This window comes from Paramisgurnus dabryanus, chromosome 24 (genome assembly GCF_030506205.2).
Source record: "Paramisgurnus dabryanus chromosome 24, PD_genome_1.1, whole genome shotgun sequence".
Classification (NCBI taxonomy): domain Eukaryota; kingdom Metazoa; phylum Chordata; class Actinopteri; order Cypriniformes; family Cobitidae; genus Paramisgurnus; species Paramisgurnus dabryanus.
Genome location: NC_133360.1, coordinates 13,382,543 through 13,454,631, shown reverse-complemented (window position 1 = coordinate 13,454,631; position 72,089 = coordinate 13,382,543). Strand labels below are relative to the sequence as shown.

General features: G+C 38.6%; 1 long non-coding RNA gene across 1 annotated transcript; it reads right to left on the bottom strand.

Annotated features, from left to right (window-relative positions):
* Positions 1–17,206: 17,206 nt before the first annotated feature.
* Positions 17,207–47,382, bottom strand: LOC135721804 (uncharacterized). Its single transcript, XR_010521580.1, has 4 exons — positions 47,222–47,382; positions 24,766–24,854; positions 23,949–24,304; positions 17,207–17,416 (listed from the first exon to the last, which is right to left on the bottom strand). It is a non-coding gene; the product is annotated as an uncharacterized lncRNA (long non-coding RNA).
* Positions 47,383–72,089: the final 24,707 nt, after the last annotated feature.

The window sequence follows — 72,089 nt, the reverse complement described above, 5'->3', positions numbered from 1 at the left end:
TGAACAAGTAATGCGCATGCACATAACATCAACATTTTTAAACATTTGCATTTTTGTTGTTTACACACATTATCGTTTTCAAAAATGTTCACTTTAAAAATGTGTTTTCAAAAGTTTACATTTCAGGTTGTGAAAATAAACTGCCAGAACACATACAAAGTTACAAAGTCGAAAACTTTGTCATGTAAACAACCAGCCCATTCTCGTGAGAATTCGAATGTATTTTACAAATTCGTTTGAGGTGAATCATACAAAAACAATCACGAAACCCCGCCCCTAACTCCAACCTCACTGCGGCAATAGCAAATCGTACAAAAATGTAAAAATGTGGTTGTACAAATTAAAATCAATTAGCCACCTCGTAAAATACATACAAATAGCCGTAAGATAGCATGGAAACAACTCCTTAAGGGGGTCGCGCACATGACGAGAAATGCAGCACTGCGTTGCGTCACATCTAGGACAACTCGGAGGTATCGTACACCAGAAGTGCACATTAAATAGCGCAAGCTTAGTCAGATAGCGTCTACTTCAAAATGCAAAATATACGTTAGCAGCCAATATTAATCGCTAACAATTTGGGACAAATATGATGTTATTTAACGTTTAACTATGTGAGTGGCGCGACATGGATTTGAGCAGTGTCCAGAGTCACAGCGGACAGCCGCCGCCAGTGTGCATAAATTCATAGAAAATTTTGTGTTCTGTTTTTAGATTCATGACGGGTTGTGGCGCTTCTCGTTCGGTGTGGGACCCCCCTTTAGGGCGCGCCCACATTATCCCAACCAAACTCGCCCGAGCGCGTTTGACCCCCAAAGCCTGGTTTGTTTGGCTAGTGTGTTCCCTCTTTATCGTGCCCTGGCGCAGTTTGGTTGGCTTGCAGAGGTGGGCTCGGGCATGGTTCACTTGGGCTGAGGCACGGAATGTGCGTGATCACAAAACGCGACAGAGCGCAGTTCAAAAGGAGAGACGTCAATTGCGCAACCACTCACCTTCATCTGCCTTCGTAAAAAAACGTCTGATGCACGCAGCAGGGTTACGCGAATGTTTGAGTTGCACACGCGACAGATCAACTAAGCATGAGAGAAAGTACTATGCGTCATCGAACGACTCAGAATAAAAAACACAGACTTAACATTACGATGGTTTCCATTAGGGCTGGACCAGAAAATTCGAATATTCGAATATTCGTTCCGTGGGTTGACATTCGATTTTCAGTTTTGAGATTCGATTATATTTATAAATATTTTTCAGCGTTAATGCAGAGCTTTTGCCAAGCAGGAAGTGCGCTTCACGCTCCCGCTCTGTAGGTGGCGCAGAGAGACCAACATCCATAGCCAACAGCCACCAAACGCCACCAGTGGAAGAGATCGCCTCAAACGGAAAGCGCGCTTCCTGCTTTGGCATTCACGCTAATAGTGTTGTAAATAACGTTCAGTTTCATGCAAAAACTGATTGATTTGCTTCACCAGACGTCAATATGTCACACAGAGTTATGGGGGATTACTTTTGTATTGGATATATATGCTTTAGCTCTTAAAGTGTGCGGATCGGTTGACTTGCATGACGGAGCTCTGGGGTTTCTGCAAAATATCTTCTTTATTGTTCTGCTGATGAAAAAAGCATATTGGATGGTGTAAGTGTTAGTAAATAAACTTGATTTTGAAAGTATGCTACCGTTTTATTACAGTTTGTTGAACTTCGTTCATTTATTTTCGTTGTTTTATTTAAATAGCCTACCCTTTACGTTGTCAGTAATTACTGTGCTGCTAATTTCTGATACGGGAGTGTTTGTTTGTTAGAAAAATGTTAGGCTTCCTTATTAAAAGTATTGCTCTTGTGTTTTGTTTCACTAATGTTGTTCTCGCTTGCGCTGTTCTGTAGTATTTTTAAAGTTTAATAATTCTAAACGTGTCACATGTCCATATTGCACGAAAAAAAGGCACTACACTCCCTTGGGTCCGCAGCAACACCTCCGCCATATAATAAAACTGTAGACAGACAGACACACACATACACACACACAGAGATTCCTGCCTTTATTAAAGAGAAAAATATGTTCAGCCCCTCCTACCGAAGCTTCGAATATTCGATTTTATTTCTACTAGAGCTTCGAAGCTCAAAAAATGGTATTCGGAACAGCCCTAGTTTCCATTGTTAAAAAGCGCTTTACTTTCTGTGTTTTTCAAAACAATTGCATCCTAATGATGAAAGCGTGCCCGGATCGCTCAAAGTACAGTGTGAGTGCATGCATTTGGGGGAATAGGGAGGGACAATCATGCTCGGGCGCGGTTCGATTAGGTATAACATGAGTGCGCCCTTAAACACATTTTGTCAATGCATCATCTTGCTGGCCTACTTTCAGAAGTTGCTCCTTCAAGGTTATCTCTTATATTCAGTCACCCTGGACGATATGAAAGGTGCGCTTCCAAATAAACACTTCTCAGTTGGATTTAATTGTTCATGGTGGGATCAGTCAGGAACCCCGGTGTGCTGTCTACAGGGTTCTAAAGAGTTGGAGGGGGGGAGGTTTAATCAATAAGGATTTTGTTAAGCGGGCTGGCCAAGATTGCGGAGGGGTCTTTCAGACGTTGCCGATCGGTGTGACCGATGGGGTGGCAGACATCGTGTTCCAGGACTCATGGGAGTAGCCTCTCTTTTCAATCGATTGCGGGACGTCAATTGGATAGACTCGAATGAATGTGCCTTGAACCTTCACGAGCATATGCAAAACCAAAGCCCATTTATTTTGACGCAGAGCAGAATTATCACAGTCTCGCATTAACCCACATGGCTATGTTCAAAATGATGCGACTTCTTTGAAAACAAACAGTCGGTCATGCTTGAGATCGTGCTGATAGCCGTGTATGCATTTGTTTTTTCAAATCATGTGATTGTATTGTAGGAAGGTTTCTGAAATGGTTTCTGGTAAACATAACACAGCTCTACTTCAGAGAAACAAAGGCCCTCTCATTTCACCCCAAGACGCTTCGCTGGAAGCTAGCCAGTTTCACATTTACACACACAGACATGCACACTAGATTATGAAGACATACATGCACACACATATGTATTGACAAAGACTGTGAGGGTTTATTCAGTTGACCTTGATGCGAGAGCCGTACCCTCATTGAGTTTCATAACGTCGCTTGTACAGCCAAATGATTGGCAGTGAAACCTGACAACAGAAATGCATTTACATCGAGATAAACGTAAAAAACCCACAATGTGGACAGGAATGTACATGATTTGCACAAGTAATCTGTCTCTATTATTGTGTCGTACAGGAACAGCGTAAAACGGGCGTGTTTACGGTTGTGCAAAAGGAAGTTAGAAACAGGAACTCTACAGCAAAGCCACACAGTTTATATTTAACCTCCTGATCTCACCAATATAGCAAACATGAATGAGTGTATTCGGTTAATGCTGTAGTTCTGTCTCTTACCATAACCTCCCTTCGGTTTTATTTGCTAATTATCGTGTATTCAATTGTATACATGGTGCGATTTTAGTCATTCCAGATCAAGCTGTAATCCCAAAATATATAATATGATGTCTTCTAGGAAAGTTTATGTACTTTCATAGCTTAGGAGATTTGATGGAGTTTTAGGTATCAATTTAGTTTTAGATGCTTCCACCAAAAATTCCTATGTAGAAATAAAAATTCAAATATACCAATGGAGGAGCTCAGATGCTAAAGCTACTAAACACCACCTTTGTCAAAAATGAGAAAAAGTTTTATATTACACAAATGCTCTAAGCATGTACTATATGTTCATCAAATACCTCCGCTTAAAGGTGCATTGTGTAACTTTAAGAAGGATCTCTTGACAGAAATGCAATATAATATACATAACTATATTATCAGTGAATTTACATAATAAACTGTATTGTTATTATTACCGTAGAATGAGCCGTTTTTATCTACATACACGGGTCTTCCCTACATGGAAGTTGCCGTCATGTTTCTATCAGTGGCGGCTCGTGACTCATCCGAGGATGCGCTTATTTAAAATAAGTGTTCGGATTGTCGTGTGTGGTTCCCTTTTCCAAAATATGTGTCCTGCGTGTCGAGAGATCCTGTGTGCATCACGTGTTTTGTCAAAGTAAGTGCCTGCTACTCACACGTCAAAACCGTTTATGATAAAAGAGACACTCACATTCCCACAATACACGCTAGACACTTCCTTAACAGTAAACTCTGATTACGCATAAGATTATGCGAGTATCTGGCAAACGCGAGCGTCTCTTTTATCATAAACCCTTTAGACGTGTCTGCAACACACACGATCTCTTAAAGTGCAGAACACATATTTTTAAAATTACGAACCACACACATGACGGGCTACATACATGTTGTGACGAACTTCGCATCATGCGCTTCGAAAAAAGAAGTCACCAGCCGCCACTGGTTTCTGTAGTAGCCCTAAACAGAGTGCATTTCGTCCCAACGTTGTCTCAGATGATGACATGTTTGGCTACCATATGCGTTTGGAAATTGAGGGGTGAGGTGTTGGTTGTAACTCGCAATCTCACCACTAGATGCCGCTAAAATTTAAACACACCATGAAAGTGCACGAAAGATGAATTGGATAAACAACGGCACGCTGAATGACCGTGGATCACATTCAAACTTGTGTCCCTTGTGAGTACTTGGACCAGAATACAGCTCAGATATGGCAGTCGCATGGATCACAGCGCCCCCTAATGTGTGGTTCAGTTTTTTAATTTTTATATTCCGACTTTCATAATTTACAATGTTTCTAGTTGCATTTTTAGTGATTTTGCAACTGCTTACTATGTCTTTTGCCAAAAAAGCTTTAATGCACTTAGAGGGTTTTGCAGTGAAAGACAGTCAAATTTGTTAAATACCAATGAACAGTCCTTCCAGAAAAATAGTTTTTTTTGTGATTGTTGTGGACAAATATCCTTGATCTTGTGGCATGTTTTCTTAAAAAATGCCATGGAATATGGAGGATATTTATGTCATTTTATGCAATAAAATTGCGGGAACTTCCAAAAATTGTGGGAACTTGCAGCTTTTGCAGCTTTTCTATGATGTTCACGTCACATAATCACGTCACTTCATAACGTTCCCATGGCAACAGGGGACATAGCTGGGCTTGTGTGAAGTAAATGCAACATTTTTCTACTTTCTGCTAAGATATATGTGATTTTTGCTACGAAAATGCAGGGATTATGAAATCATGCAAGCCCCGCATATTTTGCGTATGGAAATCTGCAATTTATGCTGCGAAAGTGCGGCGTATTTGAAAAAATGCGGCACAAGTAGCCGATTATGGTTGAATCATGTGATCGCATAATCACGTTTTTCTGGAGGGACTGAATGACTAAAGTGACATTTGTGAAAATAAGGCATTTCAATTACTTACTAAAAACCATTTCATTGCCATTAAAGTGAAATTACTGAACCTAAACATAACATCTAAACATAAGTACTCATGATCAAAAATACTCATTTACAAGAAAACATGTCAGACGCACTTAGATGGTTTTGTATCTTGAATTATTAATAAGCATTACGAGTATAATTAATGTGGGTTGTAGAGTTAAAAATCTTCAATAGCACTGAGATTTTATTGCAGATTTAGCAAATCTGAGCTCAGTTTGTGACAATGTTAAGATATCTTCTGAAATTCTTCTTTTTCTCAGGAGAAATATCTGAGATGCACGGGACTTAAGCCAGAGTATACATTTGCTTTCTTAGAAACTAGAGACACTCTTAATACATTTCGGGGCGGTTTCCCGGACAGGGTTTAAATTCATCCAGACTAGGCCTTAGTTATATTAGGACATTTAAGTCGTTTTTACAAACAAACAATACTGCTGTGCATCTTGAGACAAAACCTTGGCACTGATATATGTTAAAATATGCAAGGTGTTTTGAAATTAAACCAGCTCAAACATGCATTTTAGTTTGGGACTATGATAAACCCTGTCCAGGGTACCGCCCCTTCATGTTCCATATACCACAAACCTATTTACACATCCAAATAGCACACACACACAAGCACACTCAATCCATGCTGATCATCAGGATTTGCAGTGAAGCCATCTACAAATCGCAGAGCAAGGTTCCCGCCTCTTTGGGTCGATCCAGGTCGAATTCAATTTGTAAGATATTATGTATTGATCCGTGCACATTGGCCTGAGAACGTAGAGGGACAGATGATCCCTTGATCCGCGCTGACTATACTCTTAATCATCATCGCCGTCCCCTCAATGTGAACTCTGTGTAACTATAGAATTGTTTTCCAAAGTGCTCTTTGATGAATGTCAGCTGTATTTCAAGTGCAAGTGCATTGAATTTAAGCTCTTACAGATAGAACAATCCCACAATGCATTGCAATGAGGTGTATATATAGTTGTATATTCATTCAAAGGAGAAAGGTATCAACCAGCACAGCTTTTCTGGTGTTGCCATACGACAATAGAAAGAACTTGAAAATTAAGTTTCAAGAGGTGTGAATACAGACATTACGGAACACCGTACTATGTGCTATGTTTGGCGCACATATATTTCTAAAGGTGAAATGTCTGTCGCCACGAGCATTTAGCAGCCTGTGTTTAGCTAAATAACTAAAGCAAGTTTTCACACCCGTACCTTATTACATACTGATTGATTGATGCTTTTTATGATGGAGTCCTGGATGGCCAGACCTCCCACACTCCTATCAGCGCAGATGAGAATTGCATTTAGCCGAGCAGCAGGTCCTAAATCAGTCCAATCAATACCCTTCTGCCGGGTTCTCCATCACGTGCCCGAGTAAATAATTCAAATGAGATAGTTGGATGCTTTGAAATGTAAAAATCTCCTGCTGCATTTTGCCGGCCCTTTGCACCGCTGTCGTTTATCCTCCCCTCCAGGTATGGCAAATGTTTCTATAAATCCCGAAATTAAATCAATGATTGCTTGACGGGGTAAATTGAGATTTGGGTCTGGTTTGTTAGGCCAAGCCATAACATTAACATTAAATATTCAAAAGAACCTAATCAATTCACGAATTAAGATGTGGATCTTTTAGATGCTGTAGCAGCACCAGCTGATTCTTTTGACTTGTTTTAAAAGGTCTTTAAAGCATAATAGGCTGCCATGCTATTACGCTGCAAAGATTAAATTGCCAAACAGTAAAATTCAATTCAATTTAATGCAGCTTTTCTTTATGCATTAGCACTTTTCTAAGAAGTGTGATATTTCTTACTTGTGTGATTGAATGTTACGGCAAAAATAAGTATTTTTTTTAATAAAATGTTTCTTGAACCCATTCTCTCTACCATAAAACGATATCCCAGCAACAAACTTACACCATTGGTTGAGTCAGTGTTGCTGTGCCAGGCCAACCTAGGGCACGTTCAAGCTCAAACCGGTGCGCAACGTTTTTCTATGGTTTCCGGGGCGAACAAAGTATTTCCTGGAAACGGTGTGGACCGGAGTGTAACGGGTTTGAGATAAGTTTTCTCTTGTTTGGTGGGTGTGTCAAAAATGCCAGCACAATCACAGCAACATGAATATAAATCACTATGTAGAGATAGCTCGCACAATGAGTCCAAGTAAAGTCGTTTACAAATGTGCAGTGACTGTAACATCGAGCGTATTTTGCAGTATTAAACATGTATTTTTGCCGATGTCATCATGGGACGTACATAAAAAAAATCACAAAGCATGGCCTTCTCAGCTGCCGTAGTTGCAACTTTTGCGTCATTAGAACAGGGTGTTCAACACACCACGGTTTCAGTTTAAAAAACATTGTGCAACATTTTTTCGGGGCTGAACGCAGCCTTAATTTCATGGGAAAACACACCTAGTTTATATATATTATAGCAATTTTGTATGACAATTTATATAACACTTTTTACTGTATATACTGTTTACTTTAGCTGTATACTTTTATGCTGTTTCTTAGCAGCTTTACTTAAGGAAATTTTACTTGAAAATTATAAAATACATAGATTACAAATATGAAACGTAAAAAAGCATTTGATTATCCAAATAAAAGCAGAAATGAAGCTTCTTCTCACAACATCATGTGGGACAAGCAGATTCTATGTATGAACGAGATTACGGTATACTATGTCTTGCACCAGATGTAGCCAGAGGTTGGACATCCAAGTTTAAATGTCCGACATCTGCATTCCAATCACACATTACATTTGCATGTTTATCACGATGTCTCCACGAGATGCCAAGAAAATTTCGTGTTCTTGTGCCAATTATGGCAAAAACAGTTACTGGATATTTTAACGTTCGTGCTTATATTATTACGTGCTGTAAAAAGTTGTTTACAGTTCAAATAAGGTTGCGGAGAGAGAGCCTCCATCTTGTCCATGATTTCAAACAATGCGTTTCGCTATGGTCAGGGTTGATTAATCTACCCGGAGTTCAGAGGTCGGATATCTGACGTCGTTTGCCGTTTCAGATGTTTATGTCCTGGTTATGGTGGGAAACCCATACCAGTGTTGGGACGCATTACAAGTAACGTGCATTACGTAATAATATTACGTGCATGCACTACATGCATTACGTTATAAATGTACATATTAATATTTAAGTTACTTTTTTAAAAAAAAGTAGTAGTAGTTACTTCATTTTAATTAATTAGATGTAAAAAAAACAATGTACTGCATTAAACTGAACGTATTAACGTAGAATTACACACTCTGTGCGTGAACAGTTTCAGACAGAAATGGAGATGGCAGAGCAGAGCTTGATATTTTTGTGATGGAAATATGCAATTTCTGAATGCAGAACTTCTCTGTCATAAAAACCACCTGCAATGTAAGAAAAAGTAACCCAATAGTAACTTAAAAGTAACGTAAGCATTACTTTCCATGAAAACGCAATTAGTTACTTTTTTGGGGAGTAACTTAATATTGTAATGCATTACTTTTAAAAGTAATTTTCCCCAACATTGACCCATACTGCAAAAAAATAAATTTATTTGGCCAAAAATATGTTTTACGTAAATGCTAAATACATTTTGCAAAAAGTAAAGCTTATTTAAATATATTTTTAAATTTGGAAATATATTTAGTTTTAACCTATATTAACATATATATTAACAAATATTTTAACATATATTTCAAAATGTATTTTAAAGGGGCAACAAATACATTTCTAATTTTACAATCTATAGACGGTTTCAGCAGTAACAAAATAAACAAGTGGCTTTTTGTGGAACACGCGTAATTTCCGGTAAACTCCGCTAAGAATAAATAACAACAAAGTATTTTTAAAGTAGTTTATTTATAAAACAAGCAAAATAAACAACATGTAGATTACCTAGGAAACCCAACATTTGTTATTTTCGATGAGGTATTTGTCCAAGAGTTCAGTTTAGCAACTAGTCAGACCATTTAACAAACAGAAACCGACCAGAGGCGTAATCGCGCCATCGCACGTGCGTTCGATGAAACTGTCTATATGGCAAAAATATATATTTTCCTTGCAAAAATATAAAAGTTTTTACAAAATATATAAAGTATAAGTATAAAATGTGTAAGTTTTATAATATAAAATTATAAGTATATTTTTGCAGTTAAAAAGATTAAATTTAATTTTAGCATTTTCAAACCTGTTATGTTTACAGGTTTGTAAAATACAGTTTTTCTTCCAGTACGATGTTAAAATAAATGCTTAAAAATGTATTTTTTTTTAAATATACATATTTCAAAATAAACAAAAAATGGCCCAAAATTTTTTTAGTACATATATTTTTTGACCTATATTTTGATATAATTTGTTAATTTGTTGCCGTATGGGGTTACCATAAGATACAGGTTGGGACAGTCGATATTTGAGTTTAAACACAGAATATGGGTTTTCAAAGCACCACATAGAAAAAAATTACTTACAAATTACCTTGTATGGTAGTATGTGCATATCAAATTTTAACACAACTATATTTAACACAAAAAACACATGCTTCTCCTCTCATTTCATTTAATGTGTTTACAGGATTGTTGACCAAACTTCCACTTGCTAAAACTGGCCTTGTACATATTTTTAGGACTAACTATGAAAACAACTGCAAGAATTTCCTATTCTCATCTCACGCATGCACCGGTTTAAAATAGCAGGATCTCCCGGCGGGGAGACGGGCAAACCCAAAAGATATTTGAACAGTCAGGCAGCGTCTGGGAGCTAACAGGAGGCCGGAATCCCCTGACAGCAGCCATTGTGAAATTTCCATTCTTATCTCAATGACAACGGCTGCGCTGCTGAAGTGGGAATCCCTCTATTTACACACTGCTTCCTCTCTCAGCAGGGAATTGTGGGTACTCATTACCCTCACAGGAAACCCTGCGCATTAGTGTAGGCTACTCCCTTTGACTTCTGCAAACGGTATCTTTTCAAAGTTTGCAACACAATTTAAAGCCTTCGGATGGATTACAGTCATGCACGAAACGCTTCTTTAATCAAAAGATGAATCACAGTGTTTGCTTCCTGTTACGACGCAGCGGTTTTGTGAAACAACTGCACAGCCACGCACGTTTTACTTTGTGCGTCACGCTAACGTCACATGTGCCGGACTCGTCCGGGCCGAGCTAACGTGGCTAACAGGCTAACACAAAGCAGATGCCAGTGCGTTGGGGGAGGGGAAACAGACAAGGCTGAAACCAGCAATAGGTTGTCTGTTCCTGGTTTCACAAGCGTATTGTTGAACGGAGGCCACATCTCAATGCAACAAGACGGATGGACCGTAGACCAAATTAGCCCCCACTGCTCCATAACAGACCCTCCGTCTGTGATCTAAATTAGGCCTTTTTCAGGTTATTTAAGATGGATGGGGTTCTGTATTCATCTACCAAAAGAAATGAACTGAGAATGCAATGAATGCTTGGGGCTTTTTCAATTACCTCTAGATTTTAAATGAGAACTCGGCCTCAAATGTGAGCGAATGAGCGAACGTTTACTGTTTCTCTTATTGCATTAGGTGAGAACTTGTCTGACCTACAAAGACTCAACCCACAAGAAATAAAATCACAAATGAACATCTCAGTTGTTTCTCCCACTAGCAATGAGAGATTGAATGGATTCCAAAATGAAAAGTCAGAGATTTCAAATTAGAGTCGCGAGATATACCGAAGTATTTGCATAGCGCAATGGTTTGCAATAACTGAAAGATTTTAATTGTTCAAATGTAGCAAATAGCAGAAAGACTGACAAGACAAAGAGAATGATGCTTTGTTTTCCTAAAATGTGACACGTGAATGTTAGCTATATCATTTTTTAATTTAAATTGATTTTAAAGTAAAGAACTAACATATTGCATATCGTATATATTGTCACAATCTAAAAAAAGTCTTGTTTTTTAAAGAGCCCAGCCCCATGGATTGTAATTTAGCTTAAGATGGGTTGATTCAACCCAAAATTCTGGGTTGTTTTAACCCATTGTTGGGTCAAATATAAACATTTTCAAGGTAAATTTAACCTAATGGCTGGGCTTGACAGTTTTTGATCCAATTCTGGGTTAAAAATAACCTAGAATTTTCATGCATCACATTTTCCTTCAATACCGTGCAGCCCTGTTTTAAATCTTTATATTCATTTTCTCATCAAATTATTACAAATTCTGAGTCCTTTCAACTCATTGTTGGGTCAAATATTTACAAATGCAACTGTTGGTTTTAAATGGACATATGCTGGGTTGTTTCACTCTATGGTTGGGTCAAATATTTCATTTCATTTAAACCAGCAGTTGGGTTTGTCCAAATTATACCCAACCATGGGTTAATGAAACAATCCAGAGAAAGACGCAAGAGAAACATTTGAGCTTTGAATAGTCAACCTCTGGGTGTTTCATGCAAACCCTTTATATGGCAAAAGAAGATTGAAAAAGTTGATTGAAAATTTGCATGAAACTAAACATCAGGCATGACTGCCACTGTTGACATCTCATGCCCCCTATTGAAACGAACAGGTAGTGACATCAGTCTTCATATCCTCTCGCACCGGCTCACCTTGCCACACCAACCCCCATCCAAATCAGACACCGGCTATTGATTCACTGGATTGATCCTGGACTAAGTCCATCTGCTTTTGGCCTGCGTCTACAAGTCCGCTGGACACCCGGAGAGAGCTGGGCCACTGTGCCCGGGACAGCTGGTCCTGATAACCAATCTGTCACTTGCAGGCTTTTTGTAAAACAAGATACCGGGCAACCAGATACCGTGAATTAATACACGAACAGTTTACAGCACCGCTGAAACCCCCCGCCTCATCCCTCATCCTCAGTCTTGGTTGCATGTGCATAGAAACAGTTGGCTCTTTCAGGCCCCCGTACAAAGCATTCTTTCAAGGGCTGTTTCAAGGGCAACAAAAGCCTACTGAGGTCTTCACTACCGAGTCTACTTTCAATAGAGCTGGTGGCAGTAAAAGCTAATGAGAGGTACTGATCATTCATATTGATTAGGGACATGCAAAACGACACGGTTTGCCGATTTGAGTAGTCCAGATTTAGGGCCGGTTGGTAACGCTTTACAATAAGGTTTTATTTGTTAACATTAGTTAATGCATTAGCGAACATGAACTAACAATGAATGATAGTTCTGAATTTAAAGACGTGACTTTTCCAAAACATTTTTACCATGCAAACTGTAAGGTCCACACTACAGTTTCATAATCTTATGGTAAGATTAGTAACAGCAAAGTTTGATTTCAATCTTTGACAGTCAATATTTAAGATACCAAGATTATATATCCACAAAAAGCTCTTCATATTATATAGAAAACTTTAGATTACAAAAAATATCAATCCTCGTAAAAAATAAGTAAAGATCATCTGCTTTCCGTTTCTATCATCGAGTATGTTTCGGTTAAGGAAGTTTCTATCACATTAGTCTTACTTGTTTGACTAAATATTTGCTTGCGTATAACAATAGCGCTCCACCCCTGAAAACACCTGCAGTACCAGGAGGGTCTGAACATTCAGGAAATGCTGTCAAGCCCTGATCTACAGCTCAGCAGATGCTCAGCACACAAGGTTCAGCAGAACCGGGCAGGCAGACGAGAAGAGCGAGTGTTTCAGCGATGCACCAACCCTCAGCAGAGAACACACAGAGGGCCGTTTGTTCCCGCCTGGCCTTTTAAACAGGTGCACTTTCAGGGTGGGGAGAAATTTGGACGAGAGAGGAACAAGAACAGCCCTGATGGTAACCAAGATAGCCCCCGGGTTACAGCGCTGGGAGGGTCAGACCGACATAAGCAGTGGAAGATTGATGGCGACCGTTCACAATGCACGTCCCCTCCTTAAAGACAAAAACAGGACACACTCTTAAAATAAAGGTTTGAATGGGTTCTCTGCAAGAATGCCAAATAAGAAACATTTTTTGTTTTTCAAAAGGTACATATTTGTACTATATTAGGACCTCAAAGGTTCATTTTGGTACTAAACAGTGCTAATAAGTACCTCAAAGGTATAAATTGGTACTAAACAGTGCTAATAAGTACCTCAAAGGTACATATTGGTACTAAAAAGTGCATATTAGGATCTCAAAGATACATATTGGTACCAAAGAGTGCTACCAAAGAGTGCATATAAGGACATCAAAGGTACATATTGGTACCAAAGAGTACCTCAAAGGTACATATTGGTACCATATTAGGACATCAAAGGTACATAATGGTACCAAAGTGTGCAAATTAGTACCTCAAATGTATATATTGGTACTAAAGAGTGCATATTAGGACCTCAAATATACATATTGGTACCAAAGAGTGCTACCAAAGAGTGCATATTAGGACATCAAAGTTACATATTGGTACCAAAGAGAACCTCAAAGGTACATATTGGTACCATTTTAGGATATCAAAGGTACATACTGGTACCAAAGAGTGCATATTAGTACCTCAGAGGTACACATTGATACCAAAGAGAGCATTTTAATACCTCAGAGGTACATATTGGTACCAAAGAGAGCATTTTAGTACCTCAAAGGTACATATTGGTACCAAGGAGAGCATTTTAGTACCTCAAAGGTACATATTGGTACCAAGGAGAGCATTTTAGTACCTCAAAGGTACATATTGCTACTCAAGAGTGCATATTAGTACCTCAGAGGTACATATTGGTACCAAAGAGTGTGTATTAGTACCTCAAAGGTACATATTGGTACTAAAAAGTGCATATTAGGACCTCAAATATACATATTGGTACCAAAGAGAGCTACCAAAGAGTGCATATTAGGACATCAAAGTTACATATTGGTACCAAAGAGAACCTCAAAGGTACATATTGGTACCATTTTAGGATATCAAAGGTACATATTGGTACCAAAGAGTGCAAATTAGTACCTCAAAGGTACAAATTGGTACCAAAGAGTGCATATTAGTACATCAGAGGTACACATTGATACCAAAGAGAGCATTTTAGTACCTCAGAGGTACATATTGGTACCAAAGAGAGCATTTTAGTACCTCAAAGGTACATATTGGTAACAAGGAGAGCATTTTAGTACCTCAAAGATACATATTGGTACCAAGGAGAGCATTTTAGTACCTCAAAGGTACATATTGCTACTCAAGAGTGCATATTAGTACCTCAGAGGTACATATTGGTACCAAAGAGTGTGTATTAGTACCTCAGAGGTACATATTGGTACCAAAGAGAGCATTTTAGTACCTCAAATGTACATATTGGAACAAAAGAGTTCATATTAGGACCTCAGAGGTACACATTGGTACCAAAGAGAGCATTTTAGTACCTCAAAATTACATATTGATACTCAAGAGTGCATATTAGTACCTCAGAGGTACATTTTGGTACCAAAGAGAGCATTTTAGTACCTCAAAGGTACATATTGGTACCAAAGAGAGCATTTTAGTACCTCAAAGGTACATATTGATACAAAGGAGAGCATTTTAGTACCTCAAAGGTACATATTGGTACCAAAGAGAGCATTTTAGTACCTCAAAGGTACATATTGATACAAATGAGAGCATTTTAGTACCTCAAAGATACATATTGCTACTCAAGAGTGCATATTAGTACCTCAAAGGTACATATTGGTACCAAAGAGAGCATTTTAGTACCTGAAATGTACATCTTGGTACCAAAGAGTTCATATTAGGACCTCAGAGGTACATATTGGTACCAAAGAGAGCATTTTAGTACCTCAAAGGTTCATATTGCTACTCAAGAGTGCATATTAGTACCTCCGAGGTACACATTGGTACCAAAGAGTGTGTATTAGTACCTCAGAGGTACATATTGGTACCAAATAGAGCATTTTAGTACCTCAAAGGTACATATTGGTACCAAAGAGAGCATTTTAGTACAACAAAGGTACATATTGGTACCAAGGAGAGCATTTTAGTACCTCAAAGGTACATATTGGTACCAAAGAGAGCATTTTAGTACAACAAAGGTACATATTGGTACCAAGGAGAGCATTTTTGTACCTCAAAGGTACATATTGCTACTCAAGAGTGCATATTAGTACCTCAGAGGTACATATTGGTACCAAAGAGTGTGTATTAGTACCTCAAAGGTACATATTGGTACTAAAAAGTGCATATTAGGACCTCAAATATACATATTGGTACCAAAGAGAGCTACCAAAGAGTGCATATTAGGACATCAAAGTTACATATTGGTACCAAAGAGAACCTCAAAGGTACATATTGGTACCATTTTAGGATATCAAAGGTACATATTGGTACCAAAGAGTGCAAATTAGTACCTCAAAGGTACAAATTGGTACCAAAGAGTGCATATTAGTACATCAGAGGTACACATTGATACCAAAGAGAGCATTTTAGTACCTCAGAGGTACATATTGGTACCAAAGAGAGCATTTTAGTACCTCAAAGGTACATATTGGTAAAAAGGAGAGCATTTTAGTACCTCAAAGATACATATTGGTACCAAGGAGAGCATTTTAGTACCTCAAAGGTACATATTGCTACTCAAGAGTGCATATTAGTACCTCAGAGGTACATATTGGTACCAAAGAGTGTGTATTAGTACCTCAGAGGTACATATTGGTACCAAAGAGAGCATTTTAGTACCTCAAATGTACATATTGGAACAAAAGAGTTCATATTAGGACCTCAGAGGTACACATTGGTACCAAAGAGAGCATTTTAGTACCTCAAAATTACATATTGATACTCAAGAGTGCATATTAGTACCTCAGAGGTACATTTTGGTACCAAAGAGAGCATTTTAGTACCTCAAAGGTACATATTGGTACCAAAGAGAGCATTTTAGTACCTCAAAGGTACATATTGATACAAAGGAGAGCATTTTAGTACCTCAAAGGTACATATTGGTACCAAAGAGAGCATTTTAGTACCTCAAAGGTACATATTGATACAAATGAGAGCATTTTAGTACCTCAAAGATACATATTGCTACTCAAGAGTGCATATTAGTACCTCAGAGGTACATATTGGTACCAAAGAGAGCATTTTAGTACCTGAAATGTACATCTTGGTACCAAAGAGTTCATATTAGGACCTCAGAGGTACATATTGGTACCAAAGAGAGCATTTTAGTACCTCAAAGGTTCATATTGCTACTCAAGAGTGCATATTAGTACCTCCGAGGTACACATTGGTACCAAAGAGTGTGTATTAGTACCTCAGAGGTACATATTGGTACCAAATAGAGCATTTTAGTACCTCAAAGGTACATATTGGTACCAAAGAGAGCATTTTAGTACCTCAAAGGTACATATTGCTACTCAAGAGTGCATATTAGTACCTCAGTGGTACATATTGGTACCAAAGAGTGTGTATTAGTACCTCAGAGGTACATATTGGTACCAAAGAGAGCATATTAGTACCCCAGAGGTACATATTGGTACCAAAGAGAGCATTTTAGTACCTCAGTGGTACATATTGGTATACCAAAAGAGATAATTTTAGTACCTCAAAGGTACATATTGGTACCAAAGAGTGCATATTAGTACCTCAGAGGTACATATCGGTACCAAATGTATACATATCTGTACCTAAATGGTAGGACCTTTTTAAAGGGTACTGCACCAGTGAAAGCTGGGGACCATGTTTTGATCATTTAGGAATCTTATTTTTAAAGAGTGCAGACAAAAGAATACATCATATATATAATATGGAGATCCTTCTATGTTAAATAATTTATGACTGATATACTTAAAGTAAATGTTGACTTACTGCTGCTCAGAAAGCATGCTGAAAAACATGGAGCTAGTTAAAAAAAAAAGGCATTTGAAAACACAAACACAAAGATCAGAATTTGTACTTAGTGACTTTTTGAAGCATGCTGGGATGCAGATTAATATAAATTTATAAAGAAAACTGCAAATTTGCTTTGATTTTAAGGAAATGGCATTCACTTGCCTGCGTTCATGCGTGTGCACCTGCGAATGTGGGTCCGATGTTGTGACATTGATGTATGGCTTTTCAAAGGCACTGTAAAAGCACAATTAAGATTCCATCAGGATAAAGGTAATGGTAAATTATGTACATTAACAAAGGGTCCAGACTCATCCAAACACCCCAGCAGAAATAAAAGAAATCCACTCTGAACATGCAACACTTTTCGGAGATGACATGCAACGCTAAATTGTTTATAGAGGTTCAGTGTGTCGTTTTCGCACGTGTGCACAAATGCATGCTTGAGTGTTCACCGTAGGAGCAAACAATCCGTCCTCATTATTTTGGCTGTCACTTGTTCTCCGTAATTTGCAGAAGACTGTGAGTTTATATGAAGACCGCTATGTGACCACTTTACCATAGTTATACAAATGACAGTTTTGGTCGCTTTCTGTACATTTATTTGTAACATACTCTGTAAATAACTAAACATATATATGAAAAAATATACTGATAAGAACTAAAAAGCAAAGGACCGTCCAATAAACTGAACTTATCTGAAAGGTCAGGCTCGACACAGCCTACGCTTAATCAAATTGAATAACAAACAAATGTCGCAACTTTACAGCCTTATGATCGAGGTTTGTTTAAAAATGAATGTACAAACATTTACGTGCGTCATCTTGTTTCTTGGGCAGGGTTTTTAATTGAGCTACGGTTCACGTGAATGTTTTCAGCAAACTTGTCCCTGGGGGTATAGTCGCTGTTTTTTAGCAAACTGTCAGGTAGAAACAGGTGTGGATAAGTGGATGAAAATGTTCTGTGTATTATGCTTTTATTATTTTTAGCTATGCAGAGTCTTGCGTATTTTGTAATTTGTTTAACATTGCATCATTTCTTAGGGCTTATAGTTGGTTAGACCTGTTCTGAACCTTGTGGTTGTATTGAGGTATCATTCTGAGGTCCAAAACGACTAGGTTTCAGTATTTCAATGTAAATAAGTTTTCTAATTTTCTTTCAACACTTTTTCTCACACCACTGTATGTTCAGAAGTGCACCAAAATCTACACCGATCACGATTATATACAGCAGCAACCTCTCCTGCGTCTCCAATGTAAGTGATGCCCTTGGTTTGATTCAATCAATCATTTGGAGTACTGAAGGCTTCTGCTGTGTCAGTTTGTAGGGGTGAGGAAGTAAGACGTATTGACGCGCTCTCTCGATAGTACATACATAATCCCACCCGGGCTGGTAGAAGTGCTGATCATCGAGACATCGGACGGCTGGGGCGAGCACGACAACTTGACCTTCGTCGTTTATCATTAGCATGGGATGTGGGGAGCAGTTGCTAGGCAGAGTTTAATGAGGGCTATTAGCCCCATGTTAAACAGGATAATATGCCTTCGGTAGACTGCGTTCTTTGCGAAACAACATGGAGACTCAAATTTATATTATTTACCGTACTGTGTACTGTAAATAAAGTCTTAGACCACCATGCAACCATTAGATTTGTTGTTTTTGCAATGGTATAGTGACCATATGTGACCCTGCTGGACCACAAAACCAGTCATAAGTCGCATGGGAATATTTGTAGCGATAGCCAACAATACATTATATGGGTGCTGGGCAAAGATTAATCGCGTTTGAAATGTTTTTTGAGGAAACAAAAAATAAGTCTTATGGCCCATTTTAGCACCTTTATTTTTATGAATGTGTGTCTCTATGGTTTGTTAGGATAGGACAATATTTGACCGAGATGCAACTATTTGAAAATCAGAAATCTGAGGGTGCAAAAACCGAAAGATTGAGAAAATCGCAATAAAGAAGTCCTTCACACATATTACTAATGATAAATAATTTTTTATATATTTACAGTAGGAAATGTACAAATATCTTCATGCAACTTGATCTTAAGCATACAAATTACTAGTGTTGGGCAAAGATTAATCGCGATTAATCGCATACAAAATAAAAGTGATTTTTTTTTCCCATAATATATCTGTGTGTACTGTGTGTAATTATTATGTATATTTAACCACACACACATACATATATTCATTTCAGAAATGTTTTATTTATAATATTTTTATTTATTTATATATCATATAAAATATATAAAAATATAAATAAATATATATATTTATACATGAATGTGTGTATATTTATATATACATAATAATTACAAACAGCACACACTCATATATTATGCAAAAAAAAATCACTTTTATTTTGTATGCGATTAATCGCAAATAATCTTTGCCCAGCACCAGTAATTATCAATTTTTATGCCAAAAATCATTAGGATTTTAAGTAAAGATCACGTTGCATGAAGATATTTGTACATTTCCTACTGTAAATATATTAAAATATATTTATCATTAGTAATATGTGTGAAGGGCTTCTTTATTGCGATTTTCTTAATCTTTTGGTTTTTGCACCCTCTGATTCCTGATTTTCAAATAGTTGCATCTCGGTAAAATATTGTCCTATCCTAACAAACCGTAGAGACACAATAAAGGCCATAAGACCCATTTTTGGTTCCCCAAAGAACATTTCAATCAAAGTTATTTTGAATAACTATTATCTTTTAATAGTCTGCAGAACCTCCTTCCTCTACAAATAACCTTAGCAGAAATGTTTAAGGAACCATTCTTTTTAAAATTGTACATTACGCTTCAAAAAAAAAAAAAAAAAAAAAAAATATATATATATATATATATATATATATATATATATATATATAGTTATTCTAATGTCTGGCAGGTTTTATGTAACAGTAGAGTATGTCAGGGTGGTCCAGTGGGCAGTGGTGTTTCTCATGAGTGCCACTGTGGGCGCTTGCGGTCTCACGGGCACCAATGTTTCAGGCCGCTAAAGCGTTGCTGTAGACCGTGACCGTGTCAGTGGCATTTCAGAGTCCTTATTCTGCGGCTGAACCAAAACCCAAGAGGAATACATTCCTTATTTAATTTTCAACAGCAGAAATCCTCTAGCAAATAGACGCTACTGCTCCTGTATAGCTCAGTGGTAGAGCATCGCAAAAGGTCCTGGGATCGAACCTAGCCATCACACATAGCATAAAAAATTTATACCTTGTAATGCACCATAAGTTCTTTGGATAAAATGCATAAATGTAACGCGCATAACACACAAGAGTATTTGCAACAAAATCAACATTAAATTTGTAGCTCAAAGAGAGGTGCTCTATCATCACCGCGTGCCTTTGAGCGAGAATTTTTTCCCTAAATTGATCCAAAAGGGACTGCATGTGCAATTAGCATAATATGAGTCGCTTAGGATTTAAAGCGTCTGCTAAATGACAAGAAAGCACCTAAGGGTTATTACTAGCGATAATAATAAGCGATGAGTGCACTCCACTATGTGCATAGTTCATGCCGTGAAAATTACTCAGGCTGGTTGGTTTCTCATGCGTGTCAGTGTCTCGGTTAATAACATATTACAGTACAGCTGTTTGATAATACTGACCTATAGATGTAAACACGCTAGTTTCCATGTCAGATTTAAATGAGTGCATGTATATGATGGGCGGCTACGGCTTTGTACGTGAATGACAACTGATCACATGGTATTGGTAGTGTCATACATCTCCTGTAAACCATAAATGTGATTCTTTATAGATTTGTGCAGAATTAATATTGCAGACGGTGATTGGGATGAAATGTATTATTTATCAGGTATAGCTGAGATACAGGCAACTATACAGAGATGTCTTCAAGGGCCAACTGGAAGAAATGCGAAGAACTAGGTCAACCCCACTGTGCCGAGAGAGGGAAGTAGTACTCGCAAAATCTTTTTTTTGTGAACTAACTGCCCAACTTTCTGCGAAACTTGCACTTTTGTGGCATTACGGGGCTTTTTGAACAATGTTTATCTCTTCCCCTGCCCGCTCCTAATGAAATTTCCCATTTGAGTTGAAGCTCCTTCGGGAAAAGCTCATGCGACAGATCCCACGTTGTTCATTGTTGTTGCACTTTTTTACTGTAAAAAACCCCGAAAACAAGAAACTTTACCGCGGTGTGGGCTGCAGAGAGAGATGACAAAGATCGCATATACACGCAGCTTTTGATCTCCTGTCTTGGGAGTTTTTTTTAAGGAGGTGGCACTGCTGTTTTTTGAGACTTGGGGGGAGAGAGAAAACAGGGGAGATGTGTGTACCTTCCTTAAGGGCCTTATCAAGCCTTGTACACACTAGAAGTGTGTGTTGTTTATTTGCTGTGTCTACTTCGCCGGCCCCTGGGGAAAAGTTCCCATCCTTTCCCTGTGCCCCGAGGCCACTAGCGGTTCTGTGGGCTGCCGCATGGTTAAGCTGCAGAGGAAAGGAACTTGGATACGATATAACAAAGGCATTTGAGTGTCTCAAAACCGAAACAGAGAGACCATGCAGAGCCTCTCCCTCGGATTACAGGCAAACAAACATTGTCATAACGTTAGGTTACGTTCTTTTAGAATCATAGGCCAGCCAGTCAAAATACTTACTGTTTGCACGCTGGTTCGCCACCCCTGCGTCTGTGGATTTTGGTGATTATTTAACCCCAGGCCAACCTTTTCTCGATGTTCATGGGGAAACGCAAAGAAAACTAGTGGTAGAGGTTAAGCAGTCAAACTGTCTAACTCATACCGAGCTGTCAGGAGTCTGTACTAAACCAGCGAATATAATACAAATATATGACTCTGCCTATGTAAAGTTATTTTTGTGATTTACTGTTTTGTACAAAATCTCGTCCTACATAATATAAAGAACATTCTGTGATTTTTAGTATATTGACTGAGTAAGGTCAGGATAAAGATTAAAATCAATGTGTAATCAACGATAAAGGTAGAACTTATGCTCTCACTGTAAAAATGATTTGTTGGTTCAACTTAAAAAAGTAAGTTACTTGGTTGCCTTAAAATTATTTGTGCATTTAACTTAAAAATATAAGTTGACTAAAAAATGTTTTTAAGTTTTATTTACTACAAATTTTAAAGTCACAATGAAATGAAAATAGCATTTTACCTAATATTCCTAACTATGATGTATATCCGAATCAAACGACTTCTGAAATAAAAATAAGGTAGGGCTTGACTTGAATTCGTCCATTGAAAATTGATTGGATCGTTTGAAGTTGGGTCATTTTGCACTTTGCTAATCACAGCCATCTTATCCCGGGCCCCGCCCACCTGCCATTCCCCGTGACTGGATGTACAGAGAGATCGTTTTGAGGAAATTTGCGTTTTTTAATAAGATTATGGGGGCTTCTGTAAAAAAATCAATAATAATCCAAAAAAGTAAGTTTTTAATTTCAGTTTCATTGCAACTTTAAGGGGACGTGCACACCAAAGCTTTAACGCCCACGGCCGGCACATGTTTTCAATTGTTTTCAATGGAAGCTCAGCGTTAAAAAAAAAACCCGCGCTGGTTTTTTTGTGCTCATCGTCGAGAGTTGAAATATATTCAAATTTGGGTGAAAAGCACCGCTCGTCAATGTCAGTTCTCACATGGCTGTCCAATCACAGTGGAGGAGGGGCGGGACATCAGCAACCAACCGGCTCAAAGCTGAAGTATCACAGCTACCAAAGTGCTCAGCTGAAGAAAGCTGGCACTTAGCTGAAAAAACAGCTGAAATTCAGCGTCCTCCAAACGTTTTTAGTTGCATTTAAAAATTTTAGTGTGCACGCCCCCTAAAGGTGCCATTTATAACTTTTATAAGGATCTCTTGACAGAAATGCAATATAATATATATACATAAATATATTATCAGTGGTGTATAAAGCTGCATTCAGACTAGCAGTGACTAGCAGTAGCAGAGCGACACAATCTCATTGATTTCAATGGAAGCTTGGCGACTTCCAAGCGACACGAGCGACAGTGACTGTTGGCGACTGATGGCGTGTGTCCAGTCGTGCGACAAAGCTGAGAAATGTTTAACTTTATGCAAATTATGAACGACTTTCGGTCATTAATTTGTTAATTAAGTAAAAAGTTATTTCGTCAATTAAGAGAAAACATTTGCATAAAAAATATGTTCCTGATGAGGTTTTATGTTAATCTGTAATACAGCGATTATCCACTAGATGTTGCACTTAGCCAATTTATAAAAAACTGAATCAAAAAAATTATTTACTAATTTTTTAACTCTATGTATGTTTTGATAATCGTTCTGAATCTGATCTCTAACAAAATTCCTTCAGAAAAATGCAATCATTTCAGCTTTTTGCTAACAAAAATTATTTTTAAAGAAAAATACCCATATTTAAGAGTTTATAAGCGAAGAAAAAATAAAGATAGGATGAAACAGTTTTTTTTTCATCCCTGTTTTCTTTGTTTTTTGTTTGTTTGAAAGCAGAGGGTCTGTTTTTTTTTCATTTGATATATTTGTATGTTTATATATTTTTAGAAGAAAATTTTCCTGGAAGGCATTTTGTGAAACGTTTTGTGAAAATCACAAAAAATGCTGGCAACTTTTCAAAAAAGGGCTGGTGGGTAATGAGTAACGTTGAACCTACTTTTTTACAGTGATTAATCTCATAATCAGATTGAGACTTTAGTCTGGATTTCACAGACAGGGTCACATATACTCAGAAAAATCAATCTGATTAGCAATAGAAAGTGATTCATAGCTGTTACCTGAACTAAATTTCCTATTTTGGAAGAAGAAAAGCACTCGGGTACCAAATACATGTAGCAAAAATAGGATCCACAGATGACCAGAAGCCTAGGAAGATGATTATGTGAGAGGAGAGAAGGTGTGGTAGAGGAGTGAGTGTTGAGGAGGTGGCTGGAGGGTACAGACGCCGCAGACGTGGAGGAGGTTTGATGCTTTGGCTTCTGCGGGGGTGAGATAGGGACTTGGCTGCACTGCGGGGGTGAGGCTGGCCAAATCCGTACTCCTCAAATGAGGGCGTACACATACAGACCATGACAGGCTTTTACCTCCAGTCTTAATAATTCGATGCCCGTTTGCCAGCGCCTTCCAACTGCATCTGATAAATATAAAGGAAAGGTTGATAAATGACCAAGGCGAAATGCGCCAATCAATCTTTATACTCCACGCACCGCACTATCTCTGGCACAAACCTCTGACCCCGGGCCTATTCTGGAATAATCCATGCCTCATGTTTACGAGACCCTCTCCTGCAGTCTGGTTTACTAGAGGCCCTGGTTTTGCTCAAGCGGGCCTGTTTCCAATTTCGTATGAAATATTGCATATCCTGTCTGCTGTTAACCTCCCCTGCTGGAAGCGGTCCAGCAGTTTTAAAGACTGTACATGATGGATTATCTTCATTCACATTAAACAACATCGAGACAAGACAATCTTATATAACGATTATTGCATGCATGTAAGAAAATACCAAGTTAGTAAGAAAGCTACCTAAAGGAAATATTGGATCTGTTTGCACAGGAATGTGCAACTTCCCTTGTTTAGCTGTTTGGTTTAAATCACCTTTACGGTCAAACTTCAGAGGAAGTCGACTCCTGCCGTCCCCGGTGATTAAAAGCAACTCTGCTCCTGACTCCTCTCTGCATCTGGATCTGAAAAAAGGGAAGTGACATTATTTGGGGCTTTGACCCTGACCTCATAAAATATGCTCTTTCCGATAGCGTGATTGTTTGAACTCAGTTTTGTGTGTTTTGTACCTTACTGTGTGTGCGAGACATGCTTAGGATGTTGGGCTATAAACCATCTGTATTGATATGTTTGCATACATACAAATAGGTGCAATAGCCTAAATGCATAAACTAACATGAACTCAGATGTTGTTAAGCAATAGTATGCTTCTGTTATAAATTCATTACCATGATGCATTGCAAATGATGTAATTGAGTTTTCAAACTACTCATTTTTTAATTCATATGGATACTGAGGCACTCTGTTGAAGGATATTTTAGACCCACTAATGCAATTGAAATGCGTTGACGCAATTTCCGCTGAAACCCAAATTAGGGCGGTGCATATTTAATGACTCCTCCCTCTTTTAACAGCCAATGGCATTTAGTTTACCTCACAATCTGGAATCCGATAGAGACAGAGCGCCGCGCGTCATAACCTGAAAACCACGCCCACCGGGGGGGAAAACAATCCAACCGTCTCCATTGACTTTGTATTGCGAGAGGCTGCCTCCTTGTCATTTCTGGCTTATAACAAAAAACAGAATAATGCCTAAAAACTGCTGTGTGACAGTATGTACAGCTAACAAGCCAAAGAACCCAGAAATAAGTTTTTATAAGCTGTCGAGCCGTAAAACCTTGTCTTTAAGGAGAATAAAGTGGATCGCCGACTACGTTTCCCCCTATTGGACGCAGTTCTACTAATAGTATTACTATGAAAAGTTGCCTGTTTCCATTTTTGTGTCTTTAAACGCTCGTTTTTGGGGTCGACAGCTTATAAAAACTTATTTACAGATTAAAATTAAAAACAGAATAATACATAAAAGCTGCTGTGTGGCAAGGTGTACAGCTAAAAAGCCAAAAAACCCAGAAATAAGTTTTTTTTAAGCTGTCGACCTCATAAAACGAGCGTTTAAAGAAACAAAAGTGGAAACAGGCAACTTTTCATAGTACTTCTATTAGTAGAACTGCGTCCACTAGGGGGAAATGTCGTCGGCGATCCACTTTATTCTCCTTAAAAGCTGGGTTTTACGGCTCGACAGCTTATAAAAACTTATTTCTGGGTTCTTTGGCTTGTTAGCTGTACATATTGTCACACAGCAGCTTTTAGGCATTATTCTGTTTTTTGTTATAAGCCAGAAATGACAATGAGGCAGCCTCTCGCAATACAAAGTCAATGGAGACGGTTGGATTGTTTTCCCCCCCGGTGGGCGTGGTTTTCAAATTTGCATATCGGCGCTCTGTCTCTATGAGAGAATGATGTCTAAAGTGCAGAATGATGTCATAAAAATTATTGATTAGTATGCCAAATCTAAGAGATTTAAGTTATGCATTCTCATATCTTTTAAATGTGAATTTTGAAGCACACTGTTAGATCCTTAAGATTTTATTTTTACTCAAAGAAAAACTTAAGTTTAAACCAATCGTAGTGCTACATTAGCCGTAATGAAGATGAGTAATTTATGGCAAAGTTTCATCATGAATATTGCAAAAAGTGTTTATAATGACGTAGGTAAAAAAAGAGAACAAAAGGACGCACTTAAAAGCACTACAGTCCTCATTACATTATCAAATAAACCCACTAAATAAGCCCTTTGTAGTCACCCATGCGAGCTCTTTCATCACCTTTTAGAAAAACACGGCGTCCATTCATGACTAATACCGCTTCATAAAAAACAGGGGGGAAAACAGCACAAAATGTCTTCAGTCGTGCTTAATTGAGGATGCCTGTGTATCTATTTTCATTCGCTTTACATTTCAAATGACAGCTGAGGAGCCAGACGGGCCGCTCGAGCCGGTGTCAAGCACCTCGAGCGCGCAGAGGGCTGTGAGTGCCGTCGCCTAGCAACGGCGGAGCAGCAGCCGGCGCGAGCGAGAAGAAAGGGGATCCCGCGTGCGATCGCGCTTATTCATGCTTTGTTCAGCCAGTTTAATTTAAGCTCCGCGGTCGGAACATAAACGTTGCTTTTTATAAAACAGGTCAGACTATCTATCTATCTATCTATCTATCTATCTATCTATCTATCTATCTATCTATCTATCTATCTATCTATCTATCTATCTATGTATCTATGTATCTATCTATCTATCTATCTATCTATCTATCTATCTATCTATCTATCTATCTATCTATCTATCTATCTATTTTCTGCCTGTCTGTCTGTCTATATCTATTTTCATCAGTCTATCTGTTTAGCCTTTCATCTGTCCGTCTTTTCGTCCGCCTGCCCATCCACAATAGGCTACATAAAAACATATTCATGTCTATCTAGTTCTGTATATACTGCAAGAACACCCTTTGCAATCCATGTAATACAAATTCTGATTACAGACCCCCCCAAAAATAATTTATATATACAATACATACATTTTTGTTCTAATGCTCCCTCTTTTCATCCGAGCATCTAGTCAGTGTGTGGGGGTTGTCTACATTCTGGTTGGGATTTTAGGCCTGTGCATGAAGGTAGAGCGGTAGTTTCCAAATGGCTTGGCTCAAAGCACGTCTTTGTCTTCACTGGCTATCGTAGCCAGACTACAACTACAGCAGCAAAAACATTAAATCTGTGCCAAAAAGAGTCCATAGAGATAATGCATAATACATCTTGCTACTGCATGCGCTTTTAGCTTGACGCTCTGTCGTATATCTAACTCTGTTTTCATTTCACACTAATCATTTCCATGATACGAGTTCCTATAGCTTAACATGAGTTCCTGTTGGAGCATCGCGTTAGCAACGCAATCGTCATAGGTTTGACCCCAGGGAACACAGATAAAAAATGCATAGGTTGAAAGTCGCTTTGGATAAAAGTGTCTGCCAAATGGAAACGTCTTGCATTGTGTGCGCACGAGTATGTCCAAGTACCGTTCTATCAATCTTACACCTTAATTCAATGAATCTTTTCATTGAAGCCCCTTTAAACAAGGACTGTTAGAAGTCCTCTTGATTAAAGCACACTGATGCTCTTTTTGAAGCAGAAGTGGGCACCATCTTTGAGGAACTGCTGCATTTCATCAACGGTGCCGAGGCGCCCTCGTCACACTCGTAATCTCCTTGATAAAAATATTGGAGAGCAAAAACAATTACTGTTTCAGAAATGTGCGCTCATACAGTTTATGACCCAGGTGCTGGTGCATTTGCAAATCTTTATTTTGATCTATCAATAGTAAACAGTATCTACCAATGATGTCATAGGTGCTTATTAGTACCAGTTTATTACGCAATTGTTTCAAAACAACCAACCAGACAATTGTGGTTTAAGTAATCACAGGTACATGTTGACTATTAAATGCATTTGACAAAGGCATTTTTCTTAAATGCCACCATGTTATTTAACCCTCCCTTGTATGATTTATTAAACGGTTAGCTTGTTGATAATTATAAGCAATGTGAAATAGTTTATAGATTACTGGATTTGTTTACCTTTTCATGTTGATATTGCAAACATTTTATGGGTGAGCCTTTTCTACCCCAGGGCTAATTGAGAAGGCTGTATTGTTTATTCTTATCCCTAACTATAGTCCTGAATATTCATAGCTTTAATCCATAGCATGCTTGTGTATGTTTGGCCATTTAAAATCTTAAAATCACTGGCATTTGATCTATTTGTCCTTCGGACTTTAGATGCTTTGTGAACTATGAGGCGCAAGGTCCGCAAGGCACTCAGTTGGGTCCGCTAAAGTTATTCTCAACACTTTCAGCCTACCTCTAGTCCACACTCACTCTGCTATGAGTCTTGGCCAGACCTAATGTTGAGTATCTAAAAAGAGCCGGCTGGCTGTGTGGGTGTATTGAGTGGAGTTCAGGCCAGGAAGTTGCCTACACAGCCTTCAGTCTGAGTCAATTTTCACAGAGCCACATTAGGACAAAGGATTTGAATATCAGACTGTAAAAAGCTAAGTCTGATCCGAATTCACACTCTCCTCAACCCCCTGAACGCTCTTCCGAAACGCCCCCTCCACCTCCACATCACATGCTTCCACACGACTGGGCTCGAAATCATACAAAAATTCTGCCAGGCTTGTTTTTGCTCATTATAAACATTTTAAAGAGATAGATTTAGGGGATAAAATAGCAGGGCAAAAGGTTTGTAGGTTCGATCTTTCTTGTAATGCACTTTACTTTGAATAAAAGTGTCTACCAAATGCATAAATGTAAATGTAGAATTTGAATATTTAAAGTAAACAAATGAATGTTTCATACAAAAATCATTATAATGAGCATGCCGACTACATACTGTAAATATTAACAGCATGCATTTTGCTAGGACAATGAAAGAATTGGGTGAGCTGTAACTTTAAGACACCCTTCACCTAGCATGGAGTGTAAACATTTCAGATGTCACTGTGACATAACACCCCGACGCAATTGTGGGAAATAACAAAAACACACGTGCTGGAAAGACGGCTATTGTGATGGTACTTCCAGGTATGTGTTTACAACAAAAATCACGACAAACACGTTTGATGCGACTCCCCGCAGGAAATAGAGAGGAGGGATAAAGTGCACTTCTTTAACCCATGTGCACCCATCCTATTGCGGAGATTCGTCCGTAGGTGCCGGTAAATAAAGTTGTTTATTATGGTGGCGGCTAATTCCTTTGACATTTTCACATCTACCATGGTGAGTCACTTGGGAGAGCAGAAAGTAGAAACAGAAAGTTGGATTTATGGTTATGTTTCCCTTTGCGGTATTTATACACCATCCTGTGTGTGTGTGCCTACTTCACCATCCACACCCACACTCTCTGTTGTTGACAGTGAGTGCCTGGTGTTTTTTCATCCATTTACCTCAGTGACTGCAATCTCAGAGAGCGTCAGCGTGCAGGCTAGTGCGTCATAAGAGAAGGCATCACGGCCGTTGCGCTGAGGCAAACCGAACACAGCACTGCCATCTATCTCATGCTGCTCTGCACAAATCCCCGTCTCTAATCCCCGGTGCAACCATTTATATTCCCTTTCACAAACCGACAACAAAGGGACGCTACACTAAGGCGACTGGGTAAACAGTGAAAAATCCCCAGAATCCCTCTTCTGGTGACAATTATGTGAATACAACACACAGCAAATGCATAAAATTTACATCTCGGAGTGAATGGAGATACAGTAAGCGAATCCTAAATGCATTTAAAGACTCAGAACGAGAGTTATGTGGCTTTAAATCCTGCTAACGTTGACAAGCTTTTAAAATGTACAGTCTTGATGACACACACACACACACACACACACACACACACACACACACACACACACACACACACACACACACACACACATTTTTATCCAATCAGCTACATGCTTGAATGTGACACTTAAAAACTATGAAATTCAAACTTGATTATTTTAAAAGTCAGAGGTGTTTCAAAGGTCACGTTCTTTCTTATCCCATTTTTTAAACCCTAGTTAGTGTGGAATGTCGCTATAATAGCATAAAAAATACCTGTCAAATGTTAAAGCTCAAAGTTCACTGCCAGGCGATATATTTTCTTTAACAGAATTCACATTTCAAAACCTACACTGTAAAAAAATTCCGTAGAAATTACCATGTTATTGCAGCTGGGTTGCCGGAAATTTACCGTAGATTTACGTTTATGTTATTTACAAGCAAAGGTTTGTTCAAAGTTAAATAAATTTTAAATATTAACAAGTCTTTATCTTTACAGAATAAAACTATACAATAACAGCCTCATGCAAAGCATTCTGGGAACCAGAAATCATCATCAACCTTTTTCTGTTTTTGCTTTAGATTTTGTTTTCCAGAATGTTTTGCTTGATGCAGTTTTTTTAGTTTTACTCTGTAAAGACAAAGACTTGTAAATGTTTAGTGTTCATTTAATTTTGAACAAACTCTTGCCAGTAAATAACATAAATGTAAATCTACGGTAAATTACCGGCAACCCAGCTGCAATTTCTACGGAATTTTTTTACAGTGTACAGCGAACGGCCGGTTTGGACTACAGCCCTCTACTTCCTGCTTTAATGACGTCAGCAGAACAGTTTTCTGACTAAACTCCGCCCACAGGAATATGTCAGTCGCAAGCTAAGCTCACGGCAAGCTAAGCTAACGGCAAGCTAAGCTGCTATCGCATCACAACACAATAAGCAAGCTACACAATCAGAACTCAATATGTATTTCTGAAGGGACTTCATAGAACAAGGAAGACATCAGCCCATTTTGAGGACACTTAAAACAGCGCTATAGAGATAAGTAAATTGTGTGAAAAATACCACGTTTTTTACACGTGAAACATGAACACATGTTATATTGCACAGTGTAAACACAACCAAAGCTTCAAAAACACAGGAAGAACAGGACCTTTAACCTGATAAGGAACACTGTGCCGTACACGGCACACCCCCTCCCTTGCAGGTGAGGCTGCATTACGTCATTGTAACTTTGAAGCATTAAATCTTCAAAATATACGGTCATGCAGGCACATCGTTGTAAAGCTTAGACTTTCGGGATTCCATTAAGCGCACACAGAAAGCATAATATGATTTTTAGCAGTCATAAAACTGTAATCTAGTTGTTAGTTACCTGAACCGGGCGGCGCCGATTTAGGATATTTACTTACCTTCAAAATCTTTCCTTTATCCGCTTCGGTGAAATTGTCCAAAACAAATTGTTCATAAATCCCCAAAAGTCCAAGGAAATGGAATATCCAAGCCTTTTAATCCAAAACGATTTGTTCATCTCACAATCTTGAAGTTTCTGACCGAATTACGATATAAATAGTGTATACAATAAGTTCACTAACAGACATTCGTTCGAATCTCACTTTTCATTCATGATTTATAATGAATATATTCGGATGTCATGTTTATTGTGCAACGTCTGAGGAACAAATGCGCCCCCTTGTGGAATTTCAGCCATTCCATAAGAGGCTACTAGTGAAAACTGTACACCCACGGTAGCTTCCATTACTCTTCACATTGTGCAAATTGGAAACGTGGCAATTTCGCATGAATTCCTATATAGCGCAAAAAAGTTTTTAAGATTGAGCGAGGTTGCTTTTCAGGCAATTTGAAAAAGGTATATATCGCAAAACTGCAATGAAAACGGTTTCTTCGCACTTATAGGTCACCTGACATGAAAATATGGTACAGTTTTTTTGATTGGAGGACGAGACAGAATAGGTGTGGTGTGGTTGACTTCATGTGGCATCACAAAAACTGCCGAAACGCGAATCGCTCGTCAAAATACCAGCGATTCGGGAGTTGACTGCTCTATATGCTTTCAAATCGCTCTCGTGTTATGTTGTTCTGCACAGCAACGTATGAGGACGAACACCCCCAAATTATTTATCGCGAGACAACTAAATTACGCATTAGTCGCATAATATCGGTTAATGAAAACATCATCATTTCGCAATAGTTTTTGCGACATTTAGAAAATACCGCTAAAGTTTTGCGCAAATCTTTAATGGAAATACATCTATTGATTTCAATCCATAATATGTTTAAAGGTCACGTTCTTCCTGATCTCATTTTTTAAACTGTAGTTAGTGTGTAATGTTGCTGTTCGAGCAACGAGCATAAATAATACCTACAAAATGATTAAGCTCAAAGTTCACTGCCAGGTGATATATTTTCTTTAACAGAATTCCCCTTTTAAAGCCTACAGCGAACGGCCGGTTTGGACTAAAGCCCTCTACTTCCCGATTGAATGATGTTTTGACTAAACTCCGCCCACAAGAGTACGTCAGTTATCAGTTTTGGTTCAAACGGCTAAACTGCTGTCGAATCACAACATACTAAACAAACTACTCAATCAGAACCCGTTACGTATTTTTGAAGGAGGGACTTCATGGAAGAAGGAAGGCATCAGCCCGTTTACAAACAGCGGTATACAGATAAGTAAATTGTGTGAAAAATACCGCTTTTTTACATGTGAAACATGAACAAATGTTATATTGCGCACTGTAAACACAATGAAAGCTTCAAAAACACATAAAGAACGGGACCTTTAATATCTCAGTCACATGTGCCATTTCCTCTGCCAGTGCCCGCATGACACATCAGTATTTTCAAGTAAGGACATACACTACAGAATATACTTCACTGGAAGTGCATTGGGAGTGTATTTTTGTATTCATACCTACTCAAGTGTGAGCATCAAGATAAACATGATATTTCTTTTGCTTAGAGGTTCAAAAAAGTTCAAATGCCATGGTACTTTCATAACAGGATTTGTGCAGGATCTTCAGTTTAATTCTAAAAATGGCTGTGTAATTTTATAACCCATACTGGGTAAATATTGGACAGAACACACCAGTGGGTTAAAATTGACACAATGGTTGGATGTGTTAACCCAACTGCTGGGTTATTATAACTCATGGTTGCATAACAACTATCCAACATTGGGTCATTTTTAACCCAGCATGTGTTCTGTGTTGTATTTACCCAGCATGGGTTAAAAATAACCCAGCTATGTGTAGGCTTATTATAAATGCCAAAACAATAGTTATCACATTAATATAAAATTTCTCAAAAATTACACAAAACGTCAAACTATGCACTTATTATTCATAACTTTATTCTATATGCTTGTTCAAAGTGGGCCATTTAAAATCCAGAGGTCATCTATTTTAAATTATTTTTATATTTATATAAAAATATACAGAAAATGCAAGCCATGTTAAGCCCGGGATACACTGCACGATTATTGGCTGTCCCAGACGAAAGATTGCCAACGTGAAACAATCGTCGCGATTTCTGTGATCGTGGCTCTTCAACGGTGGTCCTATGTCGTACATCGAGAGAGGTTAAAAGACGGCAGTTTTCCCGGTCTTGCGTCCAAAGATAGCCTACGATAGTTTTCTGACAGTGTCAGAAATTCGGCATGAACACCGCACAGTGTGTTTGCTGCTACGACCTTCGCGCCGGTATTTGTTTACCACGAGCGCATGCTGGTGACGTTGCGCAATGTGTGACGCTGCCGCCGAAGCTTCCGTGTCATCATCATACAGTCTACATGCCTCTCGTACCCGAGTTTAAACGATACATGTTGCACAGTGTGATAAGATCTTATTGGAGGGCAAAAATCGTGCAGTGTATTCCGGGCTTTAAATAGTTATGTATATTAGTTCTTACAGTATTTTTAAACAAAAGAGTCCCAACAACACCCATTAAATGAAGATCATGAGACCTCTAGATCTTTGCAAACTCTCTCTGAAAAATGAATTAAATAAAAAAAAATTAATTGGGACCCTGACTTGCTGAGGTGGTTCAAGGGAGGGGCCAGCGGGGGTCAGTGCCCTTGTGACAACAAGCTTGGACCCCCTTGTGGCCCCCCTTAATATGGGGTGTGAAATTATTTTTGCGATTGTTGTTTTTTACATCCGTAATTAGACAGTGGCATAAACATGGTATTTGGCCTGTTAATGCCTTTAGTGCAGAAAATGATATGACAAGAATAAGGTCTAAATGTAACTGGCCCCTCTAACAGTACAACTGGCCCCAGATTGGCCCCCCCAGTTGAAATGGTCTAGATCCGCCACTGCTGACTTGTGAAAGGGGAATTTTTGTGTTTTACTGTTTTATACATAAAATCAGCCTACATGATGTAAAAAACATTCTTTAATAATATAACCTTGATTTCTTTAATATTGACTGAGTAAGTTCATGTCAAAGATTGAAATTAATGACCGAAATGAACTTTGATGCTCTTCATCTAAAAATTAGATTGAGAATTTAGTCAGTCTGGATTTCCCAGACAGGGTCACAGTTATCAACAAATAAATAAATGAAACTTTATTTAGGCTCTTTCCCATCATTCCTACAAAGGTATTTCGTCATCCAAGCAAAATTATCATTTGCTCGGCTTTAGCTGCTGGCAAGCGATCCGTACAGTAACACAACTGAAACGAATGAGTATTCCCAGTAACCTCTGATGCAAACCCAGCTCCATTCATCCAAATGTCATCACTGCCAAATCCCAAATATTCCCATCCGCTAACACATAGGCAGTACCGAACAATGGGACCGAAATGTCAACTGAAGCAAAACGATCAGGAGATACCGGACATATCAGCGCGTCTCTTCACGGACCATTTCACGTAGGTGAACACCGTCACGTCCTGACGTCTGCATGCTAATCCTTGCACCATGGGTGGAGTGCTGAAAAGCGAGCAGTCAAGCATTCACAAAGCTTAAAGTTAAACGATAATTACAGGATGTCACGATCATCATCGATGAGTCTGAACAGATCACCGGATGACCTGCTGTTAAAATTGAAATGATAGATCGGTACCTGTGCGGGAATGCAGTTTGATTGCTGATTAGCATTTTCTGAAATGCTAATCGGCAATCACACTGCATTCCTGCACACGTTTGAGAAAAGTTACATTGTTTGACATGTCCAAATTTTGCTTTAATGAGAATATGCATGAACTCCACAGGTTTGTGGACAACATGTAGATCCATTATAATCTAAGAATGTTACAAAGTATCTTGTGTGATTTAGTGGTAAATGTATCTCTTTATGTTAAAGGAATAGGTCATCCGAAAAGGAAAATTCTCTCATGGTTTACTTTTTAAAGTGAAACAGTATTTTACAACAATGTTTGTGAAAAAAACAATATTATACATTTTAAGCTTATTTATCAATCGATACATCGCAAATCTATGGCAACATACAGAACGTCGTGTTAAGTTTAAATATGGGGACATGTGATCATGTTAAATCTCATTGGTTCTTGCGTGTCTTGTGATGAAACACGCATATTGTGTTGCACCGATATTACATTTTCCCACCAATAGCGACAGCCGATTATTTAGACTGATATCTGCTGATGCCAAAATGTGAAAAAGATCAACCCAGTAACTTACACCCAATTTCCACCAACTGCAGAAAGGCTGCAGATCCGCTGCGGAACGGCGGCGGAGTAAATCGGTTTCCATTCAAGTCTATGTGTATATTTCCACTGACTGCGTTCCGAATCTGTCACAGCTCCGGCCATCCGCAGCCCTCCGGCACAAATACGCATAGCTTCTATTTTGGTCAGATGCCGGACAGCTCTGCAGGGCGGAGCCATGACTGTATCACGTCATCATACCTGAATTCGCGAGATGTCGTGTTGTGATCTGGGCTGGTCCAGCAAAACGTCATAATTTAACGTCATAATGGGCGGAGACAGAACTAGATATTGCGTGATTATCATGTGAATTTGCGAGACCTCATGGGTCCTCGTCACTTCATCATGCATCCGCTCTGCAACAAATACGGAACTGGTGGGTATTGGCGGACGGCGGAGTGCGGAGCCGTAACGCAGCAGAGCCGATCTGCAGTTGGTGGAAATCCGACGTTAGTTTTGGTAAACCATTCTCTGCAAGCATGAAAATTAGGTAATTGAAATTTGGCTCCCCTTGTGATGTCAGAAGGGGATCTTATTATAATAATACCACCTCTTAATCTGCACTATCCAACCACGGCACTGCCATTTAGTGCAAAAAAGAAAGCAAGAAAAAAATCGAGTTTCAATTTCACCAAACCACCATCATTGTAATCAGTGTTTGCATTTCATCAGCTCATTTGCATTTTAAAGGACACACCCAAAATGACAAATTTTTGCATGATATAAACATTTTACATTTTCTATACAGAGCTCAAATTCATTGCATTTTCCTGTTTTCTTTTGATTGACAGTATATATCGCACCAAATCGGTTGATTTAAAATAATGGTCAATGGGGTGAAAATGTGCTTTTTTTTCGAACGATTGGTCCATCTCTAATCTATACGTTTCCATACATGACATATAAATTGCTGTATAAGCTTAAAATGTGAATTGTTTTATTTCACAAATGTATTGTTTTGCTTCAGAAGACATTATAGTCATTTGGATAACTTGAGGTTTGTGCTTTATAAGGCTTAGCCATGTTGACCCACCATATAAAAAGATAACATGACGACATGTTAACATATAAATATTTATTTGAGTTCAATAAAAAAAAGGGGGAAAAAAAGTGAAAAGGTGAGAAAATTTTAATATTTGGATAAACTGTTCCTTTAGATGGAGAGTTAATACAATCAATCTCACAAATTTGCTTACATTTGAATTGGTAACCTAAAAATCGTGCAGACTCTTCATTCATTTTACATTTCATACCATAATGTTTTCAAACTCCTAAAAGTCTCTCTTAGACTTTCTGAACGTACTGTATTGCACATTTTGTTATGCAAATGCGATCTCTCTTTTGGTTACCAAAGAAAATGAAACGTTAGCAGTCGTCGCATGACCTTCTAGGTTGTGCTTTTGCATTTCAAAGAGCCGATATTCTAATACAGACACCTACAGGAAGTTTGTAAAGGATAAAGGTCAGCAGCGGTTGAGCTCAAGAACTGATGAACACACAATCACCCCTTCACTTCCTCTACTTGTAACCCTGTAGATATAGGCACCGTACCCATGATAGCGCTGATGACAGTGTTGAAAGATGGACCTGGAGAATGGATCTTTAAAATGCAGGTAGCCATCACAGCCCTACCCTATCAAATCACCCGGCGCACCCTAACACAAACACACTCAACACTTCGTACATAAACATCTATTATAGCAAAACAGGAAGCCGACGGCCTGTGGATGTCCATTGTGCAGAAGTTATACACCCAGACATATCGTGACTGGTGCCGACCCTGGCCTCAGACCTGCCTTACGTAAACTTCCCTGTGTCTTTCTTCCGCAGTGCCACCCCATGCAGCTGTGTCAACACACATAAGGGTCCTGACCTTAAACAAACCCCAAGACAAAGTCATTATACACTGTCCCACTAATTTACCCACATAACATTTGGTCATCTAACGGCACTGTGAAATCGTAAATACACAGTAAAAATTAGGCCTTGAAAGCTTTTAGGCATCGTATGTGTGTTTTTGTAAGTGCATGTAAATGTTTGGTTTATAGGGACATTGTGTTAAAACATTTGAATATGCATTCGAGGTGTACTGGAATTCGAACTTACGTCCTTTTACGCTGCTAATGCAATGCTCTACCAGTTGAGCTACAGAAACACGAAGCAAAACTGAAAAGGAGAATTGAAGGCTTTGTGTAATGCCCTCAGTAGTATTTTGAGGAAGCAAACTTCAACACTTCATTTACAATTTTTGCTCGACGATGAATCACTTTGTTTCGTTTGGAGTTATTTTACAACATTCTTTCGGATGAAACTAATTTCCGTGCCCACAAATTACACATTATTGCTAACATAAATGTGTTGGGAAAACAGCACTGATATGCGCTGAATTTATAAGTGGATGTTATTCTAACTGCTGGAGGTTATTTATTCTTCATTCGTATGGTTCGACATCTCCGGTTTCCACTTTTATCTGTTTTTCCAGAGGGCCCCATGTTTGGTGTCATAACAAACCGTCCCGCCCCTCCATTCGATTGGGTTTCTTTGCATCTGAAGGTGACTGAGCGCGTGTTGCTGCGTTTTCTGTTTATCTTTTTTCTCCATTTCACCGTGTCGCAACGTATCACAGAGGAAACGGCCGCTCTGCTGTTACAAAGCCCCCGCATCGGTTGCAGGTCAGGTTTAGATGCTAATGCAAGGTCTGTAGGGTGACGGGCGTGGAAACAGTGTGTACAGTTTGAGATTACCCAGATAAACACTTTATTTGCTTGCAATTAAAAAAATTTTAAAATATACAAAAACGAACAAAACATATATGTGCCCAAATTATTTTAAAATATGTTTACAAAAATAAATTCTTCACCAATATTTTTTTAAAGGGAACAAATCATAAAAATATGATTTTTTTATGTTTCAGTGCTATAATTGGGTCCCCAGTGCTTCTATCACAGGCGGCTGGTGACTGCTCTTCTGAGGGGTGCAAATACAAGTGTTCGGAGAGTCATGTGTGTTGCTCGTGTTTTCAAAATATGTGTTTGTTGTGTCATGTGAACCATGTGCATCACGTATTTTGTCAAAATAAGTGCCTGCTGCACACATTCCAAACTGTTTATGATAGAAGAGACGCTTACATTCACAAAATACACGCAAGACACTTCCTTTACACTAAATTCTGATTACATATGAGATTATGTGAGTATCTGGCTAACGCAAGCGTTTTTATTATCATAAACCCTTTAGACACGTCTGCAGCAGGCAAAACACGTGATTGCACAAAGGTTCACTCGACGCGCCGAACACATATTTTGAAATTACGAACCACACACATAACGGGCTACATACATGTTGTGACGAACTTCACGTCGTGCGTCCTCGAGAAAAGTTTTGGTAAACTATTATCTGCAAGCATGTGAAAAAATAGGTCATTGAAATTTGTCTCCCCTTGTGATGTCAGAAGGGGATAATAACGCCCCCTAAATCTGCACTATCCAATCAAGGCACATTTTTGCTCACACCTACAAAGTGGCAAATTTAACATGCTATAATAAATTATCTATATGTTATTTTGAGCTAAAACTTTATTGGGGACACCAACATTTATTTTACATCTTTAAAAAGTCTTGTGAAATGTCCCCTTTAAAAGAAATATATTTTAAAGCTTTTAAATTCACCTCACATTAAAAAAAAACTGTGTATGTTACAAACCTGTAAACCTGTAAACAACATGTTTGAAAAGGTTACAATTAAATATATTTTTTCAAGTGCAAAAGTATACTTATAATTTTTAATTTATATAGGTAGTAAAATTAGAAATGTATTTGTTGTCATGAAATACATTTTGAAATATATATGAATATATAAATAATTAAATATTTTCAAATAAATAAATAAATAAATAAATATTTAAGTATATAATAAGTAAATAATAAGTATATAAATATAATTAAGCTTAACTTTCTACAAAATGTATTTAAAATATATTTAAAACATATTTTGGGCCAGAAAAACTTTTTTTGCTGTATGGGGTTAACCAGCAAAATTGTTGGTGATGCCGGCAATGCAAGAAGCCTGAAAGGAAGGCACATGTGCATAAAATGCTGTAGACCAGTATATAAAAAACACAACATGTTATTGGTGATCAACAGTGCTGCTCTTTAAGGAGGGTTAACCATCTGTTTCTCTTAAAATAGACACAAATATTTGATATGGATAAAAAATGTAAGCAAGCAAAATAAAAAATTATTATGTAGCTGCCACAGCCCATGCAACTTTATAAGGAGAAAAAATATGGTCACGTTAACTTTGACATATAAACTTCCTTATTTTGGCGAATATGGGCACTGTATTAGCTTTATAAGGAAAATCATATGGTCACACTAAATTATGGTCACATTAACTTTGACATACAGACTTCCTTATTTTGGCAAATCTGGGTTTCAGCTCTTGTTTGTATCTCTAAAATAATAATATGTGAGCAGATGGTTTCATGCAAAGTGGTGCATTCAAGCTATACGTATGTGATCCCGGGATCGAACCCATGACCTGCTGTTGCTATTGCAGTCTGTACCAAGCAAACTTGATACATACTGTATGTGAGATTACGAGTCTATATCTAATAACATTCTGTAATTTGTTTATACCGTCTGAGATATGAAAGCTGTAATAAAAACTATTGGGAAATCTCCTTTGAGATTGTTTTTTCTCAGGCACTGCAGGGTGAGTCATTCTCACCTCGCCCATAACAGAGTTGGTACAGGAGAACCTTGTGCTAAAAAGCCCCCATTGTTTACTTCCCAAGCTTCTGAAAAATGTTGATATAGGTATTCGCAATGCCAAGCTCTTTCCTCCGGAAATCAGCCACACGCATGCAGTCTACAAGCGCAAGCAGCCACCTCTTCAGGCCTGGCCCCGGGCCCTTTCAGTCATCACTGTGTCACAGCGGGGCCGGTGACTAACAGTTTTGGCTGCTACTTTTGCAAGGAAGCGGCTGACGCTTCAAGGCCGCTCTGCCAGAGCACACAAGCTGGGAATCTGGCCAGTGGCGATACAGGAGGGAGCTGTAGGCACGCCAGGCCTGGGAGGCGAGCCATCGCATTAAAAGTGTCTGTTCAAAAAGGGAATAAAAAAGATGGCATGCCGTGACGACACGCTGTGAAGCTAAAACAGCCCGTGGGCGGATAAGCGGGACACGCTGTATGTAAACGCACGTTACCGGCGAGCCAAAGGACGGCGGTGACGTGGCACCATTTGCATGACATGCTTCAGGTAAGATATTGTAAAGATAAGCGTCCGGCACCGCTGCAGTACTAAATATAGGACACGGCAAGAACAAGCCGAGCTGCAAGCGCATGCAGATGAAGGCCATTTCCTGTTACGCTTTGACCTTTGCAGCCAAGTGTGGCAAGATTTAAGCGCTTCTTCGTGCTGACACGCAGAACCACAAACGCTCAGAACAATACACTTTCAACTCGTGTAAAGAAAAAAGACAGATATGCAGAAACGGGTACTGTCCCCAACACAGGAAGTTGAGGCAGTTCCCTTTGTGCGAAGCTCTGAATGGGAGCGATACTGCTGACCACACACCGCAGGCATTAGCTACCGGCACACAGCCATTTCGGTTTGACCTTCAAGCTGGATCCTGAGCTAAATGCCCCCTTCAACCTTTTTGAAAGAGCAGTCATCTGTTTGCCTACTTCTCAGACCTCTCTTTTGTGAAACTCGCTGTGTTTTTAACAGTGAGCCGGTCAGCAAAAGACCAGTCAACCATAAACCCAAGCCTTTTCAAACTCGACCCCTGACTTATCCGTGACAAAATCTGCACCCCTTAGGAGTTCGGCGTGTCTCCTGTATTTATTTTTCAAAACACAGCGTGCCGATTGGAGGATTTTGCTTGTGTATCCTGTAAGACAAACTCCAAAGATTTGTTTTCGTTCGGAAACGTGAGATGACGAGTCAGGATCGTTTTATTGTTGTTTGCTCATTAGAAGCATTTCTGTTTTCTTTTCCCCACCAGCCGTCATTACAAACATAAGAGCGACGAGCGTAATTTACGTGGAGATTTGAAAAAACAGCAAACTGTTTACTGTTACCCGTGGAACAGCCAGTGAGTGCGAGATCCCGTAGAAGAATTTCGTCACAAACCTGCATTATTTACCAAACAAACAACACTTAGTGATGTCAGCGTGATGTCACATAGTGTCAGCGTTCAACAGTGTGTATATACATGCGTCTGCCGAGAGGTTCAAAAGTGTTTTTGGTGTGAAGCGTAAACAAAGTTGTTCCCGAGAGAGGGCTGTGGTGAATTTGATGTGAACTTAAAGGGCTAGTTCACCCAAAAATGAAAATTCTGTCATCATTTACGCACACTCATGATATTTTAAACATGTGTGAGCTTCTTCATTCTGTTGAACACAAAAGAAGATATTTTGATAAATGATGGTTTGCATACAGTTGACGGTACTCATTTACTTCCATAGTAGGAAAACAGATACTAAATACTTATTTTGTGTTTAACAGAAGAAAGAAACTAATACAGGTTTTGAACAAAATAAGGGTGAGAACATGATGACTTTAAGGTGAACTATACCTTTAAACACTTAGGGGCAGTTTCCCGGACAGGGAAATACTAAAATGTATGTTTGAGGTGCCTTAAAGGGAACATTTCACAAGACTTTTTTAAGATGTAAAATAAATCTTTGGTGTCCCCAATATGTACATATGGTAAGTTTTAGCTCAAAATGCCATATAGATAATTTATTATAGCATGTAAATATTGCCACTTTGTAGGTGTGAGCAAAAATGTTTTGGGTCCTTTAAAATGCAAATGAACTCTGCACTAAATGGCAGTGCCGTGGTTGAATATGGTTGCAGATTAAGGGGCGGTATATTCCCCTTCTGACATCACAAGGGGAGCCAAATTTCAATTAGCTATTTTTCACATGCTTGCAGAAAATGTTTACCAAAACTTAGATTGGGTTGATCTTTTTCACATTTTCTAGGTTGATACAAGCACTGGGGACCCAATTATAACAATTAAACATGAAAAAACATGAAAAATTAATTAATTTAATTTGAAAACACCTCGTACTGACATATATCAGTGCCATTGTTTTGTCTTAAAATGCACACCAGTGTTGTTTTTTTGTAAGGTATGTTTGTAAAAACTACTTAAATGTCCTAATATAACTAAGGCCTGTCTGGGAAACTGGCCTATGACTAAGATGATTTAAAAAAAAAATTGTGGCATGTTTTTAGTCTGGATTTTATACACTACCAGTCAAAAGTTATCTTTATTGCACATTTATAATAATAATAAAATAATAAAATAAATGGATAAAATAACACAACTGGAACTGTGGGAATTTAAAAATAATTCAAAAATAAATCAAAACAAACTTAAATCAAGCCCTTTATTGTTTTCGTGTTACAAAAAAAGTCAGTACTCCCTGATACGCAATATGTTTGCAGACTGTGAGCAAATTTTGTATTTCAACTGGACCACTGAAATGTGCTCATTGATGTCTTGTCTTATCACAACCGAGAAATTTAATAACTAAATTCCGTCACCATCATATTCAACATTTTTTGTTTTCAGTCACAAACTACCAAAGTGCCATTACCTTAAAACATTCAGAGAAAGTGATTTGACACAAAATGAAATCAAGCTTTATTGCAGCTTTTAGTACTAAATTCCTAAAATCCCTTTACTAAGATTTGCCACAAGTCTGTTAGCTTTTGAATATAACACTGTACAAAAAACTAGACCAGGTGTCAAGGAATACAAGGTTATTAGTAATGAAGAGACAGTTTTTGCAAGGCAACACTCAGAATGCATATCTTAAAGGGGTCATCAAATCTGACTTTTTCCATGTTTTAGTGATATAATTGGGTCCCCAGTGTTTCTATCAACCTAGGAAACGTGAAAAAGATCAATGCAGTAACTTGGTTATGGTAAACCATTTTTTGCAAGCATGTGAAAAGTTAGGTCGTTCAGATTTCACCTGTTTTGTGAGGTAGGTAGCAAGGCCAATTACAATAATACCGCCCCTTAATCTGCACTATCCAACCACGGCACTGCCATTTAGTGCAGAGAGAAAGAGACAGAGAAAAAAATAATTGACAGCACAATTAAGTTTCAATTGCAACAACCAAAATCATTGCGATCAGTGTTTGCATTTCATCAGCTCATTTGCATTTTAAAGGACACACCTAAAACGGCACATTTGTGACCAGTCACGGAAAGTAGGGACACAAGTCGGATCTGGGGCATTTTGAGTTATTCACAGATTCTGAAAGTGCAGTTTCTAAGCTTTCCAACGATGTGTAAAACATAGAAATCTGATAAGATTTGGAGAAGTTGTGGCCATTTGAATATAACACATTCAAGAAAGAGAATGCCGAAAATTGAGAAAGAAGAGTTAACACTTGAGAGACAATAGGGCTTATTTACATCTCATTTAGCTAAGCCATACCCCATGTAAAGCCGTTTTGAGATACAGATGTTCTAGCATCATATGTAGTATTTTGTGACAGAAGTCCAGATGACAACATGCAAAAATAAACAGGACTTTTTACCTTTGTGGGGATCACAAGTCGAATCCAGTCTGTTTCAGATGTGTGAATCATCCAATGACCATTTTTGTCCACAAATGCGTATAATGAGGGATAGGTCATGTCTGAGGGATAGGTCAGCCGCGTCACTACAGTCATGTGACTTCACAACAGAGCCGGAAGAAAAGACAATGCTGAATAAAGTCGTAATTCTTGCTATTTTTGTACCAAACTGTATTTTCGATGCTTCAACACATTCTTACTGACCCACTGATGTCACAGTTTGATGATGTTTTTATTACCTTTCTGGACATGGAAACCGTACATAGATTTTCAATGAAGGAGACAGAAAGCTCTCAGGCTAAATCTAACGTTGAAACATCTTAAACTGTGTTCCGAAGATGAACAGAGGTCTTCCGAGTTTAGAACGACATATGGGTAAGTCATTAATGACATTATTTTCATTTTTGGGTGAACTATCCTTATTTAGTTGTCACGCTGTTCCCTTTGGGGGCTTTTACGTAAATACACACAGACAATGACGCCCCCCGCTGCACAATAGAATCTCTGGAAAAACAAGCCGATTACTTTTAAATATACATAAACTGCTATCTCAAACATGGAGAGGCTTCTTCGTGATCTCAACTAACAGATTCTGCAATAAAACGAAAATCACAAATTTTGAAAGAAAAAACCATTTCTTTCTCATTATCTCGAAACTTGTGCTGCTGACTTGTGTCACTGGTTCCCGTGACGGGTCACATTTTTGCTCTGACCTACAAAATGAGAATTTTAACATGCTATAATAAATTATATGTAGGGTATTTTACCTAAAACTTTACATAAGCACTCTGGGGACACCACAGAGTTATTTTACATCTTAAAAAAAATCTCATAATATGATCCCCTTTAAGAGGATGGGATTACTTTGTGCGATTGTGAGCATCATTGTGGAGCGTGGAAAATGTGAGCGAAATCCTGTGTTATGCGATGGTGGTCTCTGTGGTTCCCTTTTAGCTGGAGAGACTCCGTCATGCACGCGTGAAATCTCAGTCGCAGAGAGAAAGAGCGAAATTCAATTGAAAGATTTGAAAGACGTGGGCAGAAAGAGGCAAGCGAGAAGCCAAATTGTTTACATAAACTGTAGTGTCACTAAGACTCAAAGGGGTGGTTTCTCGGATAGGGTTTATCCTGGTCCCAAACTAAAATGCACGTTTGAGCTGCCTTCATTTAAAAACACCTTAAACTGATGAATCTTTACATATATCAGTGGTGTTGCATTGTCTCGAGATGCACACCAGTATTGTTTTTTGTAAGTTATGTTTGTAAAAACTACTTAAATGTCCTAAAGGCCTAGTCCTGGATTAATCTAAACCCTGTCTGGGAAACTGCCACAAAGATTCATGTATAAAATAGGTAGGTTACCCAAAAGTGAAAATTCTGTCATAATTTACTTGTTACAATCCTGTATACATTTTGTTGTAATGATGAACATGAAGGAAGATGTTTTGTGGAGTAATCAGAGGCCCCATTGACTTCCATAGTAGGAAAAATTCATACTATGGAAGTTAATAGGGCCTTTGATCTATTTGACTACAAACATTCATCAAACTATCTTTGTGTTCATGAGAACAAAGAAATTTATACAGGTTTGTAACAACATGACAGCACGTAAAAGATGACAGAATTTTCTTTTTTGGGTGAACTATCCCTTTAATAGTTCAAAACAAAGACGTTCACAGCTAAAATCACAGGCTTGGCGCTTATGTTTGCAACCTTTTGCATTATTCACAGAGACTTCAAAATCTCAATTATTGATGAAAATAGAAAAAATATAAGAGGAAAAGGAGAAAAACAGGATGAGGAAACATGAAAGAGCAATGATGCAACATTGGGGAAATGAGAAAACTCGGTAAACCCATGAAGGTCAGAGCAGGAGAAACCATGTGCCGTGTGAATATCATACTAACATGCTTATACTATAATACTATACTATTATGTACTGCCACACATGTATGCTATGCAAAGTAGTGCAAAATACAATGCGCATTATTTAACTTAACATTACCAGTTAGATGGATGAAGCTTTTTCACAATTAATTATTTGATCAGACTGTAAGCATTTTACCACAAAAAAAGCTGAATTAAAGCTTACTCACTGAAATAAATGACAACATCAGTAATGACATCATTCGACAACATAATCATACTTGAGAGAGAGGGAGTATGGGCCAGTGAGCACAATCGGACAGTATTTACGCAACTTTTGAGAACAACAACAGTTTTTCTAGACCAAAATATTGATGACTCATCCTGCACTCCATAGATTTTCCTCCAAGTAGCAAATCATTGTTTTGTCAATGACCGAAGGGACAGAGTGAGGCAAAGCATTGTGGGAAACGGGGGTTAATATATGAAAAGCCTTTAAGGACTCATTTTTCTTTAAAGCTTTGTGTATGTGCATGTGTTCGAAGAGGCTCAGGGCCCAGACAGTTGGAATCATTTAGAGAATATGTCGAGTGTGGGTGGAAAGGAATGCGTGCCCAGATGAAAAATAAAAGAAAGTGAAAGAAAAACAGAGGGGACAGGAAAAGATCGGGAGTACGTGCGATAGACGGAGAAAGGGCGAGCGAGCGTTTCGAGCCACCTGAGATGGAGGAGCGCTTTGAGTGGCGCAACGCAGAGAGGCTCGATGGAGCAGAGAAGGTGAAAAAAAGGACAGCGAAATAAAGAAAAGAGGCGGGTGAGGGGGAACCGACGGGAACAACAGACGGGAGGGGTGGTGTTGGGGGGGCGAGAGAGAAAGAGAGAGAGATAAAGACAGAAAGAGAGGGAGATAGAGAGAGAGAGAGAGAGAGAGAGTGTAAAAAAGCAAGCAGCCCACACTCTTACCTACTGTTCTCCATCAAGCAGATTTCAAATGGCTTTTGCAGGTCTCGCTTAGGGGAACATCTATTCCTATCACAATGCTGCCCACACTCCTCTCTCTGACAGCCGTAGGGTGGGGTAGAGCGAGAAGGAAAAGAGAGAAAGAACAACACAACACACACTCGTTCGGGCCTTAATGGTGCACAAGACAAAGCTCGAGGCGCCGTTAATCTCGTCAACGACATTACTGACAAAAATGTTTGTTTACAAAGAGGTTTGGGTTTTGTCCACAATAACAAGGATGAGGTGAATAATGATGATCATTAAGAGATTTTTTTTTTAAATGGCATGAAATTAAAATTGAGTTGTGGGGCTTTTAGTGAATTGGTTTCTTAATGCTGACCGAATGCATTTACGGCTGTTTACACTTGGCATTAACATGCGTTTTCGTGTAAACCAGGTGTAAACGGTGTTCAAAACGTTTTGAATGCGTTCACTTTCGACCACTTTCATCTACATTCAGAGGTAGTCGAAACCCCTTTCGATCGGATTCCTTTCGTAGTGTAAACGCCCATGTGGTTGAATGTGTTCGAACAGCCACACGCGACCGCCTTCTCTCCGCCCATTTATCTAATCTGAGGTACTGAGCACAAGTTTTACGTCTTTTCTGACCTCTGGCGTGAACACACGGTGAACAGCACTATTTTTAGCCTTTCATTGATAAAACTAAAGCGGCTGATCTCCGTAGTTTCGTTTTGAAAGCGTGCGAAAGTTGCGCAATCTTATTTCATCAATTGCGCTGAAAATTCAGAGAAAGCTCTAACATATACACGTACAAAACTCTGTGCAGCATGATTATTAGCTAAACAAGCAGCGGACATAATATTAGTTTGCGTCCATAAACTCATAATTACTCCCGCTCGCGTTCGAATGACAGCAGAGCGACTCGCCCACCGTCTTACGGACGAATGTGGACAAAAGAGACGGACTTAAATATCCGGTGTAAACGTAATGTGTCTCTCTCGTCCACTTGCGATCCGATTGATGAAAACACATCTTAATACCAAGTGTAAACAGCCCCTAAAATGTGCCCAAAAAATATTGATGACTCATCCTGCACTACACGGAGGCTTGTCCAATCAAATGCTTTCCACCCGAAATCCATTAGCAAGTAACAAATGATTGGTTCATTCATGTCTAAATTTATTCAAATGTATTTCTGCAAATATAAAAGAGGCTTATGTAATATGTATTTGCAAAAATTCATAGCAATTTTATAAAAATGGAAATATTTTAATGTTTTTATTTCAGGAGCTCAGGTTATTAAAACGATGTTGTATTAGGTTTAAGTTGATAATTTATTGATGTAGTTAAAAAATGTGGCTTCAATTTGGCTACCATTTTGTCTATAATAATATAAAGTTCCTGTACACTGTTAAAAGTAAAAGTTGGATCAACTTAAAAAATTACTTAAATTTGTAACGCAAATTGTTTGAACTTTTTGAACAGTTCAAACTTTTAGTGAAAATTTTAAGATTGAAAATGTTAAAATATTTTAGATATGTTTAAATATTTTATGAAAAATACTATGATATGTTTAAAGTAGGGATGCACCGAATCCAGGTTTCGGCCGAATACTGGGCTTTTTGACGGGGTTCGGGTTCGGCCGAATCCTAGATTTTTTTTCCACCGAACCGAATCCTAGGCTTGCGCTACGCTGGTCGACGTCACGCGGTTGTTGATTACACACATCGGGTGCTGACGTGGAGATGAGCTTTTTCTTTCGGTGAGCTTTAGGGGCTGGACACACCAAAACTTTTAAACACGGCTGAAAACGCCTTGAGGACACCAAATGCCAGCTGTTTTTCAGCCGAGCGCTTGGTAGCTGTGATGCTTCAGCTGTGAGCCGGTTGGTTGCTGTGGTAATGTCCCGCCCCTCCTCCATTGTAATTGGACAGCCGTGTGAAAACTGACATTGACGAGCGGAGCTTCTCACTCAAAGTTAAATATTGTTTTCAGCGCGGAGCTGCTTGCTTATTGGAAAAACGAGCGTGTCGCAACGCATCGCTTTCATTATGCATAGGCTTATGGTAATGTCAAAATAGTTTTCCAACTTGTCATCCCAGCATAATGTACAGTTAAAATTAAATAAAATGAAAAATACATGCTGTGGACGTTGTATAATTCATTAATGTGTTTTACTGTGTTAATGGAATAAGGATGCGAGTAGGATTCGGTATTCGGTTTCGGATTCGGCCGAATCTTAAACGGTGGATTCGGGATTCGGCCGAACCTAAAAAATCTGGATTCGGTGCATCCCTAGTTTAAAGAGCACCTATTGTGCGATTCATGTTTTTGATTTTTTTTTTGATGTGTAAGTGTGTATTAGTACATGTCAACACAACCTGATCTCACGAATTTCCGTGTTATAGTCACGAAATATTTTGTTAATTTCTTCCGTGTCATTGTCACGGATCTCTGCATTTTTCCATGCCCATACCACGGACTTTCTTTTCCGTGTCAGTTTTACGTATTGGTTACTCAATTGGTTCCTATTTTCTTACTATTTGCGCGTGGGTTTGGGGTTAGAACAACTTTCTATAACATAAAATGACCCAACTGTAACCCTAAGGTCAGGCAACAATTGTTTAAAAATCCGGGAAAAAATTGTATAAACCTATACTTCCCTACAAAGCCAAAGCGCAGCAACTATGCATTTGATCAAAATTGAGTTAAGGGTTGAAATGGGCCATGTGAGATCTGTTGTGTCTTGACAAAGTCTCCTGGTTCAATTTTGTCCCATTTCAGAGAAACGTGTGTGCCAAAATTGCAGTAACATGTTTGACTGCCTGGTGTAAAAACTTTGAGGGCATTTTTCTAGTTTCAGTGTTTGTGTAGTTACTGCACTTAGCCTTTGTAGGGCAGAATAGTTAAAGTGACATCCTAACCCAAACTCCAAATCTTACCCCAAACCCACGTAAAAATGGTTTAAAAATAGGAAAACAACTGAGTTGCTGTCACAAGGTGACGATCTTTCAGGGCGGAACCAAAAGTTGAGGAAGTTTGGTTCCGCCCGGATGTTTCCGCCCAGACCGGAGAACAGAAACACCGGACATCCGGCAGCTTCGCGAAGGCTGTAATCAGCCGATTGGGCACAGCTGTGCCTAGTTAAAGAGATCGCCGGGCAATTGGACAACTGGAGTACAGAGAGGAGTATAAAAAGCACAGTTAGATCACAGTTGAGGGTCGTAGTGTGTGCTGAGGAACGGAGCTGTGCTCATTGTTAGACGTGGTGGCTGTCTGTATTTCTCTCTTTCTCTCCCTCTCTCGTTGTAGTTTACGGTGGACCTGCTGGAGTAAACGGAAAATCCTATGGGTAAAAAGGAACTTTTGGTCTAACCAGCACTTTTGAAGGAGTAAAGCAGGAAGAAAATTGACCTTGTTGTACAACGTAAACAAAGGCTATCCGCTGTGAGTATACCTTTTTGGTGTGGAGTAACTTGCAGAAATTAACCTGTGTAACCGTTGGAAACCTCCAGGAGAAGGAGGGCGGCCCTACCCCTATAATAGCGTGGTGGGCGAGCCGTTAGAAGCGTAAATCCAAGCAGCCACAGCAACGAGACTCTATTCTGGTCGTATTTCCATCGCCCTTATCTCAGCCCAAGTGCAGTGGAGGACACCGGGCGTTTCCCTTGTTGTGTTGCACTTATAGTGTGGTGAGTGAGACTTTGCAATTAATAAGCTTTTCACGTTGGAGTGGTGCTGTGTATTTGCTGTGGGTTGCTGTGTGTCTTGTCAGACGAAGCCCCGCATCATCCATTTCTTCTACTGGGCAGAGGACGGAGAGGCTAACGACCTCAGAAATTACTGCTACCATACGCAGTGTGCTGTTTCGGAGTGCGAAGGGACGCAGATCAAGAGCTGTCAGTGACTGTGAGTACAATATTGGAAATATTCGTGGTGCAAACTTACCTGTGTCTGTCTTTGTCGCAGAGTCAGAGGCGAAAGGGTCCGCCGCCCCCGCGGTCTCTACAAAGGGGCGCCCCTGTCCAGGATTCGATCGCCCTACGGGCAGTGGAGATAGGGCAGCGCTCGACCCGGTGAGGTGGTGTGTGACCTTCGCCCCTCTGCTGACCTACGGAGGAAACCATACCTACCCAGAGAGCTGTAAACAGCAGAGCCGGTGAGAAATACTCGAAGTCCAAGTAACAGTGTCTTTGTGTCCTAGTGGCCACCTGTGGAGAGAAAGGAGAACGAGAGTGAATAATCGAAGAACAGACTGTGAACGTGATACCTACCCAGAGAGCTGTAAACAGCAGAGCCGGTGAGAAATACTCGAAGTCCAAGTAACAGTGTCTTTGTGTCCTAGTGGCCACCTGTGGAGAGAAAGGAGAACGAGAGTGAATAATTGAAGAACAGACTGTGAACGTGATACCTACCCAGAGAGCTGTAAACAGCAGAGCCGGTGAGAAATACTCGAAGTCCAAGTAACAGTGTCTTTGTGTCCTAGTGGCCACCTGTGGAGAGAAAGGAGAACGAGAGTGAATAATTGAAGAACAGGCTGTGAACGTGATACCTACCCAGAGAGCTGTAAACAGCAGAGCCGGTGAGAAATACTCGAAGTCCAAGTAACAGTGTCTTTGTGTCCTAGTGGCCACCTGTGGAGAGAAAGGAGAACGAGAGTGAATAATCGGAGAACAGACTGTGTAACGTGATACCTACCCAGAGAGCTGTAAACAGCAGAGCCGGTGAGAAATACTCGAAGTCCAAGTCCAAGTAACAGTGCCTTTGTGTCGCAGTGACTGGCTGTGGGAAACAAGGAGAACGAGGGCGAACGGACGACGGGGAACGTGAAGGCACGCGGGGCGAGGACCCCCTGCCGAACAGAGGAAAGGTACGCAGACAGCGGAAAATCTCCTTACCAGTCACCCTGAATTTGTTCTGCCTCCAGGAAGGAAGAAGGAGGGCGCCACGGTTAGCAGGGTCCAGGCCGGAGCCTGACGTTTCCCCTTTCCCCCGGCTTACAGTGGGCTGCATCCCTGTTGCCCTTGCCCTGTCTGCCCGTGGTTGCAGTCTCCCTGGAGGGAGGAGAAGAAGCCCATTAGTTTTAATTTCCCCTTCCGCATTCCCCAGTTCTTTTAAATATTTAAATCAAATAAAGCTTGTTTTAAATTTTACTTACCTGTTCCCGTGTTTGTCTGGTCATTGGGTTGGCTTTGGGGACCTCCTCGAGGTGGGAGTTGAGAAGGGGCGTGGCTTCTAGTCAAACATAGCCAGCCCTTGGGGGTGACATTGCCAATACGTGAAACTGACACGGAAAAGAAAGTCTGTGGTACGGGCACAGAAACATGCGAAGATTTTTCACCTTAAGTGAGAAAATGTAAGTTTATAAAACTAATTTTTTTTAGGTGTAACCAATTGAAGTAGATCAGCTTTCACTTTTTACAGTGTATAGCTCAGTGGTGGAGCATTGGGTTAGCAGCACACAAAGTCTGCATGTAAAGAACATTCAATGTTTCTCAAAGTATCGTAAACTTACAGTGTTACCGTATTGAGGTTATCATGTGGTGCTTCTTATGGATTCAATTCAAGCTACACCCCATGAGGGCCAAACTTGAATTGCAATTCATATTCCTTCCCACTCAGCTACCTTTGTTTTCTTTCAACCCTTTATTTATCGACACAGTGTCTTTCTTTTTCCGTTTCGAACAACTCGTTCCCTTCTCCATCCCTCCCCCAGCCCATGTGACGCTGAGATTGACTGAACCACTTGGGCTTCCACCATTGCCGATTAATTCCACTGGAATACGAATGAGAACCCAGTTTTTACAAAATGGAAAGACAATCCACATAAAAACACACATTGATGTTGTCTGATGGGCCATTTTGACCGATTGACAATTACTTGGAGCACTCAAGGTTGGAAGCAGGAATAATTGTCATTTTCCAAGGAATAGATTTTAAACAGAGATACTCGGATACCCTAAGGGCTTTAATGGCTTGTGTATTTGATGCCATTGCACATTCTCTTTTCAGGATGGTTTAATATTGACCGTCTGATCAATAATAAAGATTGCATTCATATGGTGAGACCGATCTGAAATTGATATACACGCAGAGAATGAACTTGGGTATCTATTAAAAATATTTAAACCTCACATGTTACATGATGAACAAGGACTGTATCGATTTGCGAAAGGAGAAATGAAGGGCCGAACCATGGGTGTGCCAAAGGACGACCGCAGAATACTTGAAGCACATGGAGTAAATCTATACCACATATAGTATACTTCACAATGCCATAATGCTCTTGGTTAAAACCAAGCATATTGATTCGAAGAAAGGAGTTTTCTTTCCTATTAATGCTTTTAAAGGAAAAAACATCAGTCTTTGGGGTACAGGAAATTATATAGAGAGCATTTTATAGTACAAACCAGCTAAAATACAGTAAAAAATGCTAATTTTACAATTAGTACAAATGTAAAAAATTTGCATAGTATCTGACAGCAAATGAGTCTTTTAAAATTCCTGTGTGGTCTCATGCTCGTCCAACACATGGCTTGTGTGTGTTTACTCATTGTTAATCCAAAATGTCACATCTGTTTCCATGGCCGCAATGAAAGCTCCTCTCTCCTACGCTGATCCAAGACCAGACACTCCAGACGAACCCGTAATGAGAATCATTGTGAAGGTAATCTCAAAACCATCCTGAGATCAGGGTGAATGCTATTTACTGGGCCACTATCATCTCGAAACGAAATCGGCACAAGGAAGACCCTTGTTCTCGCATATAAACGTGCCTTCTACTCAGACAGTGAAAACAAACACTCCCACCCATTCAACAATACACTGAGGCACAGATTATGAGCCGGTACACAGCACAAACCGTGAATGCACAATAAATCGGAGACCACCCCGAGGCCATTTAAACTCTGTAGTCAAACAAAGCTCCCCTGGCGAGACTCTTTTGCTGTATTTACATAAACCTTGTATGAGTTGGACCCCTACATGTCGTGTTCTGCCTCTTAGTGGTAGCGTGACTGACCCTAGCCCTCTCGTGACTCAGTCGCTGCAGTCCTGTGGGTCGTGGCGTCGTGACTAAGTTGGATTGGATAGAAAGAGAGTGGGCAGGGGTACTCATGATACCTCGGGCACATCAGAGGAGCAGCTGGTCGGGAACGCTCCAGCACGATTCGGCCGGGCTTTGAGCGGACTGAAGCTCAGACTCTGGTGAACATCTGCTAATTATGCCGCAGTGCCACTGGATGGACTGAGGCCTGGAGATGAGGGATGTTGGGGGCTGGGGATGGTTTATAAAAAGCGCTGTGAAATCTGGAAATTCCAGATGATGTCCACACTAGAGGCAGATGATGTGTGCGGTTTATATTACAGACAATAGATGCAGCTTTGAAAGGATAACATAACATCAAAATGAAACCTATTTACTTTTTTAATAAATGTACTTGTGGTTATCATTATGCATCAGTTTGCGTTTTGGTATTTCTTTTTTTGTTTTAAAAAGAAATCACAATTTAGGGAGGTTCGTGCTTAAAAAATAAAAAATGTTAAATACAAATTAATATGGACATGTATAAAAACATGCTGATGACAAATATAGAATGGTTGGTATTATGGCATATAATATAGGCTATGTACATTAGCATGTACCAAATGCAAAAACTGACTGTAATAGTTATAGTACAAATAAGCAAATATCATATGTTTTGTTTTACATAAGATGTATAAGATTGGCTATATCTTTCTGTCTCCTCTCCACTGATAAGCTGGTTTGTGTTGGGCGTTCTGGTGCAATATGGCTGCCGTCGCATCATCCAGGTGGATGCTGCACATTGGTGGTGGTTGAGGAGAATCTTCCTTTCATATGTAAAGCACTTTGAGTGCTTTAGAAAAGCCCTATATAAATGTAAAGACTTATTATTATTATTATTATTATTATTATAAATTACCAGTGCTTACTGTAAAAATTATTACCTGATTATTTCATGTTATGCTAATTTCATAGTAGATATATTTTATAATATTTCATAAGGAGTGAATATCATTTATTTTATATTTTAAAAATATATTTTCTGAAAACAGGTTGTATCTAGAAATGTAAAATTCGATATATTACATGGAATTATTGCCTTTTTATTGCAATTTATTCTCATATTAAAGAACAAGTGTGAAAATTCAGCTAAAGTAATTTTTTTATTTACTGTTTTCTACTTAAACTCGTCCTATAGCATGATAGTCTGTTTAACAGTACAAAGAATAGAGATTGATGGGATTCTGTCTGAAGAATATAATATTTTCAATGGAGTTTCGCAGGGAAGTGTTTTAGGCCCCCTTTTATTTTGTTTCTATATAAATGACTTAGAAGCTGTTTGTGATTGCAATTTGTCTATATACTGATGACTCTGCCTTATAAGCTTCATATACGGATGTGGGAATAATTCAAAGGATGTTAGGTAAGCAACTTGGTTAGTTAAGACACTTGCTTTCTGAAAACAAACTTTCGTTGAATTAAGACAAAACTGAAGCTATTTTATTTGGGTCTAAATTAATCTGAAAAAGGTACCTATTATGTCCATAAAGGTTGATGATTGTGTAATAACAAATAGAACATCGGTTAATTATCTTGGATGTATCCTTGATAATGATTTGAGTGGAACAAGAATAGCTTTAAAGATTTTGGGAAAGGTTAATGTTAATGATAAGATTTCTTGCTAGACATTCCAGTTGTTTGGATAACAAATGTCTTGGATGTGTAACTTGTCCTGAGTATGGTTGGATTAATTGCAGAAGTCACAAAATAAATGAATAAGAGTAGTTTTAGGACTTTTTTAAGCAGTTTTACACATTTTAGACATTTTAACTGGTTACCCATGGAGAGTACAATAAAATATCTTTAGCTAAAAATGGTACATAAGATAATTAATAAAATAGTTCATTCATATCTCAATATTTATTCTCAAGGGTAAATGAGAAACATACTTATAATACCAGGCCAAGTGTAATGAATGTTACATTATTACATCAATACTCTAGAGTGGAATAAGCTCTTAAAATTAAAAGTATTATGATCACGGTTGGTTTTAGCATGAAAGTTAAAAGCTAAATATTAGATAGATTGTTTTAGACTAGAGATAGCCTGGTATTATTATTATGAGGATTCTGTTGTGATTGTATTTATTTATTTTTGTATTTTTGTAAAGGGTTTTTATTATAATATGTAGTGCCAATACTCCTGCTCCCATTTCACTAAAAGTAAAATTGTGCTTTACTACAAGGACCAAAATGAAAACTTAATGTGTTATCCTTGACAAATGTGTTTCTTTCACTTTTTATCCAATAAATCAAATCAAATACATAATTTAAAGATCTTTCTATGAAAATATAACCTTGATATCTTTAATAGAGACTGGCTAAGGTCATGTCAAAGATTGAAATCAATGGCCAAAATTTTGATGCAAACTTCAATTCCCCTATTCTCACTATTAGGTTATAGACTTTACCCTATATTTCACACACAGGGTCATAATGATGTGTTTACATATTTTTCAGATAAGCCGCATATTTAGTTCATAATCAAATGCCAAACCAAATCTCACCCTACATTACTTACAACTGAATAGTCTGTTAAACATAAAAAAATGCATGTCACATAACAAAAGATAAATGTGTTGCCAGTTCCAATTTAAACAAACACAGTCATCTTTGTCTGATTTTCTAGAATTCTATGACGACATAAGCACAAAAACATCACAGTGACCCGCTCGGATCTCGCTCCCCCTCCCCTTCATCTCTCTCTCCATGCCCACCTTAGCAAAGGCAAACTCATTTCCATATAAATGGAGTGTAGGCCTGCAGCCCAGGGACCAGGCAGAATTGCAAATATTTCATCTCCTGCCTGGAGAGCCCACTGCAGTTCCTCTATCGCCATCAGGTTCATTCTCTCTCTCTCTCTCTCTCTTTCTCTCTCTCTAATCACCCACTTCATCCTCTTGTTGTTATGCACACCTGACTACATCACCCGTACACCTGCAGGGGTCAAGAAGGACTCTGGCTCTGATCACCCAGCAGCTGGACACTGAAATATAGATTGCCAGGTTGAACTCAAGGGGAAACCAGGAGAGCTTTGGCCAAACCATGTAGATGATCAAAAATCTCTTTCCGCTCGGCTGCTGCTCTTTTATAGCTTGAGAGACATGGAGTTCATTCCAATTGCTTAAAAGTAATTAAAATAAACACACACAACAGCTATGGGTTCAATCCTGCAACTTGACTGCACTTTAAAGTCATGCATCTTCCAAATGTAAATAAGAAATAAAAATCAAGCTTACATTTGTTCTTTATTCATTCGTATTGTTATCTTAGATACAGTAAATAAATGTGATATTGAGGAGGTTGTTTCTGAGTTTTTCCCATCCACCCACATTGCTTTGCTGTTTTCATTCTGCCCCCTCTTCCTCAAGGCACCTGCCACCCCTGATTTAAATCTTTTTGTTTATCCCCGAAATCCTACAAATCTCCTGCCATCCGCTTTTGTCTTTATCCTGAAGACGTTAGCCCAATGTCAACCGCTAGAATGTAATCGCTACGGCCGGCCGGTGTGTAATACAGTTAGCTATAGTTACTCGGTTCAGATTACATGATCTAATTCCCTTCTCAGTGTGTGGCTCTTTGTCACACTCCACGAATTGCAACGCTCAGCGACACCGTCCGCATTCACTCGCCCAGACGAAAACTGAAGAAGGAAACCGCAGGAGAAAAGTGTGAAGGAAGCATGGTTGGGTTGAGTGAGCGGGGAGGGAGAGAGACGGCATCTAATTGAGGAAGTGTTATTTTTCTACCAGGAGAGTGCAATAAAAATTGAATGAGGAAATAAATAATTCAGTTTTAGTTTCCAGCGAGAAAGCGGCTTTTCTCAGACTGATAGCCGAGAAATCAATGCTCTCCTAGTCGTTCGGGGGAAGCGGGGGCAGCGTGTATGTGAGCAGGCCTCAAAGACTGTTATTAAACATCTTAGTGTGTCACGATGATGAGCGATGACAAATAAGACGCAACTGGAGAAAACGCAATTGATTTAATATGAATGCAAAACAATGACAATCCGGGGAAAACTGATACTTAAAGGAAGTATGGGAAGGTTGGATTGAACTTGAAAATTAGACTTTAGGCAGAAGAAAGGATATTGGTGAGCAGAGATAGGAATGTATAAACAAACAAATATAATGTAATGTCAAAAATTATTTCCCATTGATTTCAATCTTTGCTCAGTCAATATAAAGATATCAAGGTTATATTTTCACATCATGTAGGATGATTTTATTTATGTAGTAAACAGTAAATCACAAAAAATGACTTTTAGCTGGGTTTTTTAGAGACTGGATCACATTTTGAATTCAATTCAGAAGATCTTATAGGCATATATAATATTACAATAATACAATTCCTCAATATTTCAGAATTGGTTGTGCTCAAGATTGAAGTATTCACTAATCCAGATTTTACAGTAGTACACCGTGAAGAGTTACTTTCACTGCTGTGGTTCTGGGAGTTTTTGACATTTTACTGATTTTTGGCAGATATACACATAGTAAAATGGGCTGTGGTAAAATTCTTTTCACTTACAGTTGGTTTTCTCACGGGGTGTTTCGTTATTTGTCAGCTGTCAAGCTCATAGATTCACCCATGCAAGAAGATTCACATGACAGGCCGACTACAATGGAATGACACGGAACTGGCTGTATACATCTATATGCTAGATCGTTTACAATATATGACGTAAAAGAAAAATTTTGTTACAGTTGGTTTTAATGAAATAAAAATGTGGACGTTAACTGTTAATCCAGTTTTGAGGAAATCAATGCAACTGACTTATCTTTAATCTGTTCTCGTTACAGAAATTATATGTAAAAATTTACCTTATTTTTTAAGGAACAAACCCATCTGGCCAATATTTGATCTGTTGTGTTTACCGTAATTATGCTGTACATTTCTGCTTATTGTAAGATCCAGTTTTGAGGGAACCGATGCAAATGAGTAATCTTTAATCTGTTTGTTACAAAAATTATACCATAACAATTTTGCTCACTGTAAGAACTTATTTTTTAGGGAACTCACCAATATTTGATTTATTCTGTTTACCGTTATTATACTGTAAATTTCTGCTAACTGTAAGATCCAGTTTTGAGGGAACCGATGCAACTGACTAATCTTTAATCTGTTATTTTTATTAAAATTATATCCTAAACATTTTGGTCACTGTTAGAAGTTATTTTTTAGGTAACTTACCCATTTGGCCAATATTTGATCTGTTCTTTTTACCGTAATTATACTGTAAATTTCTGCTTACTGTAAGATTCAGTTTTAAGGGAACCGATTCAACTGACTAATCTTTAATCTTTTTTTTACAAAAAGTATACCGTAACAATGTTGCTCACTGTAAGAACTTATTTTTTAGGGAACTGACCCAAATGGCCAATATTTGATCTGTTCTTTTTACCGTAATTATACTGTAAATTTCTGCTTATTTTGAAGGAACCGATGGAACAGACTAATCTTTAATCTGTTTTTTTTTTACAAAAATTATACAGTAACAATTTTGCTTACTGTAAGAACTTTTTTTTTAAGGAACTGACTCAATTGGCCAATATTTGATTTATTCTGTTTACCGTTATTATACTGTAAATTTCTGCTTACTGTAAGATTAATTTTTAAGGTAACCGATGCAACTGACTAATCTTTAATCTTTTTTTTTTTACAAAAATTATACCTTAACAATTTTGATCACTGTATGAACATATTTTTTAAGGAACTGACCCATCTGGCCAATATTTGATCTGTTCTTTTTACCATAATTATACTGTAAATTTCTGCTTATTGTAAGATCCAGTTTTAAGGAAACCGATGCAAGTGACTAATCATTAATCTTTTTTTAACAAAATTATATCGTAACAATTTTGATCACTGTAATAACTTATTTTTTTTGGGACCTGACCCAAATGGCCAATATTTGATTTGTTCTTTTCACTGTAATTATATTGTAAATTTTAGCTTATTGTAAGATCCACTTTTGAGGGAACCGATGCAACAGACAAATCTTTAATCTGTGTTTCTTTTTTACAAAAATTATACCGTAATAATAATTTTTTTTAGGGAACTGACCCAACTGGTCAAAATTTTATCTGTTCTGTTTACCGAAATTATACTGTAAACTTTTTGGTAACTGCTAAGATCCAGTTTTAAGGGAACCAATGCAACTGACTAATCTTTAATCTGTTTTTTTTTACAAATATTATACCGTAACTATTTTGCTCACTGTAAGAACTTATTTTTTTAGGGAACTGACCCAACTAAAAATTTTATCTGTTCTGTTTACCGTAATTATACTGTAAATTTCTGCTAACTGTAAGATCCAGTTTTGAGAGAACCGATGCATCTGACTAATCTTTAAACTGTTATTTTTACTTCAAATTATACTGTAACCATTTTGCTCACAGTAAGAATTTATATTTTAAGGAACTGACACAACTGGCAATTGGCATTCAATTGGTTCTGTTTACTGTAATTATACTGTAAACTTCTGCTTACTGTAAGATCAAGTTTTAAAGGCAATGATACAACTGGCCAATCTTTGATCTGTCCTGTTTACTGTAAATAAACTAGAATGTTCATAGTGTCATTATGAGTCATGAACTTCCTAGAATGATATTACATTATCCCAGCAGTAAACACTGTTAAAGATTTTTCATTAAGATATCACACTCTAAAAAATGCTGGGTAATTTTTACTCAGTGTTGGGTTAAAAAAAGACAAACCCAACGCTTGGTTAATAAATGAATTTATACTGGGTTGTTTCAACCCATGGTTCAGTCAAATATAAACATGTGGGTTAATTTAACCCAATGATCCCTTTTTGACCCAGTCATAAGCGTGAAACAACCTAGCATTTTTAGAGCGCACTGTACATTCTCCAATACCACACAGATGGTATGAGTAACATTAGTTGAATAACATAAATTATGTATGTTTCTGTTCTTAAACATCCCCAAAAATATTGACAGCAGAAGCCATTTGATCCTACACATTTTCAGTGTGCATATATATGAACCGTGAGTGTGGGGTTGGATTTGCCATTATCAGACATATGCCGAATCCACAGGCAACATCCAGAAGAAATCTTGTTTAACAGTCTGGGCAACCCAAGCAAAGACGATGCAAGCTTAATGAACCGCTCCTCTGTCTCACTGGCGGAGGTAAACAGTCGCTTCTGTTTATTTGGGAAATATAAATTCCCCTAGGAGAGACAAAGCAGGACAGAGGCATATGGGCAAAAGAGGGGGAAGGATGGAGAGCAAGAGAGACTACAAAAGAAAACAAATGGATAATGCGCTAATCCCACTCTGACACCCACTCGTCCTGCTGACCCATCATTTCATTCTTGGAGAGAAAGCCTTGGCTGTTGTGCTACCTCTGTCAACCGTTTCTATTCTTCACGCTTTGCGCCGTTCCTCTCTCCCACTTTCCTTCCTACTCAGAGGTTCAGAGGTCATATTAAGGCAACATTCCATAATGTTGATTGATTATAAGAAAAAATGCTTAAACTTTGCCAGACTATAACACAACATATGCCTTGTAGTGCACCCTTCAGTCAGTTATTTTTCCCAAGAAGTGCCCAAAAGGCCATCTGGTTGACATGAAAATTGTAAATTATGTTTTTTCATGTTGCATTATTAAGATTCAATGGGTTTGATTCCTAGGTAACATAGAAAATGTACTGTAAGTTGCTTCAATGCACTGTAAGTTGCATATAGGATAAAATACGTATGCATAAATGTTTTTATGTAGTGGTAAGATATGAGGGTTGTTCATGACTTTTGGTCTCAATTTTAAAAAATAAGATATAAAAGACCCTTGTTAAAATTACACAATAAAACAAGGATATCAATATACTTGCTAGCGCAACATGATCTCACGGAAAGTCATGTTATAGTCACAAAAATTTGTATTAATTTATTGGTGTCCATGGCCGAAATTCAGCTTTTTCAATGCCTAGAGCACGAATGTTTTTTTCGTGTCACTCACACAAATTTCTATTAATAGTTTTTCATGTCCATGATGGCACGACTTTCTTTTTTGTGTCATTTTATGTATAGTTTTCTAATTTTTTCTTTCTATTTTTAAATCATTGTCACTTGGGGTTGGGGTTAGGAAGTACTTTTATGTATTGGTTTCTACATGTTTATCTTCCACTTTTAAAACTATTCTCGACTGGAGTTGGGGTTAGAGTTGGGGTTTGGGTTAGGATGTCGAAAAATATAACAGAAAGTGTTCCTCAACCCCAAGCGACAATGATTTAAAAACAGGAAAAACTATAAGAAAACAATACATAAAATGAAAGTCATGTAACAGACACAAAAAACTATTTATAGAAATTCGTGTGAGTGTCACGAAAAAGACATTTGTGCTTAAGGCACGAAAAATTTTGCCTAATTTCGTGCCATGGATACAAATAAATGAATAACATTTTCGTGACTATAACACAACTTTCTGTGAGATCAGTCTGGCTAGCATGTCTTAATCAAAACTAAAGTACATTTACATTTAGTCGTTTAGCAGACGTTTTATTCAAACTGACTTTGTAGTCGACTATGTTTTTCAGTAAAGATTTAATGTCATAGATCTGACAAAGTTTGGCAAATTTGATACTAGTAGATTGGGAAATTGGTCATTTTTTATTTAATGTGCAAAAGATGGCATGTGAATGGCGTGTCAGATGCTAAAACTATATTAATGGCAACTATTTTTTTCTGTGAATCCAGGCTAAAGTCTCATAATCTAATGATGAGATTTGTAGCATCAAAGTTTGAATTCTTTTGCTGATTTCAATCTTTGACACAATCATTATCAATCAATATTAAATATATCAAGGTTATATTTTCACAGTATGTTTTTTTACAATGGGCGTCGGAACCATTATATCTGGGTGGGACAAATCCATTCCACTTGAGGAATGCCCTAATAAATTAAACTCCTTTCCGTGTTTTATCTACAGCCTTGATTTTCACGCTGCTGCTTCCTCAAATCCCTTTCACTTAACTCATTTAGAGTCCATATAAATTAAACTCCATTCGTGTTTTCACTACTTTCTGCAATTTCCGCGAGTGCCGAGGCTTAGGCCCTGTCGCAAATGGCACACTCCGAACTTGTGGACCTCCTTGGAGTCCACACTTTGATGACTTTACAGTAGTGCAGACCTTAGGGACAAGTCCAAGAGGGCGCACCGGAGTCATATTTTGGGATAGACTGAAGCGTCACACCGGAAATAGGAAGAGAAGTTGCCCATCGGTGTGAACTCCTCCCATCCGTCGTCTGATTGCTTTTTCACAAGGACTTCTGGGTTGGTAAAGTCCGTGAAGCCTACTGCAGTGCGGGCTTTGCCTAAGACCACATCAAAGTTGCAAAGGGGGCGCTGATGAGCACACACTAGATGGGACACCCTAAGGACTCGTAGACTAAGCGAGCACGCGCAATTTAAGGCCACAGGACCAAAAGTCCACATGAAGTGCACTATTTGGGACAGTGCCTTAAAGTAAACAAATCTTTTAGGCAATAAAAGCAAGTGTTTAATTAAAAGGCACCAGAGTACAAGAAAATGGCATCTACTCCAGTAAATGTCTTGGACCCACTCACATTTTGTTTTTTTTGTTCTGACGCCCATGTTCTTTACATTATGTAGGATGATTTTATGTAGAAAACATAAATTCAATAAACATTTGCGTTCGAGAGAAACATTGCTCAGCCTGTATAAGATTCATCGGTGAGTAACTCCCATGATGCATCTGGATGAATCATGTCAACCACATGGTTGGTCTATTTGAATGTAGGTGTCTGCCCTAACGTTCCTCTAAAGTCTCACGTGGCGTCGTATGATCTCAGTGACAGCATAGTTAGACAAAGCACGTGGATGGTGCTTTTGTTGACCATTAATTCATCAAGTGATCTCCGGGTAATTGCCATTTTCATGGTTTTAGAGCCGGGGTCTTCAACCTTTTTGTGAGCAAGGGCTACCACAATGGATAAAACAATTTGGAGGGCTACTCAGAACAGTTTTGTTTCACTTGTTTTACTTTTTGATTTGATTTTACTTGTCTATGTTGCGGTTTCCCGGACAGGGATAGTCCAGAACTAAAATAAATGTAAAAGCTGTCCAAACTGAAAACAACTTGCACTGACATATCTTAAAATACATCAGTGCCATTTGTTGGTGACCACTGGTTTAGAGAATACACCGTGCACCGCCTTTCACCCCAAAAGAGTGTCAACCACAGCAAAAAGATAGCTTTGCTTGAACTTCTCAAATATTCGAGAAGTTTGCGTCAAAGCCAAACCTTTCGCAATAGGAATAGGAATTACCTATAAGCTAAGATTGAGAAACTGACATGACTTATGACGTAAGAAAGGCATAAAAATAAAGTTCTGTGACACTAAAAGTAGAACAAGGAAGCTGAGAGCAAATAAATACCTGCACATTCATTAACAATAACATCATATTCCTTTGATTTCAAGAAAGTTCCTGGAAAACAAATCAACCTTGTTTTGAAGTATAAATGAACAATGCGGGGCATGTCGCCGCATGCCATACATGCAAACTGCAGGGGAAGCAGGAAACGACGACCGTGGGTGACCACACTTTAGATGTGACTCAAGCAAGGAACATTCTCCAATCTTTATGCACCCTAATCCCACCTAAGATGACCGAACCCGAGTCACTGGCCTGCTCGTGCCGCTTACAACAAGTCCCGTCATGACTAAACATTTTCCAGGAAGACTTGGGGATATGAATCCAGAGCAGTTTGGAAATAGACCCTAAAAAATCAGCGTAAACTGCTTATAGCCAGCTGCTATGTGTCAGTGAATTCTCAAAGGGTGCTGAAAATATACATGTGCTTGTAGAGACATATTCTGTATGACAAAGTGGTGACTGTGTCTTGTGTGCAGTGACACACCAACATATTCTGCGGCGACGCAGGTGTGGGAACGAAAAAGCTATTTAATCTAATGATGAGATTTGGAACATCAAAGTCTTGGACGTGGCCTTACTCAGTCAATAATAAAGTTATCAAGGTTATATTTTTACATTTTTGTAACAGGCTGGGGCACATATGCTACTAAAAAAAAAAAAAAAAAGTACACAGATCACGAGCCTACACTTCATCTGGGTCAACGCAACACATTTGGGACGTTTGTTTATGCCTCACGGCTCCAAATATGGACTGTTTTATGGCCGCAAATAGACTCTACTAGGTGTGGCTGCATTTGTCCCTTGACACCTGTCGACGTAACTTTTTATTACGGGCTTTTAAGAATTACAATGAGCATGTTACAAATAACAAAATGCGGCCATGCCTATCATTAGTCTGTATAAACTATAAACATGCACTTGTGACACGTATTCGCTTTGTTTCAAAACCTAGCTGGCTAGACAGCTTTTTAAGTAAAAAAAAAAAAAGGTTGTTAAAGGGATAGTTCACCCGAAAAAACCTGTATAAATGTATTTATTCTGCTGGACACAGAGAAAGATACAGTATTTGTTATCAAGCAGGAAACAAGAGCACCACTGACTTCCATTGTAGGAAAGGAAAATACTATGGAACTCAATGGTGCTCAAAAACGGTTTGGTTACGAACTTTGCTTAAAATATCTTCCTTTGCGTTGAGCAGAGTCAAGAAATGTATACAGGTTTGTAGGGTGAGTTAATGATGACAGAATTGTCCTTTTTGGGCGAACTATCCCTTTAAAGATTGCTTTGCATAATCCCAGAATGCACGGTGCCAAGCTTTACATTGCAAATTAAAATTCAATCTATACATTTATCAATATGTGTTCACTGGGATCGAACCCATGACCAATGCATTATATATAATGCAGTGCTACCCACTGAGCTCTGTGTTAAAGATTTATAAATAATGTTATTTATAAAACTTATATATTAATAACTATAATAAAAGTAATATAAATAAGTCAAAAAAGTTATTAAAAATAGATACATACACACTACAAAAAATTATAATAATGTTTTAGTATCTGTGCCTTTTTTTTTTTTTGAGTATAAAAATAAAAAGATAAAAAAAATTAATCTTAAAATTTTAAAGGGACACTCCACTTTTTTGAAAATAGGCTCATTTTCCAGCTCCCCTAGAGTGAAATATTTGATTTTAAGTTTTTATTTTTGAGTTTTGGAATCCATTCAGCCCATCTCCAGGTCTGGCGGTACCACTTTTAGCATAGCTTAGCATAATCCATTGAAACTGATTAGACCATTAGCATCGCTAATAACTAATAAAAAAAACAAAGAGTTTCAATATTTTTCCTATTTAAAACTTGACTCTTCTGTAGTTACATTATGTTCTAAGACTGACAGAAAATTAAAAGTTGCGATTTAGGCCGATATGGTTAGGAACTATACTCTCATTCCGGCGTAATAAACAAGGACTTTGCTGCCGTAACATGGCTGCAGCAGGCGCAATGATATACGCAGAGCCTGAAAATAGTCCCCTTGGTCACTTTCACTAACAGGAGACTATTTTCAGGCACTGCATAATATCAATGCGTCTGCTGCAGCCATGGTACAGCAGCAAAGTCCTTATAAAAATATCATAACTCTTTGGTCATTTTTTGGAAAATGAGCATATTTTGTCCCTTTGACGTCATTTTGCTTGTGTATTAAATATATATTGATTTAAAAATTTTTATTTAAAATACTAAAGTATAAATACTTAATTCCCATATAAATATCTATGTTTATTAATAATATTGATTTATTGGTATTTTTGTATTTATTTAAGTATTGATTTAAGAATTTTTTGATATTTGTAAAAAGTATTAATAGTATTAAAGTATTAATAGCAGCCTATTAAATAAACAGGAAACACTTGACTGTTCACATAAAACGTGATGTCTTGTTCAAAAGGTGTTGCGTTGTGGGTGTGTTTGCCCCCCATCAGGGGAATTTACAAAGGTGGACGCCTCCGATCACACATTTTTAACACCAAACCACTTGGACGTGTCTCATCTTTGAGTTACCACTTATTAACATATGATCCATCATGAGTAAAGGAATCAAAATGTATGTATATAAATGGAGGAAGGGTGGGAGAGAAAGGCATGTTTCTATCAGTCCGATCACATCTGCTGCGCATCGGTTTGTTGTTGTTGTTGTGTCAGACTGCAGTGCTGTGAGTTCTTGGCACGATAGGCCTGTAATCACAACCCACACCCATAACCCACACAGAACAGAGTAACACCCACCCACATACACACACAGACACACATACACCAGTCACATGAACATCCTGTCATCCCCTTAAACAGGACAGGACAGACCGCAGGCATTTGCACTCACTGACACAGTCAAACTCTTGTGAAATTGTCAGCCTGTCGTGAAAATCCAAAAAACATGCCACGGACGTGAATACGACACGGATGACACAGAATTAGCTTTGTCGCGCTAGCTACGCCGCCTAAGGTTAAAGAGTTTAAAGGAAATGTATTTGTATGAAAATGACAAAATCTGTCATCATTTACTAGGCTTGGTGTTCCTATAACCTGTCCCCGTATTTTAATTTCAACTCCTTTAAAAATGCAGCATGAAAACAACTTGGTTTTGCAAGTCATTTCAACCTACTATTTTAAGTTCTGACCTGTGATAAGTTGACATTACTTATAAAAGCAAGTTAAAATGGTTTAACTTAAGCTTTTAAGTTTTTGTTGATTTGACAAAAATGTTTACTTTTTTTACAGTTTTTTAATTTTTATGTTTGTAAAGCTCATCATATAATAATATATAAAATCATTTCATGTTTTTTATCATTTCCTAACAATGCAAATATAAGCTAGTTCCAATATTCTTGTGTGTTAAACAATTATTAAATAATATTTAAAAAAAACTTTGTCAATGTTACGGCAAAATAAAATGGAAAGACAGATATACAGAGTTGGGGGGCTCAGATTGTCGTATATGTACCTGGGGGGAGCAAGGAGAAAGGTTGGGAACCAATGCCATTGAACAACCATTGAGTCGCAAAAGGTTCATTTTTATAATACTTTTTTATAATCTAAAGAACTTTATATCACTACAAAAAAATCTTTTTTTAAACTGAAAGGTTTTACAGATGTTACATTTTCTTCATGGAACCATTAAGCAAAAAAAATATTCTATTCTATTTTACTTTATTTTTATTTTTAATACATTAAATTAAATGAACACAAAATACTTTTTTTTTAAATTTGAAAATATTTTAGAAATGAGCTTCGCAGGGCTTTGTTTTTGGGAGTTCGGAGTGCCAAAAGGTGAACGATTCTTCAAAACTCTCTTTGTCTGTGATGCATTTGTAAAAATATGCAGGTGAGCGATGTCAAAATTATTTTTCAGTGCGCGCTATTCCTTTAAGCTGCTTGTTTTGATTTCCTCTTAGCCGGTTGCAAAACTCCCCCTCGCATCTTTCCGACACGGGACGGCAAAAGGTGAATGAGTTCAATCCTTTCTTTCCGTATGTTTCCTTCAACTCCCTCCTCCTCCTGAGATCAGGCAATCCGACAAATCAAGGTCAGTCTTTGACGGTGACTAATGCCTCAGCTCAACAACTTTCACAACGTATGACTCACAAACACACACAAAAAAATCAGATCTGTTGCAGGCGAGGGCGTGCTGACCCTCTCGCACGCTTTCTGTTCTTTTTTAATGCTCACGTTTTCCTGATTTGCTTTTTATGAGCTGGCCCGCTCTCCTCATGACTCGCAGCGGCCAATCGCGCTTCCCGTACTTTACAACTAAACCACCTAACTGAAAGTGAGCTCATCCGAGAGATTTATGATGGGGCTGGTTGTTATTTCTTGCTTTGATAAGGACAATGCGGCACATAAAGTTGTATTAAATTGAATCACGTTTGCCAAGGTTGGCATGCCAAACCGGCTCCTCCAGCAATCCATGCCTTAAAGTAATATACTTTTACTTTTTAATGCTCTTGTAGCTCAGCACAAAGGCCATGGGTTCGAATCCCAGGGAGCTCACAAACGGATACACTGATGTACCTTTGTAGGTTGCTTTGCAAGAACATTGGGAACCAAATTACATTGACTTCCAAAAAAACACTGAGATATTTCACAAAAGAAGAAAGAGTCTCTGTCTCTTTAAGAAACCACACCTGTCTTTGTGTCGCCCCTGGACTCTTTAAAGGGGTGAATGATTAGCAGGTAGAAACCATAATAACTACACCATCTGGGCCTAAAACAAACAAAAACAATGTTTACAAATGTAACAGCAGCTACTGTAAAACAGTAAACTCGGCCAAAACCCATGAACCTGTCCTTCCCGTTGTTTGTCTTTGTTGTTTAAACCATTGCATCTGGAACAAACCAAAAGGCAGATGGAAAGGGTCATTTAATTTCGCAGGACTCTGGCCAGGGTTTCCCAGGCTCCAGCCGTCCTGCACTTCATCGCGGGCAACTTCACAGGACCTGACCTGGAATCTGCTGAAGGTCTTCTTTAATTGTTTTCAGCAGCACACCCGGGACTGAATAATTAAAGGATTGCAACCCCTCCTGGCTCTTGAAGTTTAGGGCCTCTTCTTCTTCAACTCGAAAATCTTTCTTTTCTTTCGAGGCTACCTCTTCACTCCTCCACGTTCCTCCCCCCTTTGCACGCTCTTTCTGCCCACAGGCGCTACACCCCCTCTTCTGTTTGACAGACTTCCTCCTACACTTTTGCCCCCTGGCCCCGTCCCCGGGGCCCAGCGCACCCCCTGCATTCTTTTACACTGACGTGCTGTGTTTACATGGACGGCGTATTGGAAGCGTGCTTCAGTCCAAGTTCAAGAATGACATTATTATCATTCCCATTTAAGGTTTTATACTTGGAATTTAAATTCAGGGAGTTAAAGATAGAAAAGCAGCACAAGAGCAGTCTTTGTAAACTGACATTTTGGAGCTCGCTTTCTATGCATCCCATTATTGTTTTGGTTCACTATAAGCACATCCAAGTTTGGTCGTTTTCAAAAGTTCAATTCACTTGCAAGCCGGCAACACAACAGCACGCTATTCATAACCTACGAACCAGACTGAGGTTTGAAAAGAGCACGTTCACTTTTCGAAAACTTGGCATTTGTGACTAATTAATTTGGTATACTTGTTCAGAGAGATACATTTGGCAGACACGTTTTTGGCAGACGACTAGTCTACGAGCAGGAGCAGGAATGCAGAACGTGCCCCTATCGAGAAGGTCATCTTTTTCCATCACATACACATGCGTGTTGCCCGCAAGACACTCAGCACATTCAAATGTCATTATCTGCAGACTCGTTGCATAATTCGCATTGAATAGAAGGGTCACGGAGTTCAAAAATTACCTGGTACCGTCCTATTGTGCTATTTCTTTTATATCTGACATTGGGGTGTCATCTTGTAGGCACACTGATTTGTAAACCAAGATATTTAGATATCTTTTATAATGTACTGTAAGGTCAGTAGGCCATTTTTAAACATGCAGAAACCACACCGTGACCTTATGAAGTGCGTAGCCACAAGCTGTACACGTGAGAGTTTCCCCTTTATAAAGCTGAAATATACCGACAATAGATGTGAAGTTAAAAACAATTATAAAACTTTTATTTTCTTTTAAGATCTCAAACAGTTGCTGAAGTTGAAGTGCATTGTAATTTTAAGCCAGACTCCAAAACAGACAAAAATGCATCACATACTAATGTATATGTTTAATGGATAGGTAATGTATAGGTTTAATTCGAGCTGCATGTCCAAAGGTGCCATTTTTTTTTGGAAGAATGAGCAATGTAATTTTTGGGTCTGTTTTTCACACAGTATAATGCACCAGTATAGACAACTGTTATGATATCCAATCAAAATCTTAGCAAATCTGCATAAAAAGCTTTCTTGTTTAACCCATGATTGAAATATGGACAAGCCCAGGTGTTTAAACCCACTGATGGGTCAGATATGGACATTGTGTAGTTTAAATCAGTGGTGGGATGTCTATATTTTACCCAACCATGATTTGAAACAATCCAGCGAGTGTAAGATCCCATTCATATGGAAACTAATACTGACTTAAATAATTCTTGATTTTTTTTTGGTACACTGTTCCTTTAAGCTTAAGTTCAATCAGATATTTAAACCGTTCTGATTTCTCTTTTCCAACCAGACATACAAACTCATTCCAGCAGCGTCTCTGGAGGCGGTTAAAGTACAGACACACATTGCAAAGACCGAGTTGGAGTGTGAAAACGGGTAGGGGGGGTTGCGAATGGGGAGTGGGAGGCAGCTAAGCGTCCAGCTCAAAGGTGACAAGGCTCGGGGCCGCCGAATCTGCCCTGCACAGACGTTGCCCTTTGCACAGAAACGCCCATGCACCACCATCCCGCCTACACCCAACGCTCTAAACGGAGAGTTGCTCCCTTTCTATTTCTCTCTCTTGCTCATTAATCGGTGTCGCATGTTTTTAAAAGCCAGTGTCTGGCCGAGGCGTCCGGGATCCGGCGAAGAGACGTGTGCTCGGTCCTCAAAGGCACTTTCGGTTTGAGTAGTCATGAAGTGAGTGGGAAAAATAGGCCCTCGCGAAACATGGATTTATGTGCTTGATGTTAATCAAGGGCTCAGCGTGTGTTTTGCCAGCTAAGCTTCGATTCATCGTTATGTCGTATTAAAGTAGCCGTAAAAATCCATCTTGGCAGAGGAAAGAGGGAAGGAGATGCGAATGACACTGTGGACTTATATAGTACTTGCTAGATGTTTTTGCCTTTAAGCCGTCCTACAAAGTTCAAATATGCCATCATCAATTAAATCTAAATTCTAAAATAAGGTTTTTTTTTTG